Source organism: Triticum urartu, chromosome 6A, assembly GCF_056163025.1.
Source record: "Triticum urartu cultivar PI428250 chromosome 6A, HENAU_Tu73, whole genome shotgun sequence".
NCBI lineage: Eukaryota > Viridiplantae > Streptophyta > Magnoliopsida > Poales > Poaceae > Triticum > Triticum urartu.
In genome coordinates, this window is record NC_141878.1 from 593439488 (window position 1) to 593511317 (window position 71830).

Here is a 71830-nt window from a genome sequence, read left to right on the forward strand (position 1 = left end):
AACGTATACTGTTATGCGGTCTGACCGATAAAGATCTTCGTAGAATATGTTGGAGCCAATATGGGCATCCAGGTCCCGCTATTGGTTATTGACCGGAGACGTGTCTCGGTCATGTCTACATTGTTCTCGAACTATAGGGTCCACACGCTTAAGGTTTCGATGACAGTTATATTATGAGTTTATGAGTTTTGATGTACCGAAGTTAGTTCGGAGTCCCGGATGTGATCACGGACATGACGAGGAGTCTCGAAATGGTCGAGACATAAAGATTGATATATTGGACGACTATATTCGGACACCGAAAGTGTTCCGGGGAAGTTTCGGATAAAACCGGAGCACCGGGGGGTTACTGGAACCCCCCGGGGGGTTAATGGGCCTCATGGGCCTAAAGTGGAGAAGAGGAAGGGGCTGCCAGGGCAGGCCGCGCGCCCCCTCTCCCCCTAGTCCGAATTGGACAAGGAGGGAGGGGCGGCGCCCCCCCCCCCTTTTCCTTCTCTCCTTCCACCTCTCCTACTTGGACAAGGAAAGGGAGGGGAGTACTACTCCCGGTAGGAGTAGGACTCCTCCTGCGCGCCTCCTCTAGGGCCGGCCGCACCCCCCCTTGGATCCTTTATATACGGAGGCAGGGGGCACCCTAGAACACACAAGTTGATCTTCGTGATCGTTCCTTAGCCGTGTGCGGTGCCCCCCTCCACCATATTCCACCTCGGTCATATCGTTGCAGTGCTTAGGCGAAGCCCTGCGTCGGTAGAACATCATCATCGTCACCGCGCTGTCGTGCTGACGGAACTCATCCCCAAAGCTTTGCTGGATCGAAGCCCGGGGTGCGTCATCGAGCTGAACGTGTGCCAAGAACTCGGAGGTGCCGGAGTAACGGTACTTGGATCGGTTGGATCGGGAAGACGTACGACTACTTCCTCTACGTTGTGTCAACGCTTCCGCTTCGGTCTACGAGGGTACGTAGACAACACTCTCCCCTCTCGTTGCTATGCATCACCATGATCTTGCGTGTGCGTAGGAATTTTTTTGAAATTACTACGTTCCCCAACAGGGATATGACTATTTGTGTAAGCCATCCAGGAGGGGCCGAGTTACGCAAATAGAGGTTCATCAGAAGCCCAAGACCAAGGCATGAAGATGGCGGTTCACTAAAAGGCTTAAAGGCCCACAGGCGACTCTGAGGCCCGTAAAGATAAACCGCCGTGATGGTATAACTTGTACTGTAAGGTAGAAGTAACTAGTCGCCGAGCCGGACACTGTTTATGAGCCGGCCGGGACTCTGTAGGTCGCAGGGCGTCAACCCGTATATATAAGGGGACGACCCGCCAGCGGCTTAGGGCGAAAAATAACTGATCGAGAGCCAGGCATAGCGTATCTCGCTCCCTGGTCATCGAAACCTCAAGCAATTCCAACCCAACTAGACGTAGGCCTTCCTTCACTGTAAGGGGCTGAACTAGTATAAACCTCGCGTGTCCTTGTCCCGATTAACCCCTTTAAGCTTCCTAGTTGCGATGGCTCCACGACTAAGTCCTTGCAAAAGGACATCTGCCGTGACAATTCCACGACAAGCGGCAAGGGAAGCAGGGGGGAATCTGGGTGTGAAACTGAGTTCATTCAAGGTTAGGTCAAAGAGGGTACACAACTAGGTATACAGCTTCATAAGGACTCATCTTATTGGGATCCAAGATGATCAATTACAGTTAAGTTGTACAATTTCTATATTTGGGTGATGGTACCGGAGTTCATTCATTTTGCTTCTATCATGTATACTTAAAATTGTGTATTCATAAAACTTTAGCTTATATAGATGATGCATGGGTATTGTATTTAACATGTTAAATATAAACTAAATTGTTGATTTAGTAACTCTATTTTGGTCCAGCGATCTTCAACAAGGATAGACCGACTCTGATTTTTTTTCCAGTTTCTTTAGGTAGTGCTTAAACCGGATTACGATAGGAGCTCAATTGTTGAGGCTATACTGAACCACAAATTTATTATTGGGACAGTACTATAGTCTCTTATTTATGCTTTTTAAGTAAATATCATGTCTACCTCTTATTAGAAATTTATAAAACCTTAGGTTCTTTGCAAGCTTTCTTACCAAAAGAAGGCTCTTCAGAAGCTACTACATGTATATGCTCAGATTATATGCATGTTCTCTTTAATTTTCAAGTGCTTATGAATCATCTGCAGAAGTAACCATGGAGGCATTGAACTAAATACGAATCCAAGCAGGAGTATCACGAAGATAATATAGGTTTTGGTGTACCGAGAGGGTCATGCAATGCTTCATTGAAGTTCAAATTTACCTCCAAAACATTGCATGGACTCCTGCACGTACTCGCTATTTTATTTCTTCACCTTCTTGCAGTTTAATTACATGTAAGTTCTGTATTCTATTTAATAAGTTATTTGTGTTTTGGCTTGTTACAAATGATTTTAGATGACACATACATATTGGGCGTCATGGTGGGAATATGTACGTGTAATATAGAGACAGCCCAGGAGAAGCCGGTTAACCTGCCCGAGCTCATTGCTGACAGGCTCGGGGTTATCTAGGGCATGGTCCACCTCCTGAAGGCCTTGATGGGCTCCACCGACCACCATTCAGGTACTATTCATCTCTTTAATCATGATCTAATCTCGTCTCGTATTGTAATGAATTTCTTGCTTCTGCTTTGACGTTAAACATGTTTAATTGAATCTGAAGAATTTGATACTATATGTATGTTTATATATACCAAGGGCTCCGCCGACCTACGTTCAGGTACTATTCATCTCTTTAACCATGATCTAATCTCATGTCTTATATGAGCGAGATACCTCTTAAGCTATGGGAATACATTGATCGTGTTGTAATGAATTTCTTGCACTGTGCCTGATTAGGCAGCACCACATAAATAAAAACGAAGATAGCAGTACCAGTATTCTAGAGGGTCTGCGCTGTTGCATCTAACAAGTTAAAATATCAACATTAAGGATGATTCTCTTTTCATGGATAGTCTTTTAAGGAGTTTCTCGCTAATTATAAGATCTTGCTGTCATAGAAGCTTTGATCCAAATCATAACATTTGGCTACTCAAAGAGGGTGTGCGATCAGCTTTCCCAAGACCTATCTTGTCCATTAAAGAAACAATTCTGTCATGGTTGCAGCAATTTCGGAAAGTTCCACATGTCTGGGTTGGTTAGCAAACTGAATATCTGCGTATAAACATATTATGTCATGCTTGCTTCGGTCAATAGATACAATAAATTGCGGTAATATTTGTGTTAATATTGTCATGATCAGAAATATGTCCTTCCTCCTGTCTTTTTTACTTTGATATAAATATTAAACGTTTATTATCCTAGAGTTTGTAACGGTGTGGCTGGCGCACTAGCTAGCTAGGATTGGTGCTTCCCAGGAACGTGCACTAGCTAGCTAGGATTGGTGCTTCCCAGGAATGTGTAAGTCTATGTAGTTTGGAATATGAAATCACACACTTTGTGACTTGTTTAGTGGCTGCCAATTTGTGTAGCTCATCCCTTAAATGAGCAATGATATATCTCAGTAATATGGTGTTTATGCCATCTCTGGTGGGTAATCACGGGCTTAGAGAGAGAGATTGATTATATGAGAAAGATATGATTTTTGTGTGCAATCCTAGACTACGTACCTCAGCGAATCCTTAAAAATAAATAAAGAGAACACCAACAATATGTATATGATTTTTGTGAGTATCTCCTGCCGCGCCCCCAACACGCCCCAGGGCAACTTTTTTCACGCCAGCGCAAAAAAAAAAACAAGTCGCGCCCCCAAGACGCCGAAATCCGCCAGCTCAGCCTGTTTTTGGACCCGGCGAACCCAGCGCATTGGGGGCTCCGGCGGAAGGGAAAACCGCATATGGGTCACCACTGTCAGACGAAAACGCATGTTGCATGTCCAGATTCCCCCTCCCCCCCCCCCCCCCCGCGTGCACGCCCTCCCGCCACATTGCTGATCCCGGCGCCGACCACCCCCACCACCGCTAGATAGGCCATCCCCCGCCGAAAAAGAGAGAGGGTTCTGCCGCGGCATCCTCCACCCCGTTCCTGGGCGAGCTTTCCGGCGCTCCGGCCGCGCAGCGCGGGATACCGGCGGCTGCACGCCTACCACGCTCGCCAGGTGTTCGGAGATTTTTCTGCTCGGTGATGGACTCAGACGACGAGGAGGCGCTCGCGGCGCTGCTGGAGGAGGAAGCCGATGCCGACGCCCAGGACGAAGAGCATCTCATGGTCGTCGCTGCCCTGTCCAGCCTGCTCATGAGCAATGCAAAGCCGCGGCGAGGTGGCTCGGCGCCGGGCCGGCTGAAGGCAAAGCAGAGGCATCAACTGGAAGGCTATTGCTTGCTCTACTCCGACTACTTCGCTGACGCTCCACTACACGACGCAAAGTATTTCGGTGCCGTTATCGGATGAGCCGAAATCTCTTCCTCAGGATTGTGAATTTCATCCAGGAGGTCGACAGCTACTCCAAGTGCAAGAAGAATTGCACCGGCACACTTGGATTCACCTCACTCCGAAAGTGCACGACAACTATGAGGATGCTTGCATACAAAGCTCCCGGTGATTCACTGGAAGACTATGGGCGCATGGTCGAGTCCACGATCATTGAGTGTTTCTACAAGTTCTGCAGGGCAGTGGTGGCAGTGTTTGGACCGCAATACTTGCGATCACCCAATGCGGAAGACACTGCTCAGATGCTAGCACAGAATGCAGTAAGAGGATTTTCTGGGATGCTTGGAAGTATGGACCGCATGCATTGGAAATGGAAAAACTGTCCATTTGCTTAGTAGGGGATGCACAAAGGCACCAAAGGCGGTTGCAGTGTGCTACTTGAGGCAGTGGCCACACACGACCTCTGGATTTGACACTCCTTCTTTGGTATGCCAGGAACTCACAATGACATATCAACGTACTGCAGTGCTCCCCTGTCATTGCCAAGCTTGTTGAAGGTCATTCTCCTCCGGTGAACTTCGAGGTCAATGGGCGGCACTACAACAAGGGATACTACCTAGCAGATGACATCTATCCGATATGGTCCATATTTGTGAAGACTATCTCAAACCCTGTGCCAAGAGGAAAGAACTCCCACTTTGCGAAGGTTCAGGAGGCTTGCAGTAAGGATGTCGAGCGGGCATTTAGTGTGCTCCAACAATATCGATTTACTGTTGTCCGGTACCCCGCTCAGACCTGGTCGAAAGATCAAATGTGGGAGATCATGACTTGCTGTGTCATCTTGCACAACATGATCATTGAGAGCGAGCAGGAAGAGCCAGTGTTTGACACTGAACCATATTACAGACAGGATCCTCTTGCCCAAGTTGATCACCACCTACCGGCAACTTGAACTGTCTTCCTCAATATGTGTCAGGAGATCCGAGACCCACCGGTGCATCAACAACTGCAGCAGGATCTAGTGGAACACCTATGGAGGCTCAAGGGCAACAACGCCTAGCTCGACGTGTGATGAAATATGAGTTTTTATTTGTTGAACTACTTGTTCAACTATATAATTTGTATTGAACTATTTAATTTTCTATGATGAACTATGAGACAAAAATAGTTTCTGTTCAATTTGTGCTGAAGCACGCCGAAAACGGGCCGAAATTGGACAATTTGCATCGAAAATGGGCTGAAAAGTGGGCCAATTTACGTCGAAAGTGGGCCAAAATCGGCACCTCGGGCGACCTGGGGCGGCGGCTAGAAACCCAATCATCCGCACGCCGATTTTTCAGTCGGCGCGCCCCAGGGCGGCGCTATTTCAAGCCTCTGGAGAGCCGAACGAACGGAGATGCTCTGACATTCAAGCGCATAAAAAGATGGGTACAACAACGCCTGCCCTTAATGATCTAGTGGGTATGTAAACGTACACGAGTTTTGTGTGGTTTGCGTTTCCAACTTTGGAAGAGCTGCCCCTGATCAGCTTCACTGTATTGCTGCTGCAATTTGTGTGCCACTGTAATAGTACTTATGTGGTGGAATTTTTATCTATCTTCTCCTGGGTTGCAATTTGTCAGCCGATATATGCGCAATACGCAATGAACTGATGATAATCTTGGGTGTGAAAATTTTGATTTGTGCTGAAGGAAATTTTGGTTTAGACTTTCTTGAATGCATTTTGGTGCAAAACACAAAAAAAGCCACACGGCCGGTGGCGCAGCTGCTACATTGTCGTCTCCGGCTTCGGCTCAGGCAAGGCTGCTCAAGACATCTTTAATGCTGACCTTCAAACCTTTTGCAACCGTATGCACCGCGTTGTCCGAATCACGGAAGCCATTCAACGCTGGCTTGTATTAGCCTGCAGTGCGGTCCGGACGTGTTTTCTCTCACACACCGAAGACAAACGTGATTTGCAGGAGTCTGGACCACTCCCAAGCCAGTTTCTGACCGTCCTGGTCGACCCAAACCACCTACCCATCCTTCCCGCACTTTCCATCCCACATGCCGCGCCGCTTAGCGCGCCGTGTTCATGCCGGATCAGAGCATGCAACGGCCGGCATTGATGTCGCGATTTGACCGAATGGAAAGGCGGCGCAGACGCACGCGACCTCTCTGGCGTGGCTGCTGCTTCAATGCAGAAGCCACGTCCCGAGATAGGTTTTACTGGAACTGGCATAGTGTTTTCCTGGAACTCGCAATGATTTTTGCTGGTGGATAGATGAGACTTTCGTTGTGGCCGGCGTGACAGTGTGCTTTTTGCTGGACTAGTAAGTGTGCACGTGCAACGCACGTCTATTTGAACTAATAAGTGTGCACATCTATTTGGATTAACATATTATACTAAACTTAATACAAGACAATTTATTCATAAATTTGAAATTTCCCTATAAAGTACACGATCTCTTATTTCCAACTCTTACAAATAATTTGAAATATCGTTTCTTCTTAATCAACATGTCTCCTGTATTAAAAGACCATCCACTTTTCTCAATGTATAAAATTCAAAATTATTTAGAAGATTCATCATGATTCTTTATATGCACACATTTATGCAAGTATAGTCACACATGAAAATGTCACTTAGGACAAGCTAAGGAAACGTTTCAGTGCCAACAAATTCCAGTCAAGAATTACACAAGATCGTCATGAACATATACAAAGAGAAGTGACTTCTCTTTCTCCGAGATTGATCGAACAACAAGTTTTTGTATATATCTATCCAACACTACTATATATATATATATATACAATATGACATCTCTTATAATCCCTAACATCTAAAATCGATTTGAACTTCCACATGGCATTCTCCGTCTTTATGTATGACATGGTCAAGAAAGAATCCCGCCAATCCTTCTTGAATTGCTCGTATGCGATCATGTGGTATGAGTTCATTCCGCATCTGTCACATCTAATTTAAATAAGAGGGTCAATACATATATATGAAAGAAACTCAACACAATTGATGGTAATAAAATAAAATTGTGAATATTGTTTATGTACTAAATGATATGAAATTTACCATGACCACAAAATATCCTACATTCATCATCATCATAATCAACATGCAGTTTTTGCTTCTCTTGTATGTAGTCCAAGTTTTCTATCAGGAAAACATGTTAACTCAACTGTAGATAAGGATGGTATAAAAATGCTCATGTAAAATTATAATTGCCATGTATCTGCTGGACAAACAAATACACTTATGCAAACTTCAGGGTTTTTTAGTAAAACTTATGCGAACTTTAGTTTTTTTCATTAAAACTTATGCAAACTTTTGGGTTTTTTCAGTGAAACGTAATTTCATGACTGCAAGTAAGGTCTTGGTTCAACGAATTTGTCTATGAGTTCACTATGTAGTCGTGAGTTGGCTATGTAATAACCGGTAGTCAGTACTTAAAAAAATAGGGATGTCTGTTGCAGGTACGTGAAAATCAGTGAAAAAATAAAGAAAGAAAGAAGGCGAATGTCTCTGTGTGTGCTCCAACGCTCATCTGTTTCTCATTGCCTCATCTCTAGTTCCTGTACTTCTAGATGTGTCACCACCGGCGAGGTAGCGATGACAGTAAAAAAACAACACTCGATACTTACTTGATTAATGCGTGTGTGTGGTGCGTTCGCGTGAAGGCGAGAGTCTCTGTCGTTTAGGCCTGCGAGCGGCCGCGGCGACCGTGTCCTCTCACCAGCTGGGCGGCATTGTCGACGCAGGTGAGTCAGTCGTCCAGCTTTGAGGCGGCGGCCTCCACGCACCGGGATTAGCTTTGGACGACGTCGTCCATGCGTGAGTACCGGACAAGCGTGTCCAACGGAGCAGCACGCGTCAGAGCTGAGGGAGTCGGGGGTGGCTTCGGGCGAGTGAGATGGGGCCGTGATTAGCTTCACCTGTTGCACAGTGGCCGAGACCTGCACCGCCCTGGGGACGATGATGGTTGGCGACCAGGCGAATCTACATGCATGGTTGTGGGGGCAGATTTTTTTGGCCCGCTTATACTGGTCCAAGATACTCAGCGTTGCCCCCACTTGAAGGACCTCGGCGGTGGGTGATTGTCAGCGTGGGTGTTGTGGATGGAGCCGAAGTCGACGCGGATGCCGGTGGTTCCCGGAGAGCATGCCCAGGATGTGGACGAAGTCGTTGCAGTCAGTAGAAGTGTGTTCGGAGGAAGCCGCAGCTCCTCCTCGCGTATCTCCCATTGTGGCTCGCGTGGGTGGTGGGCTGGTGACGGCTAGCGACTCGCGATCACGATTCCCTAATAGGAGACGATAGGATGTGCTCGCGATTAGTTTCTTAATAATTAGATGCGTTCGTGATTAGTTATCTAATAGAATGCAGCCATGATTAGTTTCCCAATAATTAGATGCGTCCGTGATTAATTTCCTAATAGGATGGCTCGTAATTATTTTCCTAATAATAGGATGCACGCGTGATTTTTTTTCCTAATAATAGGACGAGTTTGTGATTAGTTTCCTAATAATTAGATGTGCTTGTGATTAGTTTCTTAATAGGATGTGTCCGTGATTATAGTTTCCTAATCGATCAGGCATGGACTTTCATATTTTCCTTCGCGGTGGAGTTTTTAGGTGAAACTAATCACGGGCGGCGCAGACGCACGCGACCTCTCTGGCGTGGCTGCTACTTCAATGCAGAAGCCACGTCCCGAGATAGGTTTTACTGGAACTGGCATAGTGTTTTCCTGGAACTCGCAATGATTTTTGCTGGTGGATAGATGAGACTTTCGTTGTGGCCGGCGTGACAGTGTGCTTTTTGCTGGATTCATTGATCTTTTTTGGTGCAACTAGCAATCTAGCATGTGTTTTTGCTACGCCCGGGAACCATAGGACAAGTGTATAGGCCTCTAGTTTTATGTTTTGCCAGTTGTGGCTTTGAGTTCTCCTTTTATTTATCTCTTGATGAGTTCTTGTAACGTACTACATCTTTGTTCGACCATTTGATCCTCGGAATGTGGTGTACGGCGGCAGCCATTGATACGATCGGTATGGAAGGCCAGAAAGAAAGCTTCAACAGACACAAAACCAAAACACGTACTACGTGTTGGACATGGACTCGGAACCAACTCACGTACCGGATCGATGTGCACAATCAATTCAACCTAGACCCAACTACGGACGACATATTCGGGTTGGAGTTTGTTCTTTGCTGTGGACTATCTGGACTTACAGAAATGATTTGGTTTTTAACAGAACATTATGTATACATTTTTTGCAGGTCATATTCCGAACTATGGCACTGATCCATTCGTGGTCACTACTCACTCAGATGGAGGCCAGGGAGCATTTGGTTACTGGGTCTTCCCGCTGGGAGATGGTAGCTCGGGATATCTTCAACCGGTTTGGATGGCGGTCATGTAATAGGATAGGCATTTAGATTTTCTATCTTTTTTAGCCAGCCGGTTGTGGCGTCTTTTCTTGGCTAGGTGGTGTTTCTAGCCTCTTATGGCTCTGTGTGAGCTGTCGGTGCTTTTTTATTTTTTATGGAGACCTTTGGAACAATGTTGACACTTTATCTGGTTAATAAGATGGCCATATGCATCTTTCTAATGCAGAGGCCGGGGTATCACCCTTTTCCAAAACAAAAACAAAAAAACGGACGCAGACGGACTCCATCTACCCAGCCGCCAGTACTACTATTTACACAACTCGATCAATCGCCGCCTATCCTGTACTACTACTCGCCTTCGTTTGATCCCAAGATCCGCGTCTTCTCCGGGCTGATCGATCTGCACCCCTGCCGGCCGGCCGGATGGACGGGAGCGACGGCAACGGCATCTGCTTCCCCTACGACGTCCTCCTCAACATCCTCGGTCGCCTCCAATGCCGCCCCCTCGCCAAGTCCAGGCGCGTCTGCCGAGCGTGGCGTGCCATAGTCGACGGCCACAAACTCCTCCTCCGGTATTTCTTCCCCCGGGGGCCCTTCCCCGGCATCTTTACAGACAACTACGGGACCGACAATGAGTCGTCCTTTTTTGCCCCGCCGGCGCCGCGCTCAGAGCTCGCGACGGCCCAGTCTTTCGGCGTCCGCTCTTCCGGCACGACTGGGCCTCTGTGCCGCACTACTGCAACGGCCTCCTTCTCCTCAAGAAGTTTCCACTCGATCTTTACGTCTGCAACCCGGCGACGACGCGTTATGCTTGCCTACCACGACCGTCAAATGATTTTTCGCTCTTCAATGTGGGCATGTTCCTGGCCTTCGACCCGGCCGTGTCTCTGCACTATGAGGTGTTCCTACTGAGAGGAGAGATCCAACCGGACAAGGAAAAGGCAATCTCTATGTTAGTGCTCTCGTCACAGACTATGCAATGGGTGAGCCGGGAGTTTGAGCCGCGGCATTGCGCCCCCGGGAACCTCTACGACGCTGTGACTGCCCCGCATCCTAGTGATATGACAAGATGGAACTCAGCTGAATACTGGCAAGGGTCACTCTACGTGCATTGTTGGAATAACGTTGTTATGATCCTGCACAACTCAGAGGAGGCCAATGACATTGTTCCGCTACCAGGGAAAGCTTATAAAGATAAAGAATATGTATGTTTTACCACGCCACTAAGGAGGTCTGTCTTGGCAAGCTACGAGAAAGGGGTTCACTATGTGACATTTGAAAAATACGAACTACATATATGGATATTGACCTAATTAGCTGATGGCCAGGTGGGGTGGATGCTAACACACAAGGCTGACCTTGGTCGTTTTGGTCGTCAAATAGATGCTTACTCTTACATGGAGACGAAACTACAGTGGGAGGCAGCCGACAGCAAGAAAGCTCTATTTAGTTTGTTCAAACCTCGTCACACCAATGGCCAGCCAATTTCTCTCCTTGAAGGATACACAAAATTCCAAGATCTGAAGAGAGCCAAAGATCTTGGGACACAAACTCTCATAGGCGCTTCGCTGGCGCCATATCGGACGTTGTCGGGGTAGGGAGACACCAGAGAGACATTATTCCAACACGACATCATCGTCACCACCTCGTTGATGTCATCAGGAAACAATACATGAGATGAAGAAAAACATAATGGGTGGATGGGTCCCCACTCCTCCTACCGCCGACGAGGCCGTCAAACGGGCAAGAGAAGTGGACTGATGCAGCGGCACGGGGGGAACTTGGTGGCGGCAGATGCTACGTTGGACAGGGCAAGCCTACATTTGAGTGTGCGTAGTTTGGCAAAGCAAGCAAATAAGCAAAGGCCAACGTTGAGTTCCCTATAGACAAGGTATCTAAAATTAGCCTAAAATGTTTCCTTGCCAAACTTTTAGGTTTTGCAAAATTTTGAAGTCAAACCACTGAAAAAGGTTTTTGTAGAGACCTATAGGCGTGTCGGTGCTTGTAGTTAAAAAAAATTGTTTAGTTTTTTCCGTACAAAAAATAAGTTCAGAGATTGAAATGATGTCCATGTTAATGGCAAGATAAGTGGTGTCAGACTTGAACACGTACAGCCGCAGGTCGATCCGAATCAACTCGCAATTCAACCTAGAATTGACTGCGGAGACACTCTCTATTTATGCAACTTCATCGATCGCCCTAGCCTTCGTCGCTCTCCATCGATCGATCGGCGCCTTCATCTCTCTCCATCGACCAGCGCCCTCTGCGAGTCCAACAGCGCCCGCCCGGCTCGCCGGCCAGATGGACGGGACCGACGGCAACGGCATCTGCTTCCCTTACGACGTGCTCCTCGACATCCTCAGCCGTCTCCCTTGCCGCCCACTCGTTGAGTCCCGGCGCGTCTGCCGCACGTGGCGCGCCATTGTCGACGCCCACAAGCTCCTCCTCCCGCACTTCTTCCCCCGGGGCCCGTTCCCCGGCATCTTCACCACCAACTACGGATGCGCCAATAAATCCTCCTTCTTCGCCCCGTCCGCGCCCGCGCCCGCGCGTTCAGAACAACTAGGTGGGGCTTACGACGGGGCTGTCTTCCGGCATCCTCTCTTTCGGCACGACACCTTCTCCGTGCTCCACTGTTGCAACGGCCTCCTTCTCCTCAAGAACAGGTTACGACGTCATCTTTATGTGTGCAACCCGGCCACGGTGCGAATCGCTAGCCTGCCGCCATTGCCAGAGAAGGAAACGTGGCCATTTGTCAAGGGCATGTTCCTCGCCTTTGACCCGGCCGTGTCGCGGCACCATGAGGTTTTCCTCCTTCCAAAGGGAAAGATCCTACCAGAGGGAAGGACCCAGCCACAAACTTGGGTCGAGGTTAATTTGGAGCAGCTGCACTTGCCTATGTTGTTTGAAGAAGAAAACCTATCTGAAGAAGACCAAGAGGAGATAGACATCACATATCATTTTGATTATGTAAGAGATTTTAATACAACACCACCATCAGATGTGATCTCTATATCGGTATTCTCGTCACAGACCAATCAATGGGTGAACCGGGAGTTTGTACCGGGGCATTACGCCCCTAGGAAACTCTATGACATGGTGACCGCGCCACACCCAAGTCGCGTCAAAATATGGAAGTCAGCCGAGTACTGGCAGGGGTCGCTCTACGTACATTGCTGGAACCACATCCTTTTGATCCTACGCAACTTGGAGGGGGTGTACAACATGGCCCAATTACCAGGTAAAACTTGTATTGATGAACACACAAGTTGGTCAAAGTTGCTCGAGAGCTCTGTCGTAGCGAGTTACGAGAGAGGGGTTCACTATGTGGCGCACGACAAAATCCAACTAAGGGTATGGACACTCGTGGAATCAGAAGATGGTCAGGTGGAGTGGAGGCTAGCACACCAAGCGGAGCTTAGTCACAAAATACCACAATGGACTGAGCCTAGAGTGCCATGGAAGGCCGTCGGAAACAACAAAGCAATTGCTAGCTTGTTTGAACCTTATAACATTGAGGAGGAGAGCGACACATATGATGATTGTGATGGGAACGATGAAAACGATGAAGCAGGAGACATCCATGAGGCGGATGGTGGCTTCGATGATACAGCCAGTAATGTTGATGACGATGGTCACAGTGAAGAAGATGTTGCTCACGAAGATGAAGATGACATATTCAAAAGTGTAGAGAGCTTTGAGTCCTCTTGGGACTCGGACGAAGACAACTTCATTGACCTACATGAAAGTTCCGAAAGCATGTCACGGGATTACAAGATCATAGGATTACACCCGCATAAGGAAGTCGTGCTCCTCCAAACCCACGGCGCCGTTACAGCATATCATATTAGGACCACGAGAATGCAATATTTAGGCTATGACCTCATTAGGAACCCTTGTACGAATGCCCATGGCATCGGCGCCGCGTTCCCTTACCGCCCATGCTACATTGATGCGCTTCCGGCGACTAAACTACCGTATTCCCATTATGGTTGGTGACCTGCCCCGTAGCGTGTAACTCTACAAGGAAGAACAAGCATGGTGAAGATGGACCGAGGTTGCACATGGGCAGCCCACTTGGTCGGTCAACAGATTGCAATGTGTACCATTCAATTCATTACTAATACTGAACAAATATACATCGCTTTTTTACTTTGTTGGTTGTGATAACAGCTACTCCAAAATGTACATGTTTCTGCATATGTTCTACTGTTGTGTTGATGATCATCATTCATCAATATCTCTCTTGTTCAGTTGCTCTTGATGAGCATCGCTGGTGACAATGAGCATCGCTGGAAGTCGAACTGGAGGTGGCCAAAGGAGGAGAGGGTGTACCAAACTGCTGGGACCGGTGCACCTGCTCACGCACGATCAGGTTTGCCGCCGACCCCAGCAGCAACAGGTTGACGGCCACCGTGCTCACCCACGCCAGGATCAGCCATGCGTTGGTCTCCGCCGCCCGGGAGATGACCGCCACCGGTGCGCCGAGCAGCAGGACTGCAACAAAGCACAAACACAATGTCTTTCGGGTTCCGGCATCCTCTGTTTCGGCATGACTCATTTTCTGTGCTCCACTATCGCGACGGCCTCCTTCTCCTGAAGAGTGGTTCACTTTATTCTTACATCTGCAACCCAGCAACGGCACGATACGCTTGTCTGCCAGCGTATGAGCTATGGCAGTTCCACAAGAGCATGTTCCTCGCCTTCAACCCGGCCGCGTCACAACACTACGAGGTGTCCCTCCTTCCAAGAGGAAGGGTCCAACCAGACGACCAAGGAAAAAACCAACAACAAGGCACAAATGTGAAAAAGATCCAACCACAAACTTGGATTGAGCTAGAGACCTCGATAGAGATTATAAACATGGAGCAGCTGCACTAACCTAATTGTCTGAAGAAGAGCAACTATCTGATGAAGACCAAGAAAGAGATAGAGATCAACGAGCATTTTTGTTATGTGTGGGAGTCTAATACATCGCCGCCATCAAGTTTAGATCAAGATGAGTTACAGGATAAGCTGATCTCTATACAGGTGTTGTCGTCGTAAACCAGTCAATGGGTGAGGGGCGGGAGTTTGTGCGCCTGGGCACCTGTACGACATGGTAACTGCTCCACACCCTAGTCATGTGGACATACGGTCCTGCATAACTCAGACTCAGAGGAGCATACGACTGTATTTTGCAGCGCAGCATGGATGCATTATTGGGTACTACCAGCCATGGAAATAGAACCGGTTGACCTTCCACGGAGTGAGCTGCTGGGCGGCTGCCGAGTAACCAAAATTTCTACATCGATCCCATCCCACCAATGGTACTTAGGTACGATCCCCTCAAAAAAAAAGTGGTACTTAGGTACGTAGTACGTGGAGGTTGACAGGATGAAAGATTACATGCACACATACAGCCATTGATATACAGTATTTTCAGTTGCTACGCATCATCACCCTAACAATCAGACAAAACAGCGCGCGTACACACGCACGTACGCGGATGATGCGTCCAGGTCCAGGTCTACTTGCAGGCTAGCCGCTTTAAAATACCTTCACTCATTCACATCAGTTACTAGCTCCAACTAAACAACGCCCGCAACCGCAATATAGCAGCTAGTGTGCATTGCTTTCCTTTTTTGCTTTTCCTTTCGGGTATGGGTAGCCAGCCAGCCCTAGTTAGTTGCCTGCTGGAGCCTGGTCATCCAGGAGAGATCGATGCTAAGCTAGCTGTGACTGATTTTTTCTAAATATAATAAGCCTGGATTATGCCCACTAGCAGTGCAATTAGAAGAAGAGGAGGAGAACAATGGCCATGCATGCATGAGAAGATTCTTTTTTTTTCTCTACAGAAGAAAGAAAATTCAAGAGGGGAAGGTGTGCACGTGTGCAGCGCAGAGCCACGCTGTCCGGCGCCAGTGGGTGACCGAACCACACTACTGCCACTGCCACCCGTAGTTTAGTTTATTCCCCTGCGTACGCGTACGGAGCGGCAACGCGTAATTAGTAAAATACTATATAAATACGCAAACAAAAGCGGCGAGAGAAGAAGATTCGCGCGAAAAGCCGCCAGCGGAGGAGGGGAGACGTAAAAGGGTGAGAGTGAGAAACGGAAAGAAAAAGAAAGAAAGGCGCCTTTTTCACCCCGGGGGGCCGCACGAGGGGCGCGCGGCGGCCTCTCTGGTCCGACGCCGGCCACCGCGGGCTGTGATTACCCGTGCCGCCGACGGGTGGGGCCGGGGAGAGGTCTGACGGCGACGTGGGTGTGCGGGTTGGGGGGGTTTGTGCGGCCATGATTGCATCTGCCTCACCACACGCACACGTGGGGATGGATAGCGCCATCTCATCTGCAGCCCCGCTCTGACCCAAATGCCCTCGGGTGTGTTCCCTTTGGGGGTAATTCTGATCGGTTGCCACTTGAGGTGAGTCGAGGTCAAAGAAGCAAATGCTTTTTTACCATTATCAACTCTTGTGCATTCTACTTTTGTGTTGTACACAACACCACCACCGAGGCTCCGAGAAAAATAAATAAAGAACGTGATTTACATTGTTGATTGCCGAAAGTTTTCTTAATTTGGAGAAACGAAACATGTTGCTAAACAATTGTTTTCTGCGCGCGTACATGCGGGTTCTTTGGTTTGATAAAGTAAGTTGCTCCCATCTTGGTGGACCAGACTTATGGTCTAGCCAAGATTTGGCGGAGCGAAAATAAGATAAAACTTACTTTTCTTATCCTCTTCGTCCACAATTACTTGTCGTAGAAACGGATGTCCGTAGATGTATTTTTAGTTTTAGAAACATCCGTTTCTATCCATTTCTGAGACAAGTAATTCGAGATGAAGGGAGTACTATCAACATAAGTTCTTTGACCAGGCGGACATCAACTTGAAAACAGGGACACACGCACCATGCGGCACGCATGGTAAGCTATCTAAACCTTTTTCTTTTGAGCGATGTAAGCTATATGAACTTGATGGGAAAAAATATACACGTATTCTCCGTAGCATATTGTATGTGGACAAAACATTTCTTACAAAGACAATGAACAGTGTAGTACGCATAATGTACAACAGACTATAGTAACCGTTGCATGTCTAACAGGCCACACGAGCAACCGTGCAACATGTACAACATACTATAGAAGCAAACCATGCGGCATATATAATAGACCACGAGAGCAACCACACATCATGTACAAAGGACCACAAAAAGCGACCACATGACATGTGTAACGCACTGCAAAAGTAAACATGCGGCGACGTGCGACCACCGAGTAACCACGCAACATGTGTACTGCAAAAGTAAACATGCGGCGACTTGCAACACGTATAACCAGACCATCGAGTAACCATGCAACATGTGTAACGAACTTCAAAATAATCGCGTCATGTGTATAAAAGTCATCGTCAATTTTCAAATTGTTTGACGCAACTAGTAATCGCGTACCTGCAATACACGTCGATATTTGGTAGGACATCAGCTGCACGTTGTATTAGGCAGGATATTAGTTTCGCGTCAATTGCATGCCTAGCAACTATATAGTACCATTATGAACAATATTAATTACACGCTAAATATATTAAAGCATTTAACGCTGGAACAATCTAAATCGTTGGATTGACATGATCTGACGACCGGCGTAAACAGAAGTTTTTAAACATCCTTTCGAAATGAGCTGTGGTAGTGCATGAGATCCTTCCTTTTTCAAACGATTCGACGTAGCTAGGTAACTAATACACGCTAATATTTGGTACGATATCAATTGCAGATTGTATTAGGTAGGATATTAGTCTCACATCAATTGCATGCCCAGCGACTATATATATTTACGATATTAATTACACGCTAAATATATTAAATGAGCTTTGGCAGTGCATAAAATCCTTCCCTTTTCCATAGAGGGGGAGAAGAGAGAGTGGGAAAGCAGGCAGGGGCAGGATGGTAAATTCGCGGACGGCTGGCTAATGGCGTGTTTGACTCGAGCAGGGGTATAAGAATCCCCTCCAGTCTAAAAAATTTCAATTAGTTTCATTCAGTAATCATCAGAGGCGAGTCGAGTCCCCTCCAGTCCCCAACCCCCTCCTCCTCGCCGCCGCCGTCGCGCTCGGATCCGGCCCCGCCTCCGCCCCGATCCCGCCGATCCATGCCGCCGCCGCAGCAGCTCGCCGCCTGATCCCGGGAGGCGGGAGGGAGGAGGGAGGAGCACCGCTCGTCCGGTCGGGGAGGCGTTCCCCTGCGCCGGTCGGGGCGGAGGGGAGATCCGCCCGATCCGCTGCTCCGGGGTCGCCTGCTTCGGCGGTGAGGAGCCCTGTGCCTTGCCTCGACTCTTCTTACTCTGCTCTTGCTTTTGATTTCGCTCTGGTCTCTGATACGAATCTCCCTGCCCGTCCAGTTCGTCGGCTGCCGATCGATCCCGTTTCTTCGGTGGACTGACCCGATGGAGCGCGCGAGCGAGATGAGGCCCGTGCACAACAGCGTCGACACCGTCAACGCGGCCGCCGCCGCCATTGTCACCGCCGGGAGCCGCAGGCAGCCCACCGTGGAGCCGGTTCGTGCTTCCACCCCTGCCCGCTGTGTGAAGTTTTGTTACCGTCCATGTTGCTGCCGCCTCGTATGGTCTGGTCGGGTCGTTTAGCGGGCTTGCTCTGATCGTTATGCTGCTGCGGTAGAGTTCATGATTGTTTAGTAGATGCATCGTTTGTGTATGCATTTTCAAGTGAAATCGCTGGTTTGTGCTGCCTCTTTGAGTCATTTGCCTCGACGAGAGCTTAGTATGATGGTGCATCCTGTTATCACCTGGTCGCCAACTCACATGTGCTTGTGATTGCATAGATGTGCTGCCTGGTACCTGGTTGCTGTGTAATAGTAACTACTTAGGTGTAATAGGTACATGTTCTGTACAGCATCAGAGTTCAGTTGGGAAACACATGTTACAAAATACGGACTCCATGAGCGAGTTAGGACGGGGGATTAGTTACACAGGTTAGTTGTGCGCTTTGAAATATAGTTGCATTCTAGTACATCACTGCGGGCAGGTTTGCTTGCTTCACCTTCACTAAGTTGACTTGTAAACTTTGGTTACATTGTTTAGCAATACATGGTGGTGGGCAAAACTGATAGGAAATCAAGTTTTGCACCTGCCTGTATTTTTTTGGGGAGATGTAATTCATGTTTTCTCTTCAGAAGATTATTTATACCGTGTGCCACTTTTGGCGTCGGATGAAACAAACTATCAGCACTGAATACTTGCATGGAATTAACGGGCATAGTTGAAACGGTCTGTTTGAATTCTTGAGAGGACCAGATGGGACAAAAATATTCTCTCTTAGCTGGTGATATGCCACCAGCTATTATTTCTGTTTTTAATCCCTGGCGTTAGTTACTCCCTTTTTTAATGCATGGCCTGCTGTTTAGGCATTCGTCCTGTTATGTTAGTTAGTCACAGTTTTTGTCTGTTCATGAAAAAAATTAAGGTAATGTGGCGCACCTATGATTGCTACTCTCCAGTACTTTTAGCTTGGACCACATGAAACAAACAGTATTGGTAGTGTCCGTCTTATTACAATAGCAGCCGGCACTTGCTGATGTGAGATGCCTTTGTAGTGGAGCTACGATTTTAACCCTGTGGCTGTAAGTGGTGACTAATAACTAGATAAAAGGAAACAAGTATGTGGTATCTATACGTTACAGTTGTGGCTGGAATTATGGTTTCTCCCTTGTTTACTGCTCCATCCGGCTGAGTGATCTGTTGTAATTTTGAGTGACTTGTATGATTTACTTCTACTATTTTTTTTGGTTAGTTTCAGGCTAAGCAGCATGATGTTTCACTTTTCTATCTTTCATCACACTCATGACTGCTTTGATTTTTACAGTAATTGTGTAGCATAGTTCGTATATCGTCTTCTGGTTTCTTAGAGAAGTTGCATATTGTTGTTGATTATACTGAGGAGCCAAGGGAGTATAGAATGTATATGTCTGAGAAAAGTGTACATGATCCTGATTATACATAGGCATTGAACTCTAAAGTTCATACTTTATTAATGTGCCTTGTTTATTTATGAACTTTTTATGCTGCCACATGCTATATCCTTTGTTTAAAGAAGACTGCATAATGACAGCTCTTTGTTTCTGTACTAATGAGTAGTATTGTTCATTTGCAGAGAAGGAAATGGACTGATTGGTTGAGCGCATACTTCTGCTTTGGAGCTCAAAAGAATGACCGGCGCATCAGCCATGCGGTCCTTGTCCCAGAATCTGCATCTCAGAGGATAGATGCACCGGCTCCAGAAATTCCAAATCATCCACCTCCCCAGGCCTTCCCCTTTGTTGCACCTCCATCATCGCCCGCCTCTTTCCTCCAATCAGGATCTGCATCTATTATACAATCACCAATGGGCCCTCCATCTTTTTCGCCTCGCTCGCCAAACTCTCCGTCACCCACAGGTCCTCCATCCATCTTTGCTATTGGGCCATATGCACATGAGACACAAGTGGTCTCCCCTCCAATCTTCTCGGCCTTCACAACTGAACCTTCAACAGCTCCTTTCACTCCCCCACCAGAGTCTGTTCATCTGACAACCCCTTCCTCGCCTGAGGTGCCATATGCAAAGCTTCTGACTTCACTCAACAGCAGCAAGAATGGGGAAAGGGGTGAACTTCACTCATACCATATGTACCCTGAGAGCCCAATAGGGCGTCTCATATCTCCAAGCTCTGCTTGTTCTGGCACCTGCTCCCCATTCCCTGACCCTGAGTTGCAGACTTCCTCACAAAGCACTTTCCCCTCCTTCCCAGTTCGTGAGCCCCCAAAGATCCTGGATGGCGAGGGCATTGCTACACAGAAGTTGATACCTCGCCATATGAGGAATGGCGGCTCCCTTTTGGATGGCCACATTACAGCAGCTGTACCAGTCGTGGACTTCTCTGCAAGACTTCAAAACAATGATCATGCTATGGATCACCGGGTCTCATTCGAGCTGACAGTAGAGGATGTTGCCCGCTGCCTGGAGAAGAAGACCGCGATTTCTGGAGAATCTGCTGCATCATCTTTCCACCTTCCATCCAGCAACACGGGCGATCACTCCAGAGAATCCAATGAGACAAGGGCAGGGCTCTACGTCGACGAAACATATCATGACCTGCCTGAGAAAGCACGGCGCTCCCTGTCCCTCCGTCTGGCCAAAGAGTTCAAGTTCAGCAACGTCGACGCCCCTCACGTGGAGGAGACGGGCGCCCTCGGGTCCGACTGGTGGGCGAACGAGAAGGTGGCCGCGATCACAACTGAGCCAAGGAAGAGCTGGTCCTTCCGTCCAGTGGCGCAGCCAGGGGTCAGCTAACCGCCGCACTGACCATAACCTTACAACAGGAAGATACAAGTTTCTTTTTGCTTATTTTGCTTCTGCAATGCAAACAGGAAGACACCATCATCTCAACTGCAGGAGACGCCAAAACCTATGCAAACATTCAGGTTGTAGTGGCAAGTTAAAGGTTAGATATAGTGGTAAGTAATTCAGTGTCCAGCTAATCATCATTCATATAAAGAAACCAAAGGTGGTGATGCAGATCCTGGAACCCTCCCTCCATGTGTTGTTGATGTTGTTGTTATTGTCGTCGTCGTCGTTATAAAACCAAACTGCAAATACTTTTACCGTTGTAGCAGCGTGTGTTGTAATCCTGTTTTTAACTCACTTGCTAGCTGCTGTTGGACTGATGATGCTGTTTATGTACATAATAAACCTAGCCAGAATTGTAGAACTGTTCCTCTCGGCGGCATCGTCAGATGGAGCCATATTCTACCCTGATGCTCATCACAGATGACAAATTACTATTTTGTTGTTCATCTGTGTAGCTGGCTGATTGATTGGAGCCAGCATCAGAAAGCACTACTGTGATGTTCATCGCATGAATCTTCTGTGCCTGTTGGTGTGAATATTGAAATTACAAGGAGGATCATGTTATCATCCAGGCTGTGCCTTGGTTGAACCATGTCGTTTCTGATGCCAATATTTTGCCTGGCACCATCCAAGGAGTGCACAGAGGTCGGCAATGGAGCTGATGTCAATATTTTGCAACGGTGGCGAGCAATTTGGCTCTTCAATCTAACTTTTCTGCGGCGTATAGGTTGTTCTGCTGCCCTTTGGAAGAACCTGAGTATATAGGACCAAAAAGACAGAAAGAAAAAGAGAGATCCTGAAAGGGGCCTTCCCCCTTGGAGAAGTCTGCAAATCTCTAGCCGGAAGCTACTACTGTCTGACGCATGAGATGAGCCACCAGAGATCATCTGGAGATCACGAGACAGTTTAGTAAATAGACGGGCAATAATCGTAGTAATAACTAAATATCATTACCCCGAAGATTCATCAAGGGGTGCCGTTACACCACAACATCAGTCTCAGCAAGTTAAAAGGAGAGGGAAAAAAAAATCCATGTCTTCGAAGAAGCAAACAACAATGGCGGTAGCAGCAACAGCAACAACAAAAATATGCGGATGACGACGAGTTCGGTTCTCGTCTCGTCCCGTCGTACTAACATGGGGGAGACTTTTCCTTTCAAAAAAAAAGGGGGGGCAATTTTGATCATCATATCAATCTTGGGTCTAATTCAGAAAAAAAATATGGAGGTGAACTTGTACGATTGATTAGTGTAGGCCAACCGGCCGGCCAGGTGGCAACAAGATTAGGTTGGGTGGCAGCAAGCTTCATTGTGGAGCCTTAATCATGTGGTGATATTTTTCTCTTCTTCTTCCTCCTGGTGGGCCCAACAACTCAGCATCGACCAATCCACATCCGGCTGAAAGCCAGCCGGCGCAGCAGGAAGCAGGAAATATCACAGCACTGCCCCCCTCCCTCTCCATGATGAACAAGGTGAAGTTTAAGGAGAAGCAACAGGACACGATTAGTTTTAAGGTGATGATCATTAATCGAGGACAGGAACATGGGGGCGCATGGCTGAGGGTTCAGACAAGCGACGGATAACGTTGATTGGGCACCAAACCAACCCAAATCACATCCCACCACCCTCCACATCAGCAATCAATAATCTAACCCAGCTCCCCCCTCTGCCTTCGCCGTCGCGCCACCCCCGGTGAACGCGTGCACACCACCATCTCCATCTCCATCCCCATCGCCATCGCCGTCGCCGTCTCAGGGCCCGACGGTGTTCTCGCGATCTCCTCCGGTCAATCATTGTGAGGTCTACATTAGTAGCAGACTAGCAGTGATACCAAAAGTTACCTCACTGGTAATATAGAATGGTATCCAAGCCAGACAGTTACTTCTATGTCTAATTAACCTGTCAATTTTGTGCCAGCAAATGTGAAAGTGACCTCACTAATTACCCCTAATCATTCTCTACCACCAAGTCAAGAGCAAGTCTTTTTATACCAGGATAATTATTTTTTTCAGTTTTGCTAAAGCACATCTAGATGTGCCATAAGTATTGCACATCTAAGTCCTATGTCATTGATCTTACGTCGAGATTCGTGTGGATATTTCCCCTTTTCTTTTTTCTTTTCTCTTTATGCTTGATTCACTCATTTAGATGTGCAATAACTAAAGCACATCTAGATGTGCCCTAGACACACCCTTATTTTTTCACCTCTCCTTTTCATGCACCATTGTCCAATCAAAATCAACCTCTCCAAACCAAAAAGAGTGATGCAAAAAATGTACTTCCCCGTCCCATAATATAAGAACGTTTTTGACACTACAATAGCGTAAAAAACGTTCTTATATTATGGGACGGAGGGAGTACTATACTATTCCCGGCGCCACAAAAATCCAAGGCCGGTCCACCTCCATGGCAAATTCTCAACAGCATCCATCGCCATTAATCATGGACGTGCATGTGAGGATGCGGTGAGAGCACCGGGACAGAGTTGGTCCGGCTCCACAGGAGCCAGCCACATTTTCTCTGTTTCCGGAAATACAGAAAATATTTTCCTCATTTGGTTGCAGACATCCCATCGACTGGTGGGGGGAGCCGCAGGAAAATAATATCCATGGCGGGCAATCTACTAGGAGGCCATGTGGAGCTCGCCAAGTGGTCAATGCCTCGTTGCCAAGTGTTCCATTGTTAACCTCTTCTGGTGACAAGTAGTTTCCCCACGAGCTCCACGAGCAGACCAGCTCCTCCCTCCTCCTCCTCGTCGTCCTCCTCCTCAGCGTGTTCTCGGGGATACCTCCATCCATGGAGATGGCGGCTTCTAGCTGACGAGGCTGGTGGCTTCCGGATTGGTACGTACGTGCTGCTGGTGCATGCATGATTGCCGCTTGCGCCCCCACCATTAGTTGGTTGGAGCTTACTCCGGCTCTTGTCCAGCTCTGCTTTTGTGAGCCGGTGGTTGCAGATCTTAGCTCCTGTTCGTAGCTAGCTAGGCCACAGATTGCAGATTTCTTTCTAGGTGGAGGATTAGTTAGGTCGCTCGCTCTTCTTGAATCGAATCTGGAGGAGAGGAGAGGAGATTCTTGCAGATTCAGTAGTGTAGAGGAGAAGCAGAGATTTGAATCTTGAGGGTGGGGGCAAGCAATGGCGATGGAGCCGGCGGTGAAGGTGGCGCTGGGGACGGCGGCGTTCGGCATCTTCTGGGTGCTGGCGGTGTTCCCGGCGGTGCCCTTCCTGCCCATCGGCCGCACGGCGGGGTCGCTGCTGGGGGCCATGCTCATGGTGCTCCTCAACGTCATCACCGCCGACGAGGCCTACGCCGCCGTCGACCTGCCCATCCTCGGCCTGCTCTTCGGCACCATGGTCGTCAGCGTCTACCTGGAGCGCGCCGACATGTTCCGCCACCTGGGACGCGCGCTCTCGTGGCGGAGCCAGGGCGGCAAGGACCTGCTCCTCCGCACCTGCGCCGTCTCCGCGCTCGCCTCCGCGCTCTTCACCAACGACACCTGCTGCGTCGTCCTCACCGAGTTCATCCTCAAGATCGCCCGCCAGAACAACCTCCCGCCCAAGCCGTTTCTCCTCGCGCTCGCCTCCTCGGCCAACATCGGCTCCGCGGCCACCCCCATCGGCAACCCGCAGAACCTCGTCATCGCCGTGCAGAGCGGCATCTCCTTCGGCGACTTCGTCTTCGGCATCCTGCCGGCCACGCTCGTCGGCGTCGTCGTCAACGCCGCCATCCTCCTCTGCCTCTACTGGCGGGAGCTGTCGGACGAGAAGTGCGTCGACGTGTCCCACGACGCGCTCCCCGCCGAGGTCGTCGACGAGGACGACGTCACCTCGCACCGCTTCTCGCCGGCCACCATGTCGCACCCGCGCCGCGGCCGCCTCCCCGACGGCTCTGTCCTTCCCGACGCGGCCGGCTGCGACGCGCACTGCTCATGCGAGCCGGTGAAGCCTGGCTCCGTCAACGGCGACGTAGCCAAGGTGGCGCCCGACGGCGTCGGGATCCACCAGAGGCGTGGCTCTGCCGCCAGAGTGACGGCCAAGGAGGGGGATGAGTACTGCTGCTTCAACTCGACGGAGGAGAAGGAGGCGGCCATGGACGAGGAGTGGAAGAACAGGCTGTGGAAGACGTGCGTGTACGCCATTACCTTCGGCATGCTCGTGGCGCTGCTGCTGGGCCTCAACATGTCCTGGAGCGCCATTACCGCCGCCCTGGCGCTCATCGTCCTCGACTTCAAGGACGCCCGCCCCTGCCTCGAGAAGGTAACTGTCTCTCTGCCTGTCTGTCTGCAGTTAACTGAACCAACAACTTGTCTGCGAAATGAATTCACCAGTTCCCATCTTGAATGAAACTTTTGTTGACAACTGAAATAATTCAAATGGTTGGTCGAATTTAACACCTGTTTGCACAAAAATAGATTACTGTTCGAGATTGATTGTTCACAGCAAACTTCTACAGTCACCGTGAAGCAACAGGCGTCTGTCAGTCGTCTGTCTACAGTTAAACTGAACCAGCAAGTCTGCAAGATGAATTTACCAATTCCCATTTTTGAATGAAATTTTTGTTTACGAATTGGAATAATTCAAATTGTTCGATCGGATTTTACACCTGCTCACACCAAATTGGATTGGCCAGTGTGTTCTTTCTGAAACTAAAACTCACACCAGAATTACTTACTACTGTGCATCCCAATCGTTGTTGCTTACTGTGGTGCTGCTGAAAAACAAATTTCAGGTCTCCTACCCACTGCTGCTCTTCTTCTGTGGGATGTTCATCACGGTGGATGGCTTCAACAAGACCGGCATTCCGAGCACGTTCTGGGAGTTCATGGAGCCCTACGCGCGGATCGACACGCCCACCGGGGTGGTCATCCTCGCCCTGGTCATCCTTCTCCTCTCTAATGTCGCGTCGAATGTCCCGACCGGTTAGTTCCTCTCCCCCTCCCCCCCTCATTGCGGAATACATGCTCCATTTATCACAATATATGAAAATTAGAGTGAATTTCGTCTATTTTTGTGCAAATTTCATATATGCTTCCAAACTGTGATTAATCAGACAGCAGTAAGCAGGGTCACCAAACAATGGCACGATTCATTTTTGGATCAGCCGTGCAATAATTTCTGAATGTGTTAGATGCTAGCCAGGCTGTGAGGTCCCAACTTCTATCAGATCGGCCAATCATTCATTCTACTAAAGAACAAGAGATCCAGCTGAACATGCCAAATCCCCTGCACCACAAACATACTACTGACAGACTCTGCATTGGTTTTGTGCTTTGTTGCAGTCCTGCTGCTCGGCGCACGGGTGGCGGCCTCGGCGGCGGCGATCTCCCCGGCGGCGGAGACCAACGCGTGGCTGATCCTGGCGTGGGTGAGCACGGTGGCCGGCAACCTGTCGCTGCTGGGGTCGGCGGCGAACCTGATCGTGTGCGAGCAGGCGCGCCGGTCCCAGCAGTTTGGCTACACCCTCTCCTTCTTCAGCCACCTCCAGTTCGGCTTCCCGGCGACGCTCATCGTCACCGGCATCGGCCTGCTGCTCATCAAAAGCAACTGAACAAAGAGAGCTTATGGTTATCAACACCAACAACAACAGAAGAAGATATGATTCATATGGATATATAGGCATGTAAATTTTTAAAATTGTGAATGTTGGGCCGTCATTTGTGGCCTGTGGGGTAAGTCTTGTGCCACAAAGAAGCTGGGAGGCCCCCGAGCACGGATGATGCAATTCATGGTGGTGCTCGGAGGCTTTTTGGGTTGTACATTCTATATATATTGAAAAAGAGGAGGAAGAAGAAGAAGATGTACATGAGTAGCAGATGTCTCAGTCAAGCAAGTAAAAGGAGGTGTATATTTGTTCAGTATTCACGATGAATTGGATGGTACACATTGCAATCTATTGACCGATCAACCAAGTGGGAAAAGATCATGCATGCATCCAGCTTGACATGTGGCCCCTGTCTCCACATGCCATCCTCGTAGGCACAATGCATTCCATGTGCAACATTGGTCCATCTTCACTAGTCCTGGCCACGGGCAGCCCGGCCCGAACAGCCCGACCTGACCCGGCCCAAAAAAGCCCGGCCCGGTCTTGCCCATGGGCCAGGTCCGGGCCTAGGTTTTGAGACCGAAGGCCGGGCTGAGCCGGGCCCGGGCCCACCATATTTGCTGTTTTACGAAGAGGTCCAGCGGGCTTTTGCAGTGGAGGGTCGGGCTCAGGCCCGAGTTTTCTGCCTCGGGCTTGGTCAGGCCCGACCCGGCGGATGGCCAGGTATAATCTTCACCATGCTTGTTTTTCCTTAAAGAGAGTTACGTGTTGTGGGCCATATCACCAACCTTAAAAAAAATTAGAAAAGGAGGATTGCCCCCGGCAGACCATGATGATGGTATGGTAGTTTAGTCGTGGGGTGAGCATCGATGTAGCATGGGCCGTAAGGGAATGCGACGGAGACGCCATGAACATGCTCTCCAATTGTGCTTCGTATTGCTAGATCAAGCTTTGGTGTCCAAACTATGATGGCTTAAGTTATTTTCGTGTATGATATTATGTACTAGTAGATGCTAGTGTTTTTATTCCAGTTTCTCTGTTTTTCAGTTTAATGTGGTCGAGGTCTGCTGGTCACTTCTCCCATTTTATGTGGTAGATGCTAGTGTTTTTACTCCATGAACATACTTTCCTTCTCTCGTTTGCATGTTGCACTATCTTATCTAACGCAGCGAGGATGTCCATGCAAATCTTTTAGTACTAGCTATGCGAAGTACTACTAATTAATAATTAGCCAGGACTAAATATATAAGTTCTTAGATCCTCTCTCAAGTATGCATAGATCATCCATCTGCTTTTCGTGTGCATCCAGCTGATAAACAGGCTGGTAATTAAAAGAAACAAGAATTCATTATATCTCTCTGATCCATCAACCGTGCTCGATCCAACACGTAGCTCATCATCCATAGCAAAGTCGCAACATATTCGAGGATACGTACTACATAGGCTCTACCTTCATCACGCTTCTTCTTCCCTTCCAAGGAGTTACACACTATGGGCCAGATCATGATCAATAACGATTGTAATAATACCTTCTATTATAGCGTAGTTTAGTTGCCGGAAGCGCATCCATATAGCATGGGCGATAAGGGAACGCGGCATGGGCGCCAGAAGGACCCATACCACGCACGAGACGATCTCCTAAATGTTGTATCCTTGAGGTCTTGAAATGGTATGCCATGATGTGGCCGAGGATCGCATTGCGTAGGAGCACCACATCCTTGTGCGGATATAATCCCAAGACCCTGTAGTTATGCTCAGACTCCTCGTCCTTGAAGTGGATGGCACTTTCATCAAGGTCAATGAAGTTGTCCTCGCCTGAGTCCCAGTAGTACTTAGAATCATCCTCACTATTGGATTTGTCTTCTTCGTCGATGTCGGTGGGAAAGTCTTCCGACTCGTACTCAGAGCCCTCTTCGCTTTTGATTTCACCATCTTCATCTTCATGTGCATCCCAGCTATGATTGTGACCATCGTCATCAACATCGTTGGTTGTGCCATTGAAGTCATCCTTCTCATGGATGCATTCTTCTTCATCGTCATCACCGTCACCATCGACGTCATCGGTCATGTCGCTCTGGTCAGCATCCTCATCATATATGATTTCCTTCGTGTTACAAGGTTCGAACAAGCTGACTAATGTATTCTTTTCGACCACATCCCACAACACTCTAGGCTCCCTCTGCTCTTGTATTTTAACTTCATACAGACTAAGGTCTGCCTCATGTGCTAGCATCCAGCGCACCTGGCCATCGACTAATTCCGTCAATGTCCATACCTGTAGGATGAATTTGTCAAGCGCCACATAGTGAACCCCGCTCTCGTAGTTCGCTACCACGGCCCTGTCGAGCAGCTTGGAATACCCTAGATACTGGTTTTCATCGTAAGCTTTCCCTGGAAGTTGAGCCATGTCATACGTCCCATCCAAAATGTGCAGGATCATGATGATGTTGTTCCGACAATGTACATAGAGCGACCCCCGCCAGTACTCAGCCGACTTCCACATACCCACACTCGTGTATCGTGGCGCAGTCACCATGTCACAGAGATGCCCAACGGCGCAAGGCCCCGGCACAAACTCCCGGCTAGCCCATTGGCCGGTCTGTGAAGAGAACACCAATACAGAAATCACCTTATCCTCTGGCTCCTCAGCCCCTAGTGTTGTAATCCTGGTACATTCTTGGGTATTTGCTGATGGGAGCTTGAAAACCTGATAGTGCAGCGACACGGCCGGGTCAAAAGCAAGGAACATGCAATTGTCCTTTGACAACCGCAACCCCTTCTTTGGGAGGGGAGCACATCGTACGGTCGCGGGGTTGCAGACATAATATGAACCATAATATGATGGATAATCATTCTCAAGGAGGAGGAGGAGGCCATTGCAGTGATGGATCACGGAGGCCCAACCATGCCGGAAAACAGGATGACGGAAGACAGGCCCGTCATGAGGTCCGTGTAGCCGAGCCGAGCGCGCCGGCAACGACGGGGCCAAGAACGAGGATTTATCGTCGCAATTATAATTCTTGGTGAAGATGCCAGGGAAGGAGGCTGGAAACATGTATCGAAAGAGGAGCTTGTGGCCGTCGACGATTGCGCGCCACGCGCGGCAGACCCGCCGGGACTCCGCGAGCGGGCGGAGGATGTTGAGGAGGACGTCGTAGGGGAAGCAGATGCCGTTGCCGTCGCCGTTGTTCACGTCCATCGGGGGTGCAGATCGATCAAGTCGGCCGATGGGTCGATGGAGAGCAACAAAAAGACTTGTATAAATAGTACCTGCTGGCTAGGTAGATCGAGTCCGGCCGGAAAAAAAATCCTATGAGAGCAGGTCTCATAGGCGAGCACGTGAGACCCTACTGGATGAGCGACACGTGGCGTCTACAATCTCAAAGCATGGTAATCCCACTTACGTCTATCCTCAATCCCAAACAGCTGATTCCCGACTCCTAAAGCACACGTACGATACTTCGTCACGCTAACAGGTATGTGGGATTAGGGTTTTCTTATTTTCCTCATGTCTATGGCAGCCACGCCGCAGGGCCTCGACGGCGGCGGCGAAACGACACGACGCAGCGACGACCTCTCGTCCATGGCCGCGCCGAGGGAGCTCGTCGTCGGCGACCTCTCGTCCATGACCTCGCCCAAAAAGAGCTCGTCGCCGGCGGCCTGTCGGACGGCTCGTCCATGAAGGATGCAAGGCACATTGTTGGCCCGGCCGGCGGACAGCATGTTCACGGCGGCCGTGCGCCAAGGCATCGTCGTGGATGGCCGGACCAACTCCCTGTCGAGGGCGGCCACGCGCCACTGCAGCCGCACAACGACAGCGACCATAAGAGGCGCTGATGCCGGTGGCTGGTCGCACTCCTCGTCGAGGACTACTCCGCCCAGGGTGAGCGTGAGATGCATGCTTGCATAGAATATGCATGTGAAAGCCATGTGCTAGCTTGGTTGATCAATTCCAGTAGTACTCCCATGCACAATAGAAAGCGATTCTATGCATTTTAGTTGAAGCAATGAGCTCATGTGTTCTTTTCTTTTTTATGTGTAGATTTTACCTTTTAGATATGTAAACAAATGTTGGTACTAATTTTTAGTGCATTTTACATGGACTATTTTTTTACGGTGCTACGGCAGGCTTACGCCGGCCTGAACCATTTTCATTTTATACGATAGAAAGCATGGTTCGAAAAGAAATATATATGAGAGAAAGATACAAGACATCAGGTACAACTGATAGCAACCAACATACACAAGAAGGCACAAGAAAAAACAAAAGAAGAACCAGAAAAGAGTTGTGACAAGCAGCCAACACTAAGAACTTAGCACCCAACACCACTAGTTGGACCGAGAAGAGCGGAAACAAGCTTTGTTGAATCAATCGAAAGAAGATCCGTCACCGAGAAGACGTAGAGAAGAAGTTGCCGGCTGCCCTGCGATCACTCTGCACCTTGAAGAGCTAGGAAGTCGCAACCACCGTCGAAGGGCATCCCACTGCCTAGCCACGTCGCGGCAAAGAGAGCCACAGACCATGCCGAAGGGCAATGTTCCACCGAGACAGGCCCTGCACCTCATCTAGGCCAGACCACAGCCACCATAAAAAATAGAGAGAACCAAAGCACTATGCTAGGCAACAAAGCCTCAGACGCCGTCAAAGGGCACCGAACACCGAGACCTCATCGTCGCCACGAGCCCCCAAGAGATAGGTCAACCATCAGCACCGAGGTAACCAAGGGATTGGTCACCACCACAGATCACTTCCACCGCCATCACCCTGCACACCAACAACCCAACAAACACTCCAATCCAGACATCAAGCTGCCAACCGCGGATCCATGGCCCCCAAAAACAACGCCCCAAAGGGGGAGAAACGACATCGAGACGCCGCCGTTGTCCGATGCAGAGATGGATCTGAGGCTTTCGCCCAGGGCACAGGATTAAGAAGGTAACAATAGCTTCCCGATAACGCCTTCAAGAAGGGAAGCGGCGCCCGAAGGCGTCGCCGTCATCATGGCCGACAAGATCGACAGAAGGCTTTCTCCTGAAGCATCCCATCCCAGGCATCTCCGTTGAAGCTGGCCGCTGTGCCCAGCAGCCCGAAGCCTCCCCACCCTCCTACCAGCAGGGCCGGGCCCACTGTTGAGCCAAATGTGTGGCCCGCACAGGGCCCATAATTTTGAGGGGCCCCAAATTTTATATGTAGGCCTAGTATTTTTTTTAAATAATTCCAGATCAAGGTCGCACTGGGCCGTGAGGCGTTGGAGCTGGGCCTATGTGGCTATGTCTTGAGGCCATCGACGCTGCGCTATGCTACCCTACATGCTACAGATCGTGTGTAAGATGGAAAAACAGATCGTTCCTAGAAAACGATCGTAAGATGGAAACAAATCGTCCATAAAGAAAAACGAGATCTTTGTGCTACCCTAGAGGCTTACGATCGAGAATCAGGATCGTCTCGAACTCTCAATCAGGCCCTGTTCTCAATCGCGAATCCGTCGCGTCGGCTACTGGAAACGGGATCCATGGATCGTCTCGTCGCCTTCGCCTCATCGGGCCTTCCTATTCCTGACTTCCTCTCCCATATTTCATACTCGTTGGCTCGTTGCATCGTCGGATCGATCCGTGAACGACTCCAGCCTCCAGGTGCTTAGCGAGTCCTTTTTTTGATTAACTCCGGTTCCTACTCATAATTCCTAATTTTTGAATTAATTTTTTGCAGGGATCGTTATTTCGTGTCTTCATTAGAGTTCCCAATGCAAGTATTGCATATAGAGTTCTGTTGACCATCTCTGTGACAGTTGCATCGGCAAAAGAAGTTTTTCTAAGTTGAAGCTATTGAAGTCCTATATGCATACTACTATGACACAACAAAGACTCAACGATTTGGCCACAATAGCACTTGAGAGTGAAGTGTTGGAGAAGATTGATTACGAGGATATCATTGAAGATTTCATTTCAAGAATACTAAAAGAATGAAGCTTTTCAAATAAATAACAACCGGGAGTTTAATAGGTATGATTTTTAGACGTGCAATTGTTATGTAAGACATTATATTATATACACTATAAAAAAATTCTGCTTCATTTATATACATTATAATTGCTCGTTAGTTCATTTTTTTAGTGAGATAGGGCCCCATTCTTTAGTTTCGCACAGGGCCCCGGATTTTGTCCGCCCGGCCCTGCCTACCAGTCCGCGGCGAGCGTCCCCACGAGGACTAGCATGAGGCTCCATTGACATAGGAGCTCACTTCGAGCACCTGTATAGCAGGAGTCAGGTCAGTGTCCGCTGCCACCCGCATCCAAGCCCTTGCCGCCAACCACACCCCACCCCCGCCGAGTCAATCTCTGTCGATGGCATCCACCATCGACCCCCTGGTCGTGGCCACGTAATCACCGGTTGGCCGGGTGAGCTTCACGAAAACCAGATCTGGGCGCCAAGGAGATCCCCAGACCGGCTAGACTACACCCCGGCACGACCACGCAGCCCGTGCACGCACACCGCACCGCCCAACCGTGAAAAAGGCCGATCGTGATCCCGTGATTCTTGACAGTTCGACCCGTCTCATCACGCAGGCTCCCAGCCCTAGTCCGCCGCCCGCCGTCGCCGACGCGCCGTACTGTAGGTCTGCCGACTGCCATCTGCCTCTTGCTAATTTCTAATTCTCTTCTCCTAATCTCCTTCCTAATACAGTTCACAACTGATTTCAATTCAGGGGGCCCTCACGCTTGGTCAATTGCTCATTGCTCTCCGAGTCTAGGCGCTGCAAACAGCACTCGGACTGACGCTATCAGAATTCAGACCATCAGAACCAGGTATATTATATTTGTGTTTGGCCGTTCCTTGATGCGTATGTGGTACTGTTCAATAATTGATGCAAAAATTACTTTTTCAGGATTGTGTTTTAGCATGCTTCCGAGAAACATGACGTATGCATCAGGTAGCAAAAAAAGGAAAAAGAAGAAGGCCGCAGATAAATTGGTACAATCACAGCGTGGACATATGCACATATATTTCAAGCGTACTTCCACTACTTCGATAAATCCAGGTGATGAGTTGGCGATAGTTGCCATAGAGGAAGAGCAACAAAATAATGTGAATTCAGAGTCCGATCAGCAAGAAGAAAATGTCGACACCAACATCAACGACAACAATGTAAGTGGCTCTTTTGGCTGCTCAGACATAAAATTCAGAACGAGCTGATATCTCTTTTGGCTGCTGACATCACATGTTCTATCATAAATGTTGTTAAAGAGGCCAAGTATTTCTCTGTTATCCTAGATTGTACCCCTGATGTCAGTCATCAAGAACAAATGACTTTTTTAGTTCGTTGTGTTAATTTGCCAAATGGGAAAATAAAAATTGAGGAGTACTTTCTGGGTTCTTGAAGGTACGAAAAGGTGGAATGTTTTGCTTAAACATGTTCCTAGTTTGACTGTGAAATCATTGTCCAATACTCGTTGGGAGAGTCGAATCAAAAGTGTTACATCAATAAGATATCAAGCCATTGAGTTAAGGTCAGCTTTGTCTGAGTTACGTGATGCTTCTGACACTGAACCTAAGGATAAAAGCGACGCAAAAAATTTATTTGATGCACTTGGTCACTTTGATCAGTTTTTAGTTGGTATGATTATCTGGCATGATATTCTGTTTGCTGTAAATAAAGTTAGCAAGATGTTGCAATCATCAACCATGTGTATTGACTCTGCTTTGAAGCAAATAAATGGTATAACAGAATATTTTGAGAAGTACAGAGATGATGGGTTTTCTTCAAGTTTGACCATCGCCAAAGGTATTGCGACTGAAATGGGAATTGATCCCGTCTTTCCAATGAAACGTCGTGCTAAGAGGAAGAAACAGCTTGGTGAAAGTGATTGTCAAGAAGAAATTCTAGAAGCTGAGAAGGCTTTTCGTGTTAATTTTTTTTGTTTTGGTTGATATGGTGATCACTTCTTTGAAGGATAGGTTTAAAGAACTAATGGTGTTCAAAGATATCTTTGGATTTTTATTGAGCTCGGGCACCCTGAAGTCATTAAGTGATAATGAACTTGAACAATGTTGCACAAAATTTGCAGAAACATTCTCTCTTGATGGTTCATTTGATGTAGAGGTATATGATCTTATTTCTGAATTGAAGACTATGAGATTCACTTTGCCAAATGGCGTAATGTCTGCCATGGAGATTTTTAGGCATGTCAGAGAAATTGATTGTTATCTGAATATCTTCATTGCTTATCGCATCTTATTTACTGTGCCTGTGACGGTCGCATCGGCTGAAAGAACCATTTTCAAAGCTGAAATTGTTGAAGAATTATTTTGAGGTCAACAATGACTCAAGAGAGGTTAAATGGTTTGGCTACATTATGCATCGAGAAAAAATTATTGGATGAGATTAACATCAACCCCATCATAAGCGACTTTGCATCGAGGAATGTTAGAAGAAATTTTTAAGGTAATATGTATAAATTATTTGATACACACACTGATTTTGAATGCATTGGAGTGTTATTGCTAAATATTCATATATACATACACGTTTTTTACTACTATGATGTGTTTATAAGGACCCCGGATTTTAGGTTCGCTCCGGGCCCTCAAAATCTCAGGACCGGCCCTGTGCGAGCATGCCAACAGTTTGGGTGCATCCTCCCCTTCATCCACCTCCAGTTCAGTTTTCCGTCGACGCTCATCTTCACCGGCATTGGCCTGCTGCTCATCAGTAGCAACTGAAAGAATATTGTGAGATCTCTGTGAATATTGGATGATCTTGTACCATGAAGAAGCTTCCCAAGCACATACGATGCCACGGTGCATGGTGGCTTTTTGTGCTCTACATTTTGTATTGATAAGAAAGAAAGTTGGATGGTATATATGCATTGCAATTTCGTCTGCTGACCCATGTGGGAAATTAAAGAGCATGCATGCATTCCAGCCTGAGTGACGTGTGGCTCGGCTCCTGGCCCAACATGCCATCCTCATAATGCAGTCCATGTGCACCCTTGGTCCAACATTCGTGCATGCCATCCTCGCATAAGATACAAGCCATCTGAAATTCTATCTGCACAAGCTACTACGAGAATAGACAGACTACTTAGTTTAATTACTAGTTACCAAAAAGGCTTTCGTCTCGCTTTATATATAAAGCAATGACCAACAACAATCTGATATAAACACACGCCACCACAACACACGCACACACTCAAGGCAAGATACATAGGCGCTGATCGCAGCAACACTACCCAAGCACTACAATAGTAGCCGGGTCCTCGAATGTGAACATGTCATCGCGAAGAGATGAAGCCGCATACGATGAACCGTGGGCTCCAAGACGGTGCCTCCAGGAAGGATACGACACCAGAGCGCCGCTACTGCCTGACCCGAGAGTCATAGTTTCCCCTGGAGCAACACGACGGGAAATGATGGCCACGACGACGCCTTCAGGAAGGGAATGAGCTTCGCCGCTGCCGGTCCGTCCGTAGATAGAACATGTTTTCACCCCGCCCAATACTCACCGCCACCGGCCACACCCCAGTGACCATGCCGCCCACACGGCCATGGTTACCGGGCAGGACCAAGCCACGGGTTTTGCCCAAGAGCACCGCGACACCACCACCAGGGCCGCCACCCCGGCATCCAAGACCCCAACGCCACCTCACCCGCCACCCACCGCTACCCCAACCAAAGAGACGAGTGAAAAGGCCCTGTCTTCAGCACCCCCGAGTTGCCCCCAGCGTCGAGGCCTAATAGGCCGGCCAAAACTGGCCTCCATCAGCCCGACCTGCTGCCGGGCGCGAGACGAGTCCGGTCCTGTTGCCGGGCGCGAGACGAGCGCGGTCCTGCTGCCGGGCGCGAGACGAGTCCGGTCCTGCTGCCGGGCGGGAGACAAGCTCGGTCCTGCTGCCGGGCGCGAGACGAGCAATGGACCGCGACTAGGAGAGGGCCAACCCTTCGATGATGGTAGCGCCGGAACGACAAGGAGAGGAATCGAAGGTCGACAAGAGAACTCACCGACCGGCCGACACCGAAGAAGTCCAGCCGCCGCCGTGAAACAACCCAGACCACCACCATCAGCCACCATCACGCTGGGACCCCGGGGGACAGCCCCGAGCCGCCCGCCGGCGGCCATGGGCCAGATCTGAGCTGATCTGACCGGCAACACCGCCTCCTGCTGCAGCTGTGACGCGCCACCAAGGTCCATGGCCATAGCCACGACCCTATCAGGCCGCAGCCCACCCCCGCGCTGGCCCTAGGCTAGGCCGCGCCCGCCACCCAGCCACCCCGACGAAAGCTCAGATCCGACAGAGAAATCGCCCGCCCCCGCATCACTTCCAAAGAAGCAACGCCTGCAGAGCATGCCGGCCCCCACATCGCCCAACAGCCCTCCACGCCGCCTCCGCCAGCCTCCCAAGTCGCCAAAGAGACCGCCGGCGCCCCACCGCTGTGCCCTGCCCAACGCCGCGCCACCGCATGAGGGGGGCGCCCCGCGACGACCCTGTCTTGCAGGAGGGAAGACCAGGGCCCCGCCGCCGCTGCAGCCGGCCGGGCTTTGCCCGACGGCGTGCCCTGGCGGTGGCGGCGGCGTTAGGTCCCCCCCCCCCCCCCACCCACCCTCGCGGGAGCGGGTCGGGCGAGAGCGTTCTCCAAAGAATAGATTGTTGATGCCACTCTTAATTACTAGTTAAGATTCAGACTTGTCAATTACAACGTTTATAATTTTGATTATTTCGTGCAGCCGAGGTAGATGATTTCGTGCAGATCTTCTACAACCTATAAGGAGTACTAATTAAAAATTAGCCATAGTATAGCTACATATAAGTAAATAAAAGTTGGATCCTCTCACAGGTACGCATACATCATCCATCTGATTTCATATGCATCCAGCAAGCGGATAAACAGGCAGGCCGGTAAAAGAAACTACATAATAATTGTTCATCATTGCACAATTGGGCTTGATCCAGCACCTCATGAACCATGGCAAAATTGCAACTATTCAACAATGCATACGTATGCTCTATCTTTATCTCGATTCTTCCTTCCCTCCAAAGGAGTTACAAGCTTCTGGGTGGATCAAAATCACCAACCGTTATGGCAATACAATGGACAATAGGGTAGTTTAGCTGATGGAAGCGCATCCACGTAGCATGGGCGGTAAGGGAATCCGGCGTGGACGCCATAAGTAAAATGGCCATCTGCAGAGCTGCGGTCCTAGATATTGCATCCTTGAGGTCTTGAAATGGTATGCCACCACTTGGCGGTCGTCATACACATGGTGCAGGAGCACGATGTCCTTGTGGGGATGTAATCCCAAGATTGTAGTCCCCATGCTCCCAGCCCTCGGCACTTTCATCTGGATCGAAGAAATTGTCCTCGTCCGAGTCCTAGGAGTACTCAAAGTCTTCTTGGCACATGGATTCATCTTCTTCATCGAGGGCGATGGGGAATTCCTCCAACGAGTACCCATGGCCCTCTTCGCTTTTGAATTCATCATCTTCATCTTCATGTACATCTCCTCTATCACCATGAGAATCATCATTATCAGCAGCACCGGTTGTGCCAATTTTCTCTTCATCTTCGTCATCATGGATGCCTCCTTCTTCATCGTCCTCATCATGGATGCCTTCTTCTTCATCGTCCTCATAATGGATGCCTTTTTCATTGCCCTCATGGTCGCCATCAAAATCATCAGTCGTATCATTTTGGCCACCCCCCTCAGGTTCGAACAAGCTTAATGCATGCATGTTTCCGAATGCCTTCCACTGTACTGTAGGCTCCCAATGGTGTTGAATTTTAAGATACGAACCAAGGTCGGCCTCATGTGCTGGCATCCACCCCACCTGGCAATCAGCTGATTGTTTTAGTGTCCATACTTGTAGTTGGAATCTGTCGAGAGCCACATAGTGAACTCCTTTCTCGTAGCTCGCTAAGACGGACGTGTGGGGCGTCTTAGAACCTATATATTGCTTTTCAACGTAAGCTTTCCCTGGCAGCTGAGCCATGTCGTACACCCCATCTGAGTTGTGCAAGATCATAATGATGTTGTTCCAGCAATGGACATAGAGCGACCCCTGCCAGTACTTCCATACCCGCTCATGCATACGGTGTGGCGCAGTCACCATGTCATACAGATGCCCAGGAGCGCAACGCCCCGGTACAAACTCCCGGCTCGCCCATTGACCGGTGGATGAAGAGAACACCAACACAGAAATCACCTTATCTCTTGGCTTCTCGGCCCGTCCCACATTAAAGCTTGTATATTCTTGAATCTTTTCAGGGAGGCTGAATACCTCATGGTGCGGCGACACGGCCGGGTCGAATGCGAGAAACATGCCCTTTCTGAACTGCCACGACCCCTTGTTCGGCCGTGGTGGCAGGGGAGCCAATCGTGCTGTCGCCGGGTTGCAGACGAAATAACTGCCCTTCTTGAAGAGAAGGAGGCCGTTGCAGTGATGGACGACGGAGGCCCAGCCGTGCCGAACCAGCGGAAGCCGGAAGACAGGACTGCCACGAGCTTCACGACGGCGTTCCGAACGCGCCGGCAACGATGGGGCGAAAAAGGATAATTTATAGTGGCAATTGAAGTTTTTGGTGAAGATCCCCGGGAAGGAGCCCCGGGGGAAGAAGTGGGGGAAGAGGAAGTTGTGGCCGTCGACGATAGCGCGCCATGCGCGGCAGACGCGCCGAGACCTGACGAGGGAGCGGCAGGGGAGTCGACGGAGGATGTGGAGGAGCACGTCGTAGGGGAAGCAGATGCCGTTGCCGTCGCCGTCGGCTCCTTCCATCGGGGCTGGTGGCGATCAACTCGGGGAAGGCCCGGATGGAGTGGAGGGGTCGATGGGGAGCGAGGAAAGTACAGGCTTTGGTGGCGGCGATCGATCAAGTTGTGGTGGCTATCTAGATGGAATCCCTACATAGTCGATCGAGTCTAGGTCGAATCGTCCATCGATCGATCTGGAGTCTGAGTCGGAGCCGCGTAACGTGTTCAACTCAACATCCGGTGAGAACTTCTACTCTCGTTTGCACTCCGTACGTGCGTTCTTTTATTTCATGATGATGAATATAAATACAATCACAACTAACCAAAACGTCCCTTCAATATTTTTTGGAAAAACTGACAAAGTGTTTATTCTGTTACACAGTCAACAACCAATCAACTGACGGAAGTGGCATATGTATACACGATACGGTGCAAAATTTCAGTGACATATTTGGGAGATAGGGAAAATCGAAAGGCATATAAGGATACGGGCGTATAAGGCATATAAGACATATAAGTTTACTCCTGACCCAGGAAGAAAGTCATCTCCTCGCGTCGCCTCCCCCTAGGCGACGCCAGGGCCCCCCGAACCCTAGCGCCGCAGGCCTCCTCTCTCGCCTCTCTCTGCCGCCGCTGCCGCCAGCGAGGGCCGTGGTGGCGGGGGGCCCGGCGTCGAAGGCACCTGGGCGGGTGGACGCGGCGAGATCCCATCGGAGGCGGCAGGGGTGGCCCTTCTTGTGGGATCCGAAGGCGGCGACTGGGGCGGCGATCCCTTGCCGTGTGTCATGGTTCTAACTCCGACAGTGATGTAGGGGGGTGTGTATGGAGAGGCTAGATCTCAGCTATGAAGAAGTTCTAAACACACCAGGATGTACGAGTTCAGACCCTTCGCAGAGGAAGTAACAGCTCTACGTCTCGGTGCCCGGAGGTGGTCGATTGGATTATAGGTGTGTGAATAACAGGGGTGCGAACCCTTGCTACTGAGGAGGGGGGAGGCTTATATAGAGTTCGCCAGATCCCTCCGGCCCTCAGTAATGCAGGGTTAAAATACTTTAAGACTGGGCGTTACTGGTAACGCCCCTAATAAAGTGCTATGATGACCATAAAGACTACTTAATGGCCGACCGTTTGCTTGCGGAGTGACTTTAGATCTCCTGTCGGTCGAGTGGTTGGCTTCGTGGTCGAGTGATAGCTCCCTGATTGAGTGTCTTGAATCCGTCAAGTGGGATACCTTCAAGTCGATTGAAAGGTGACTTCTTCTAGGGATGTCCTTGGGTAGGGCTCTTAGGACAGGTCCATGCCCCTACCCTAGGTACATAGCTTCATCATTAGCCCCCGAATGGATCGAGGTTCGAGTGGGGAAGGAGTTGGGGGTCCTTCCGTCTGGTCCTTAGCGTTATATGAATGTCTTGTACTGGATCAATTGTCACGGATGATGTTGTCGACTTCTTTCGGTCACCTTGATCCATTCTTGGTCTCTCGTCGAGTGAATTTCCTTACTTGTGAAATACCGAGTGCCAGCACGAGCGTGATCTTCTGTTTGATGAGTTGTTCCGCAGCCCGCGGATTTCGCAGGATTTGAATTTCGGGAAGCGAGCGGGACGGGGGCGGCCGCAGTAATCGGATGGGATAGGACGGAAGCTCCTCGATCCCCGCGCCACCTTTTTCGCCACGTACCGCGTGATGAAGCTATGTACCTAGGGTAGGGGCACGGACCTATCCAAATAGCCCTACCCAAGGACATCCCTAGAAGAAGTCACCTTTCAATCGACTTGAAGGTACCCACTCGACGGGTTCAAGACACTCGACCAAGAAGCTATCACTCGACCATGAAGCCAACCACTCGACCGCTAGATATCTAAAGGCATTCCGCAGGCAAACGGTCGATCATTAAGTAGTCTTTATGGTCATTATAGCACTTTATTAGGGGCGTTACCAGTAACGCCCAGCCTTAATGTACCTTAAACCCTGCATTACTGAGGGCAGGAGAGGGCTGGCGAACTCTATATAAGCCACCCCCTCCTCAGTATCAAGGGTTGGCACCCCTGTCATTCTCACACATATAATCCAGTCGACCGCCTCCGGGCACCGAGATGTAGGGCTTTTACTTCCTCCGAGAAGGGCCTGAACTCGTACATCTTTGTGTGCTTACAGCTTCTACATAGCTAGGATCTAGCCTCTCCATACTTACCCCCCTACATCGCTGTCAGACTTAGAACCACGACAGTTGGCGCCCACCGTGGGGCCGGAATCTTAGCGCTTGATTGTAGGAGTTGCGATTTTTCCGATCTTCTCGACCATGGTTTCATGCGGAGTTTTGGTGGAGGGCCGCGAGATCCGTCTCGGCGCGCTCACGTTCATCGCCGACGACTCCGCTTGGCTTCAGGAGGCTCCGCTTGACATCGACGCGCTCCCCGTCCACGGGGCGACGCACTTTCGCGCGTGTGTTCGCGGCGTTCTTCTGCGGCAGCCGTCGACCCAGTATCAGTCGGCTCCCATTTCATCTCCCCGCCTCATCTCTCGCCCGCGCAAGCGCTCTGGTCGATCGAGACTTCAGAGGTGGGTGAGGCATGCGGTGGCTCGCCAGTCGGCCACCCCACAAGTCGCGGCAATCGAACCCGACGAATCTCTCTACGGCCTGTTCGACTGGCTCCGCAGAGACCGCATCCGAATGCGACAGCAGTGACCCTGTGGCGGAGGTTCTGGCAATTGAGGGGACACGCATCCCTCCCGGTTTTACTCGTACCGACGGAGGCGCAGGTGGAGGCGACCTGTCGCATCCCCGCGAAGAGTATCTCCCTGAGCCTCTCACGCCGCTGCAGCGAGAGGAGCTTCGCCGCCGGAACATGGATGCACTCCATACTCCTATCGTTGGAGAAACCCCCGAGGCCCTGGCCTTGGAGGACGCGCGCTTGGCTAACTTGGCCGAGCGCACTCGACTGGAGAATCTCCAGCGAGCACTCGACGAGCAAGCGCGTCAGCGGGCTCCTGAGTCCAGTCGACGTCAGCTTTTCCCGCCTACGCGGGTATATCGAACTCCCGTTCAGAACTTGGCAGCCGCGGCCCGAATAGCAGAATCAATTCAGCCCTCACAGTCAGAAGCTGGCAGAGGCTTGTTGCAAATCAGAGCGTTGCTCCGGGCAGCGGGAAACCAGAATTCCGCTGTCTCTCAGTCGCGGAATAGGATCCACAGTCGATCCGTTGCAGCGGATACAGTGCAGTCGGCTCACAGCCCAAGATCGCCCCCGAGGCGTGAGGGACGTGGAGACCGACCCGATCAGTACAGAAGAAACGAGCAGTATGATCACCGATTCGATTGCGATGATCGACGTCGAGTGCCAACCCCTCCCCCGAGGAGTGGGTCATATGCGCTTCGACAGCAGGATGACAGACGCCCTCATAGTGTTGGGCGGAGGATTCCAGTCGACCCCAGGGAACCAGGCTTTGACGCGAGGTCCATCCTCGTTCAAGGTTTGGTCGACAGGAACAGGGCTCACAGAGAAGGACATGACAGAGATGCTCCTACCAGCAGCAGAGTACATGTTTCAGCGCCAGAGTGTTTCAGTCGAGCCATCAGGGCCGCAGTGATTCCTCCCAACTTCAGGTTGGCAACTGGAGTCAGCAAGTTCACCGGTGAGTCTAAGCTTGACACTTGGCTCGAAGATTACCGAGTGGCTGTCCAGATTGGCGGCGGCAATGATGAGGTGGCTATGAAGCATTTGCCTCTCCTGTTAGAGGGCTCAGCCAGAGCTTGGCTGAATCAGCTAGCACCCAGTAGCATCTACATTTGGGAGGACCTCTCCCGAGTGTTTGTCACGACCTTTGAAGGAACATGCAAGCGACCGGCAGGCCTTACAGAATTGCGGTCTTGCGTGCAGAAACCGAGTGAAACTCTGAGGGATTACATCCAGAGGTGGATTACTTTGCATCACACGGTTGAGAATGTACCAGATCACCAGGCAGTTTGTGCCTTTAAAGAAGGCGTCAAGAACAGAGAGTTGAATCTGAAGTTCGGTCGGACCGGAGAAATGTCTCTGAATCGGATGATGAAAATTGCCACCAAATACGCTAATGGTGAAGATGAAGATCGGCTCCGGAGTGGCAAGCAGAAAGCAGTCGCCCAGGAAACCGAAGGCAATTCCAGTCGGAAATAGAAGCGGAAGGCCGAGCCAGCCGCTCCTGGGGAGGCCCTGGCCGTAACCCAGGGAAAATTCAAGGGGAAACCCAAGGGACCCTGGAACCCCAAGAAAGTTAAAGATCAAGACGGAAATGATGTTTTGGATCTGCCGTGTCACATTCACACCAAGAAAGATGAAGAGGGCAAACTCATTTACCCAAAGCATACCACTCGACAGTGTCGGCTCCTGATCCAGCAGTTCCAGGGCAAGCAGTCCAAGGACAAGGAAAAAGAGTCGGACAAAGTTGAGGATAAGGAAGATAGTGACGACGGGTACCCCCAAGTCAATTCCACCTTGATGATTTTTGCTGACGTCGAGAGCAAAAGTTGACTGAAAGTCATTAACCGTGAAGTGAATATGGTTGCCCCAGCAACACCCAGTTACCTGAAGTGGTCTCAGACTGCCATCACGTTCGACCAGTCTGATCACCCCACGCACAGTGCCACCCCCGGGAGGCAAGCTCTGGTGGTCGACCCAGTCGTCGAAGGCACTCGACTGACCAAAGTCCTGATGGATGGTGGCAGCGGCCTGAACATACTGTATGCAGAAACGTTGAAAGGGATGGGCATTCTGATGTCCAGGCTCAGTGCCAGCAACATGAGTTTCCATGGAGTCATTCCTGGAAAGAAAGCCGAATCACTCGGCCAGATTGCTCTCGATGTGGTTTTCGGTGATTCAAAGAATTACCGCAAGGAAAAGTTAACATTTGAGGTTGTGGACTTCCAGAGTGCTTATCATGCTATTCTGGGCAGGCCAGCCTATGCACGCTTCATGGCTCGACCGTGCTATGTGTATCTTAAGTTGAAGATGCCTGGCCCCAGAGGTGTGATCACTGTTACAGGCAATCGGAAGAAAGCAGAGGAGTGTTTTCAGAAAGGCTCAAAGATTGCTGATGCTCAGATGGCAGTGGTCGAGCTACAAGAGTACCAGAAGACCGCTGATCCGAGTGAATTGCTGCGAGCCAAGAAGCCTGCTTCAGAATCAGCTTTTTAGTCGTCCGGTGAAACTAAGCCAGTCCACATTCACCCGACCGACCCCAATGCTGCTCCGACTCACATCTCAACGACGCTCGACTCCAAATAGGAAGAAGCGCTCATCCAGTTCCTCTGTGAGAACTGGGACATCTTCGCATGGAAGCCTTCTGACATGCCTGGAGTTCCCAGGGGGCTGGCTGAGCACCGTCTACGAGTCGACCCAAAGTTCAAGCCTGTGAAAGAACATCTTCGACGGTCCGCCGTCCAGAAGAGGAAAGCTATTGGCGAGGAGGTGGCTCGGCTCTTAGCAGCAGAGTTCATCCGAGAGATTTACCACTCCGAGTGGCTCGCCAATGTTTTCATGGTCCCCAAGAAGGACAAGTCGCTTCGCATGTGCATCGACTTTAAACATATCAATCGGGCCTGCCCGAAAGATCATTTTCCTCTCCTTCGCATCGACCAAATAGTCGACTCGACCGCTGGGTGTGAGCGATTGTCTTTTTTAGACGCCTATTCCGGGTACCATCAGATCCGTCTGTATGGGCCCGATGAGATCAAAACAGCTTTCATCACTCCATTCGGGTGCTTCTGTTATGTCACCATGCCCTTCGGCCTCAAGAACGCTGGAGCCACGTTCATGAGGATGATTCAGAAGTGTTTGCTCACTCAGATCAGTCGGAACATGGAAGCATACATGGATGATATTGTGGTCAAGTCACGGAAAGGTTCCGACCTGCTGACTGACCTTGCTGAAACCTTTGCCGACTGATGAATAAGTCTGACAAGTTCGAGTGGACTCCAGAAGCTGATGCAGCGTTTGCAGACCTCAAAGCTCTGCTCTCCACCCAGCCGGTGCTTGCTGCCCCAATCAGTAAAGAGCCTCTGCTGCTTTACATTGCGGCCACGGGACAAGTTGTCAGTACAATACTTACGATCGAGCGGGAAGAGGAAGGAAAGGCCTTCAGAGTTCAGCGCCCAGTATACTACATGTCTGAAGTTTTGACCCCTTCAAAACAAAGATATCCTCATTACCAGAAGCTTGTATATGGGATTTACATGACCACGAAGAAGGTTGCACACTACTTCTCTGATCATTCCATTACAGTCGTCAGCGACGCTCCACTGTCAGAGATTCTGCACAATAGAGATGCAACTGGTCGAGTGGCCAAATGGGCGATTGAACTTCTTCCCTTGGATATCAAGTTTGAGGTGAAGAAAGATATCAAGTCCCAAGCAATTGCAGATTTCATCGCCGAGTGGATCGAACAGCAACTTCCGACTCAAGTTCACTCGGAGCATTGGACCATGTTCTTCGATGGATCTAAGATGCTGAATGGTTCCGGTGCTGGGGTAGTACTGGTTTCCCCCCGAGGAGATAAGCTCAGATACGTTCTCCAGATTCACTTCAATTCCTCCAATAACGAAGCAGAATATGAAGCACTTTTGTATGGGTTGCGCATGGCCATTTCACTCGGCGTCCGTCGCCTCATGGTCTATGGCGACTCAGATTTGGTGGTTAATCAGGTGATGAAGGAGTGGGACGTCAGAAGTCCAGCTATGACTGGCTACTGCAATGCAGTGAGAAAGTTGGAAAAGAAATTCGAGGGGTTAGAGCTTCATCACATTCCCCGACTGAAAAATCAGGCAGCTGATGATTTGGCAAAGATAGGCTCCAAGAGAGAAGCCATTCCCAGCAATGTGTTTCTGGAGCACATCCGCTCGCCGTCAGTCCAGGAGGATCCTTTTACAGAAGAAGCCCCGCAGCCGAAAAGTGCCACAGATCCGACTGAAATCGAAGTTCCTGTTGTGGTCGACCTAATCATGGAAGTCTTGGCAATCACTCCCGACTGGACGATACCATACATCGCGTATATCTTGAGGAAAGAACTTCTAGAGGACGAAGAAGAGGCTCGACAGATCGTCCGTCGATCTAAAGCTTTCACAGTCATAAAAGGACAGTTGTATAGAGAAAGCGCAACTGGAATCGGTCAGAAGTGCATAACGCCAGAAGAAGGTCAGATAATCCTTGATGATATCCACTCGGGGACCTGTGGTCACCATGCGTCCTCTCGGACCATTGTGGCCAAAGCATACCGAGAGGGTTTTTATTGGCCCAGAGCAAATGAAATGGCGAAAGAGATAGTTGACAAGTGTGAAGGCTGCCAGTTCTACTCCAACATGTCGCACAAACCAGCATCAGCCCTGAAGACCATTCCACTTGTCTGGCCCTTCGCTGTTTGGGGACTAGACATGGTTGGTCCACTGAGAACAGGCAGGAGCGGATTCACACATGTGCTTGTGGCAGTCGACAAGTTCACCAAATGGATTGAAGCTAAGCCCATCAAGAATCTCGATGCTAGTACTGCTATCAGTTTCGTCAGAGAGTTGATATTCAGATATGGAGTCCCGCATAGCATCATCACTGACAATGGGTCAAACTTCGATTGAGACAAGTTCAGAGCTTTTTGCGCCTCTCAAGGCACACGAGTCGACTACGCGTCGGTCGCACATGCCCAGTCGAATGGACAAGCTGAAAGAGCAAATGGTATGATTCTCAAAGGACTGAAGCCTCGACTGATGCGTGATCTCAAGCACGCAGCAGGCGCTTGGGTCGACGAGCTTCCGTCAGTTTTGTGGGGATTGAGGACCACCCCGAACCAGTCGACTGGAAGAACGCCATTCTTTCCGGTTTACGGAGCCGAAGCAGTCCTGCCGACTGATCTACTTCACAATGCACCCCGAGTCGAACTTTACACCGAAGACGAAGCAGAGCAAGCCCGGCAAGACGCAGTCGACCTTCTAGAGGAGGAGAGAGAAATGGCTATGATCAGATCGACCATTTATCAGCAAGACTTGCATCGATTCCATGCAAGAAATGTGAAGAGTCGAGCCTTCCAAGAAGGAGATTTGGTCCTCCGAGTGGATCAACAGAAACCACACAAACTTGCCCCTACTTGGGAAGGTCCCTTCATCGTCACCAGAGTCCTCCACAATGGAGCATATCACCTCTACAATGTTGATCGCCGGATCGACGAGCCACGAGCTTGGAATGCGGAACTACTCCACCCATTTTACACTTGAATTCTCACTCGGATGAGATGAATAAGAAAAACTTCTGTAGTTTATTTCTATCAAAGACAAGAGTGTTCCAGTTTCTCATGTAATTGCTGTCACTTCTGTTTGCGTATGAAATTCCCCAGTGGGTGGCTTAGCTGCGAATCCGTTTCGCCTAAGTTTGCAAAAGAAAATCCTACCGAGTGGTGAGCCTGACTCCCACTCGGGGGCTTAGCTGCAGTCCAAGTACTCGCCTAAGTGTTTGAAAATCCTACCGAGTGGTGAGCCTGACTCCCACTCGGGGGCTTAGCTGCAGCCTAGTGCTCGCCTAAGTGTATAAAAATCCTACCGAGTGGTGAGCCTGACTCCCACTCGGGGGCTTAGCTGTAGCCCAGGGCTCGCCTAAGTGTTTAAAAATCCTACCGAGTGGTGAGCAAACCTCCCACTCGGAGGCTTAGCTGCAGTCCAAGTACTCGCCTAAGTATATAAAATCCTACCGAGTGTAGAGCAAACCTCCCACTCGGAGGCTTAGCTGCAGCTCAGTGCTTGCCTAAGTGTTTGAAAATCCTACCGAGTGGTGAGCTTGACTCCCACTCGGGGGCTTAGCTGCAGTCCAAGTACTCGCCTAAGTACATAAAATCCTACCGAGTGTAGAGCAAACCTCCCACTCGGGGGCTTAGCTGCAGCCCAGTGCTCGCCTAAGTGTTTAAAAATCCTACCGAGTGGTGAGCAAACCTCCCACTCGGAGGCTTAGCTGCAGTTCAAGTACTCGCCTAAGTATGTAAAATCCTACCGAGTGGAGAGCGGACCTCCCATTCGGGGGCTTAGCTGCAGCCCAGTGCTCGCCTAAGTGTATAAAAATTCTACCGAGTGTAGAGCAAACCTCCCACTCGGGGGCTTAGCTGCAGCCCAGTGCTCGCCTAAGTGTTTAAAAATCCTACTGAGTGGTGAGAAAACCTCCCACTCGGAGGCTTAGCTGCAGTCCAAGTGCTCGCCTAAGTGTATAAAAATCCTACCGAGTGTAGAGCAAACCTCCCACTCGGGGGCTTAGCTGCAGCGCAGTGCTCGCCTAAGTGTTTAAAAATCCTACCGAGTGGTGAGCAAACCTCCCACTCGGAGGCTTAGCTGCAGTCCAAGTACTCTCCTAAGTATGTAAAATCCTACCGAGTGGAGAGCGGACCTCCCATTCGGGGGCTTAGCTGCAGCCCAGTGCTCGCCTAAGTGTATAAAAATCCTACTGAGTGTAGAGCAAACCTCTCACTCGGGGGCTTAGCTGCAGCCCAGTGCTCGCCTAAGTGTATAAAAATCCTACCGAGTGTAGAGCAAACCTCTCACTCGGGGGCTTAGCTGTAGCCCAGTGCTCGCCTAAGTATATAAAATCCTACCGAGTGGAGAGCAAACCTCCCACTCGGGGGGCTTAGCTGCAGCCCGGTGCTCGCCTAAGTACGGAACACGTCCCAATCTGCAAGGGCGGCAAGATGCGAATCGACTATTACCTTCTCCTTCGGAGCTGCACCACAAATACGAAGTTATTTCGAGTGAAGATCAAGTTCCACTCGACAGATAATTCACGAAGACATTCAACGGTAAATCAAGTTCGGATAAGGCCTAAAGGTCCCAGACCTCGGATCAAAGTACTCGAGCCCTCAGCTCGACAGAGTTTATTGATTACAAAATCCACTCGGCATTCCGAGGCAAATTTAAAGTGAAGCATCAAAGTTTTTCATTCCTCAGGCGGAGGACTGGAAGGGGCGACGAACTCATCCAAGTCGATCCCGTCTGCAATACGAGTGGTAGCGGCAATGAAAGTCTCCATGAAGTCCTGAAAGCTGAGCTTCCTGGTGTTGGCAACTTGGATGGCAGCCAGCTTCTCCTCTCGCACCTCTTTGCAATGGACGCGGACCAGAGACAGAGCGACATCAGCACCACACCTTGCGGAGGATTTCTTCCATTCCGTCACTCGACCAGGGACGTCATTCAGTCGAGTCATCAGAGACTCGAGATCATTCGAAAGCGTCGCCCTGGGACAGAGAGACGTGTCGATCCGCGACACCGCAACCTTCAGCCGAGCCAGATAGTCAACCACGCTGGCGACGCGAGACTCCAGACGGAGCACATTAATTGCAGCCTCATCCTTCACGAGGGAATTGGCGGGGTCCAAGCCTAGCTCCACTCGACTGGTCTCCTCTTCAAAGTTCTGGCAGAATTCTGTAAACACGATTCAAGAATAAGACAGTGGCTGTACACGAGTTTGGTTACTACAAGCCAGTCAGATGAAGATTGTTACCCTCAAGCATGACGAACAACTTCTTGGCGAGTCCCCCGAGATAAGCCTCAAGATCGTTCTTCTTCCCCGCCAGCTCACCCGCCTGGTCATGCAGAACCATCTTGTCGTTCTTCAGTCGGCTGACCTCTTGATTAGATGTCTCGAGAGCAGTCTTCAGTCTGGAATTCTCCTGTTTAAGAGTCCCGACCGAAGCCAGTTTCTCTTCTGCAAGCTTCGTTTTGCTCAAAGCCTCCTTCTGTGCTTCGGCAAGATCTTGATCCTTCTTCAGAGCTTCTTCCAGTTTATCTACAGCACGTCGAGTGAAATCAACATCAAGAATGGACAAGAAAGAAAAGTCACCCGTCAAGAATGGAGAACCTCACCAGCCATACCTTTTGCTTCTTCTTGCGCCTTCTTCAAGTTCTCTTGAGCAAGCTTCAAGTGAAGGCTGAGCTGGATCTACTTATTCTCCAACTCAATATAGCGAGCTACAAGTTCGCAGGACTTCTACAAAAAATCAGTCGACAGACGTCCAAGATAAGTTACTTCCGAGTAACTAAGTGACAATGATGGCGTTTCTAAGACCACAGCCGAATCAAAAACATTTGACAGTAGTCTCGGGGACTACACCCAGTGGGTGCACTCAGCGTGCCCCCACTGGTTTTTGAAAAAAAAATCGACTGTCCACAGTCGACCGGATACAGTTCCATTCGACATGGCCTGACCAGACCGAGTGAAGGAGTACAACTACAGCAACACAGTATAAAGACTACAGTCGACTGCCAGCAGTCCACCGTAGTCTCGGGGACTACACCCAGTGGGTGCACTTAGCGTGCCCCCACTCATCCAAAAAGATGGAAGACAAACCCAGTGGGTGTACAGATATAAAGATCTTCGGAAAAGAGATTCTTCAAATAGCATATCGTAACGGACCAAGTGTTGAGTCGACTGACCTGGACGTTGCTCTGAAGAGCCGAACTCGCGTCATAGGCTGCTTGGCTGGCCTCCCGAGCCACTCTCACTTGTTCCATCATTATCCCCGCCTGACGTATAGCCTCTTTCGCGGCACTCACTTGGTCCTCAGGGGCGGGGTACGTGGCAAAAAGCGAAGGAGGATTCGCGGTCGAAGTCGAAGGCCGCACGCTCGTCAGGGGAACAGCGAAAGTCACAGAAGCTCGAGTGGTATCACCACCATCCCGAGCTACGGCCTCAGACGCCGGAGCAGGTTGGGGGGTCTTGCCAGCCAACGCCCTCCCGTTCCTTCTCACTCTCAGCGGCACGTCGTCGTCGTCGTCTGGGAGGTTAATGACATGAGGAAGAGCTACAAGAAAAAAATTCAATCGACCAGAGTTGCAATAAATATCCAGTCGACTCAAGACAGAACATCAGTAATCATACCAGGGTTGGAAGTAACAGCATCCTCCATCTCTTGATCGTCGTATTTGGCAGAGAGCTCGGAGGTAGCAGCGCTGCAAATCCTGAAAGTCAGTCAATTGGTTCAATGAATCGACCAAAGACCCGTCCACGGTCGACAAAGGAAAACAAGTTCTATTATTACCCAGAAATGGTGGGGACAGTCATCTTCATCTTGGGCAGAGCCTTGGGCGGCTTGGACGGCGTCGCGTGTGGGTGCTTGGGAGCCTTTTCGGTCGGCGTAGGAGAAGAGGTCCGAGGGTGTTTCGACGACTGCCCAACAGGAGCAGTCGACTTACCACGTTCCCGCGCCGGGTCGTGCGTAAGCTTGGATCGCCTCTTCGAGCGGGGGGGGGGGGGGGTTCAACTTCCTCCTCCTCCTCTTCGCTGGAGTCGACGTCGTCGTCTCCCTCTCCTTCGCCATCGGATTCCCACTCGGCTTGTTCATCTCCGCTCTCACCTACGCTCGCCTCCCCTTCCTCAGTCGGTTCCTGCGCCTCGTTGGGCGTTGAGTACATCTCGGTAGTTGCCTGGGAAAAACAACAGACAAGACAAAATTCAATCGACCAATTCAAAGAAGACCAATGAAGAAAGCAAGATCTCAGTCAGGAGCATAAGGTCAGACCTGGTCCACTTCGTATGTGTTGTCGAGTGGAGGAACCCTCCTGGCTCCTCGGGGGTTGTCTTTGTTCCCTGTGATGCTCGACAGCCACCCTTCCAACATCTCATAAGTGACCTCCTCCGGGTGGATCCGAGTGGTGTCTTCAAGACTCGAGTACAGCCACATCGGGTGGTCACGAGCCTGGAGCGGTTGGATGCGCCTCCGAAGGAAGACCTCCAGCAAGTCCATGCCAGTCACGCCCTCGCGGACAAGCTGAACCACTCGACCAACCAACACTTTGACTTGGGCCTTTTCTTCCGGCGCTACTTTCAGAGAAGCAGGTTTTTGAGCTCGTTCCAGAGAGAAGGGGGGAAGCCCAGTCGACTGTCCTGGGGTCGCCTGGTCTTTACAGTAAAACCAGGTCACCTGCCAACCACGAACCGACTCGGGGAAGGTGATAGATGGAAAAGAACTTTTGCCCCTCGTCTGGATCGCCAAGCCCCCGCACAGCTGGATCACCTGTGTCCTTTCGTCACTCGACTTGGCCTTTTTGACCGATTGGGAACGACAAGTGAAGATGTGCTTAAAGAGCCCCCAATGGGGGCGACAACCCCAGAAACCCTCACACAAGGAAATGAAAGCAGCCAGATACACGATAGAGTTGGGAGTGAAGTGGTGGAGCTGCGCTCCGAAGAAATTTAGGAAACTCCGGAAAAAAGGATGAGGAGGCAGAGAAAACCCGCGATCAATATGGGTGGCGAGGAGCACACACTCAACATCAAGAGGTTGGGGCTCGACCTCTCTCCCCGGGAGACGCGCAGCTTCGTGAGGAATGACTCCCCCCTCAACCATATCGTCGAGATCTTCCTGCCAAATCACCGTCGGCATCCAGTCACCCTGGATCCAGCCTCTGGGCAGAGAAGTCCTTGAGGAAGACCCGCCCGAGCGGACTTCTTCCCTTTCCCCTACACCGCTGCCTTCTTCGCGCGCTCCAGAGCGGATGTCTTGTCCTTCACCATCGTCGCCGGCAAAGCTCGAACGGACCTGCGGCGCTAGGATGAGAGCGGAGGTGGCGGAGAACCTTGCGAAGGGAGAAGGAAAGGAGAGAGCACACTGTTGGAAACGCCGAGCCGGCGGCTTATAAGGGGCCGCTTCCGAGTGGCTGACCGGTAGGCCCAGGCTATCCCGTCAAATCCCGCAGCAGACGCGCGCGCGGTACGTGGCGAAAAAGGTGGCACGGGGATCGAGGAGCTTCCGCCTTATCACATCCGATTACTGCGGCCGCTCCCGTCCCGCGCGCTTCCCGAAAATCAAATCCCACGAAATCCGCGGGTTGCAGAACGATTCGTCAGACAGAAGATCCCTTTTACACCATCATTTGGAACTTCACAAGCGAGGAAATTCACTCGACGAAAGGCCTGGAATGGATCAAGGCGACTGAAAAAGGTCGACAACGTCATCCGTGACGATTGATCCAAAACAAGGCATTCATGTAGCACAAAAAACTAGTCGGAAAGATCCCCAACTCTTTTCCCACTCTAACCTCGATCCATTCGGGGGCTAATGATGAAGCTATGTACCTAGGGTAGGGGCACGGACCTATCCAAAGAGCCCTACCCAAGGACATCCCTAGAAGAAGTCACCTTTCAATCGACTTGAAGGTACCCACTCGACGGGTTCAATACACTCAACCAAGAAGCTATCACTCGACCATGAAGCCAACCACTCGACCGCCAGAGATCTAAAGGCATTCCGCAGGCAAACGGTCGATCATTAAGTAGTCTTTATGGTCATTATAGCACTTTATTAGGGGCGTTACCAGTAACGCCCAGCCTTAATGTACCTTAAACCCTGCATTACTGAGGGCAGGAGAGGGCTGGCGAACTCTATATAAGCCACCCCCCTCCCCAGTATCAAGGGTTGGCACCCCTGTCATTCTCACACATATAATCCAGTCGACCGCCTCCGGGCACCGAGACGTAGGGCATTTACTTCCTCCAAGAAGGGCCTGAACTCGTACATCTTTGTGTGCTTACAGCTTCTACATAGCTAGGATCTAGCCTCTCCATACTTACCCCCCTACATCGCTGTCAGACTTAGAACCACGACACCGCGCGCGCGCCTGTTGCGGGATTTGACGGGATAGCTTGGGCCTACCGGTCAGCCACTCGGAAGCGGTTCCTTATAAATTGCCGGCTCGGGGCTCCTCAACAGTGTGCTCTCGCCTTTCTTCCTCCCCCCGCAAGGTCCTCTGCCACCTCCGCTCTCACCCTAGCGCCGTAGGTCCGTTCGAGCCTCGTCGGCGACGATGGTGAAGGACAAGACGTCGGCTTTGGAGCGCGCGAAGAAGGCGGCGGTGCAGGGGAAGGGGAAGAAGTCCGCTCGGGGCGGATCTTCCTCGAGGACCGCTCTGCCCAGGGATTGGATCCAGGGCGACTGGATGCCGTCGGTGATTCGGCAGGAAGATCTTGACGACATGGTCGAGGGGGGAGTCATTCCCCATGAAGCTGCGCGTCTCCCGGGGAGAGAAGTCGAACCCCAACCTCGTGACGGTGAGTGGGTCCTCCTCGCCACCCATATCGATCGCGGATTTTCTCTACCTCCTCATCCTTTTTTCCGGAGCTTTTTGAACTTCTTTGGAGCGCAGCTCCACAATTTCACTCCCAATTCAATCGTGTATCTTGCGGCTTTCGTTTCCTTGTGCGAAAGTTTCTTGGGTTGCCGCCCCCATTGGGGACTCTTTAAACACATCTTCACTTGCCGTTCCCAATCGGTAAAGAAAGCCAAGTCGAGTGACGAACGGACGCAAGTGATCCAGCTGTGCGGGGGCCTGGCGATCCAGATGAGGGGAAAAAGTTCTTTTCCGTCTATCACTTTTCCCGAGTCGGTCCGTGGTTGGCAGTCGACCTGGTTTTATTGCCAAGACCAGGTGACCCCAGGGCAGTCGACTGGGCTTCCCCCTTTCTCTCTGGACCGAGCTCAAAAGCCTGCCTGTCTGAAAGTGCTGCCGGAGGAAAAGGCGCAAGTCAAGGTGCTGGTTGGTCGAGTGGTTCAGCTTGTCCGAGAGGGCGTGACCGGCATGGACTTGCTGGAGGTCTTCCTTCGGAGGCGCATCCAACCTCTCCAGGCTCGTGACCACCCGATGTGGCTGTACTCGGGTCTCGAGGACACCACTCGGATTCACCCAGAGGAGGTCACTGACGAGATGCTGGAAGGGTGGCTGTCGAGCATCACAGGGAACAAAGAGAACCCCCGAGGAGCCAGGAGGGTCCCTCCGCTTGACAACTCATTTGAAGTGGACCAGGTTTGACCTTGTGTCCCCGACTGAGATCTTGCTTTCTTTATTTGCTCTTTTTGAGTCGGTCGACCGACTTTCGTCTTGTCTGCTGTTCTCCAGGCAACTATAGAGATGTACTCGACACCCAACGGAGCACAGGAGCAGGCCGAGGAAGGGGAGGCGAGCGGAGGCGAAAGCGGAGACGAACAGGGGGAGTGGGAATCTGACGGCGAAGGAGAGGGAGACGACGACGTCGACTCCAGCGAAGAGGAGGAGGAGGAGGAAGCTGAACCTCCCCGCTCGGAAAGGCGATCCAAGCTTACACACGACCCTGCGCGGGAACGTGGTAAGGCGACTGCTCCCGTTGGGCAGTCGTCGAAGCGCCCTCGGACCTCTTCTCCCGCGCCGACTGAAAAAGCTCCCAAGCACCCCGCGCGGCGCCGTCCAAGCCACCCAAGGCTCTTCCCAAGATGAGGATGACTGTCCCCACCATTTCTGGGTAATGATAGAACTTGTTCTCCTTTGTCGACCGTGGATGGATCCTTGGTCGATCCACTGAGCCAACTGACTGTCTTTCAAAATTTGCAGTGCTGCTACTTCTGAGATCTCCGCCAAGGACGATGATCAAGAGATGGAAGATGCTGTTACTTCCAACCCTGGTACGATTGCTGATGTTCTGCCTTGATTCGACTGACGATTTCTCATAACTCTGGTCGATTGAATTTTTCTCGTAGCTCCTCCTCATGTTATCAACCTCCCTGACGACGACGACGAAGTGCCGCCGAGAGTGAGGCGGAACAGGAAAGCGTCGGCTGGCGAGACCCCACAATCCACTCCGGCGCCTGAGGCCGTAGCTCGAGACGGTGGTGATACCACTCGGGCTTCTGTGACTTTCGCCATTCCTCTGACGAGTGTGCGGCCCCCGACGTCGACCGCAAATCCGCCTTCGCTCTTCGTCACACACCATGTCCCTGAGGACCAAGTGGGTGCAGCTAAGGAAGCTATACGCCAGGCAGGGATCATGATGGAGCAGGTCAAGGTGGTTCGAGAAGCCAGCCAAGCAGCTTATGACGCGAGTTCAGCTCTTCAGAGTAATGTCCAGGTCAGTCGATTCACTGCTTGTTCTGTTAGGGTATGCTGTTTGAAGAATCTCTTTTCGGAAGATCTTTAAATCTGTACACCCACTGGGTGTGTCTATTAAGTCTTGGACGAGTGGGGGCACGCTGAGTGCACCCACTGGGTGTAGTCCCCGAGACTACGGTGGACTGCTGGCAGTCGACTGTAGTCTTTATATTGTGTTGCTGTAGTTCTTCTTCACTCGGTCTGGTCAGGCCATGTCGAATGAAACCGTATCCGGTCGACTGCGGGCAGTCGATTTTTTTTAAACCAGTGGGGGCACGCTGAGTGCACCCACTGGGTGTAGTCCCCGAGACTACGGTGGACTGCTGGCAGTTCAAGAAGCCAGCCAAGCAGCTTATGACGCGAGTTCAGCTCTTCAGAGTAATGTCCAGGTCAGTCGATTCACTGCTTGTTCTGTTAGGGTATGCTGTTTGAAGAATCTCTTTTCTGAAGATCTTTAAATCTGTACACCCACTGGGTGTGTCTGTTAAGTCTTGGACGAGTGGGGGCACGCTGAGTGCACCCACTGGGTGTAGTCCCCGAGACTACGGTGGACTGCTGGCAGTCGACTATAGTCTTTATATTGTGTTGCTGTAGTTCTTCTTCACTCGGTCTGGTCAGGCCATGTCGAATGAAACCGTATCCGGTCGACTGCGGGCAGTCGATTTTTTTTAAACCAGTGGGGGCACGCTGAGTGCACCCACTGGGTGTAGTCCCCGAGACTACGGTGGACTGCTGGCAGTCGACTGTAGTCTTAGAAACGCCATCATTGTCTCTTGGTTACTCGGAAGCAACTTATCTTGGGCCTCTGTCGACTGATTTTTGCAGAAATCCTGTGAACTTGTGGCTCTCTATACTGAGTTGGAGAACAAACAGATCCAGCTCAACCTTGACTTGAAGCTTGCTCAACAGAACCTGCAGAAGGCGCGAGAAGAAGCAAAAGGTATGGCTGGTGAAGTTTCTCATTCTGGATGAGTGACTTTTTCTTTCTTGCCCGTTCTTGACATTGAGCTCACTCGACGTTCTGTAGATAAACTGGAGGAAGCTCTGAAGAAGAAGGATCAAGATCTTGCCGAAGCACAGGAGGAGGCCTTGAGAAAAACGAAGCTTGCAGAAGAGAAACTGGCTTTGGTCGGAACTCTTGAACAGGAGAACTCCGGACTGAAAACTGCTCTCGAGACAGCTAATCAAGAGGCCAGCCGACTGAAGAACGACAAGATGGTTCTGCACGACAAGGCGGGTGAGCTGGCGGGTAAGGTAAACGATCTGGAGGCTTATCTCGGTGGACTCGCCAAGAAGCTGTTCGTCATGCTCGAAGGTAATTACTCCGACCCGGCTGTCTTGCAGTTACCAAGCCCGTGTAAGGCCACTGTCTTATTCTTGAATCGTGTTTGCAGAATTCTGCCAGAGCTTCGAAGAGGAAACTAGTCGAGTGGAGCCAGGCTTGGATCCCGCCAATTCTCTCGTGAAGGACGAGGCTGCTATGAACGTGCTCCGACTGGAGTCTCGTGTTACCAGCATTGTTGACTATCTTGCTCGGCTGAAGGTTGTGATGTCGCGGATCGACACATCACTCTGGCGTGGAACGACGCTTCAGAATGACCTCGAGTCCCTGATGGTTCGACTGAATGAAGTCCCGGGTCAAGTGGCGGAATGGAAGAAATCTTCTGCTAGATGTGGTGCTGATGTCGCTCTGTCTCTGGTCCGCGTCCATTGCAAGGAGGCGCGAGAAGAAAAGCTGGCCGCCATCCAAGTTGCCAATACCAAGAAGCACAGCTTTCAAGACTTCATGGAGACTTTCATCGCTGCTGCTACTCGTATTGCAGACGGGATCGACTTGGACGAGTTCGTCGCCCCTTCCAATCCTCCGCTTGAGGAATGAAAAACTTTTATGCTTCACTTTAAATTTGCCTCGGAATGCCGAGTGGATTTTGTAACCGTTAAACTCTGTCGAGCCGAGGGCTCGAGTACTTTGATCTAAGGTCTGGGACCTTTAGGCCTTATCTGAACTTGATTTCTCGTTGAATATCTTCATGGATTGATCCGTTGAGTGGAACTTGATCTTCCCTCGGAATAACCTTGTATTTGTGGTGTAACTCCGAAGGAGAAGGTAGCAGTCGATTTGCGCCTCGTCGTCATTGCGGATTGGGTTGTGTTCCGCACTTAGGCGAGTGCTGGGCTGTAGCTAAGCCCCCGAGTGGGAGGTTTGCTCTCCACTCGGTAGGATTTTAAACACTTAGGCGAGCACTGGGCTGCATCTAAGCCCCCGAGTGGGAGGTTTGCTCTCCACTCGGTAGGATTTTTAAACACTTAGGCCAGCACTGGGCTGCAGCTAAGCCCCCGAGTGGGGGGTTCGCTCTCCACTCGGTAGGATTTTAAACACTTAGGCGAGCACTGGGCTGCAGCTAAGCCCCCGAGTGGGAGGTTTGCTCTCCACTCGGTAGGATTTTTAAACACTTAGGCGAGCACTGGGCTGCAGCTAAGCCCCCGAGTGGAAGGTTTGCTCTCCACTCGGTAGGATTTTTAAACACTTAGGCGAGCACTGGGCTGCAGCTAAGCCCCCGAGTGGGAGGTTCGCTCTCCACTCGGTAGGATTTTTTTCAAACTTAGGCGAGCACTGGGCCGCAGCTAAGCCCCCGAGTGGGAGGTTTGCTCTCCACTCGGTAGGATTTTTAAACACTTAGGCGAGCACTGGGCTGCAGCTAAGCCCCCGAGTGGGAGGTTTGCTCTCCACTCGGTAGGATTTTAAACACTTAGGCGAGCACTGGGCTGTAGCTAAGCCCCCGAGTGGGAGGTTTGCTCTCCATTCGGTAGGATTTTTAAACACTTAGGCTAGCACTGGGATGCAGCTAAGCCCCCGAGTGGGAGGTTTGCTCTCCACTCGGTAGGATTTTTTCAAACTTAGGCGAGCACTGGGCTGTAGCTAAGCCCCCGAGTGGGAGGTTTGCTCTCCACTCGGTAGGATTTTTAAACACTTAGGCGAGCACTGGGCTGCAGCTAAGCCTCCGAGTGGGAGGTTTGCTCTCCACTCGGTAGGATTTTTAAACACTTAGGCGAGCACTGGGCTGCAGTTAAGCCCCCGAGTGGGAGGTTTGCTCTCCACTCGGTAGGATTTTTTCAAACTTAGGCGAGCACTGGGCTGCAGCTAAGCCCCCGAGTGGGAGGTTTGCTCTCCACTCGGTAGGATTTTTTTTTCACAAACTTAGGCGAAACGGATTCGCAGCTAAGTCACCCACTGGGGGATTTCGTACGCAAACAAAAGTGACAGCAATTATTGGAACACTCTTGTCTTTGATAAAAATGAACTGCAGAAGTTTTTCTTATTACATCTCATCCGAGTGAGAATTTAAGTGTAAAAGGGGCGGAGCAGTTCCGCATTCCAAGCTCGTGGCTCATCGATCTGGCGACCGATATTGTAAAGGTGATATGCTCCATTGTGGAGGACTCTGGTGACGATGAAGGGGCCTTCCCAAGTAGGGGCGAGCTTGTGTGGTTTCTGTTGATCCACTCGGAGGACCAAATCCCCTTCTTGGAAGGCTCGACTCTTCACATTTCTGGCATGGAATCGACGCAAGTCTTGCTGGTAAATGGTCGATCGGATCATAGCCATTTCTCTTTCTTCTTCCAGGAGGTCGACTGCATCTTGCCGGGCTTGTTCTGCTTCATCTTCGGTGTAAAGTTCGACTCGGGGTGCATTGTGAAGTAGATCGCTCGGCAGGACTGCTTCGGCTCCGTAAACCAGAAAGAACGGAGTTCTTCCAGTCGACCGATTTGGGGTGGTCCTCAATCCCCACAGAACCGACGGAAGCTCGTCGACCCATGCGCCCGCTGCGTGCTTGAGATCACGCATTAGCCGGGGCTTTAGTCCTTTGAGAATCAGACCATTTGCCCTTTCAGCTTGTCCGTTCGACTGGGGGTGGGCGACCGATGCGTAGTCGACTCGTGTGCCTTGAGAGGCGCAAAAAGCTCTGAACTTGTCCGAATCAAAGTTTGACCCATTGTCATTGATGATGCTATGCGGGACTCCATATCTGAATGTTAACCCCCTGACGAAACTGATAGCAGTGCAAGCATCAAGATTCTTGATAGGCTTAGCTTCAATCCATTTGGTAAACTTGTCGACTGCCACAAGCACATGTGTGAAACCGCTCCTGCCTGTTCTCAGTGGAACAACCATGTCCAGTCCCCAAACAGCAAAGGGCCAGACGAGTGGAATGGTCTTCAGGGCTGATGCAGGCTTGTGTGACATGTTGGAGTAGAACTGGCACCCTCCACACTTTTCGACTATCTCCTTTGCCATTTCATTTGCTCTTGGCCAGTAAAATCCTGCTCGGTATGCTTTAGCCACAATGGTCCGAGAAGATGCATGGTGACCACAGGTCCCCGAGTGGATATCATTAAGGATTATCTGACCTTCTTTTGGTGTTATGCACTTCTGACCGATTCCAGTCGTGCTTTCTCTATACAACTGTCCCTTTATGACTGTGAAGGCCTTGGATCGACGGACGATCTGTCGAGCCTCTTCTTCGTCCTCCGGGAGTTCTTTCCTTAGGATATACGCGATGTACGGTATCGTCCAGTCGGGAGTGACTGCCAAGACTTCCATGATTAGGTCGACCACAGCAGGAACTTTCGACTTCAGTCGGATCTGTGGCACTTTTCGGCTGCGGGGCTTCTTCTGTAAAAGGACCTTCTTGGACTGACGGTGAGTGGATGTGCTCCAGGAACACGTTGCTGGGAATGGCTTCTCTCTTGGAGCCTATCTTTGCCAAATCGTCAGCCGCTTGACTTTTCAGTCGAGGGATGTGATGAAGCTCTAACCCCTCGAATTTCTTTTCTAACTTTCTCACTGCATTGCAATAACCAGTCATTGCCGGACTTCTGACGTCCCACTCCTTCATCACCTGATTGACCACCAAATCTGAGTCGCCATAGACCATGAGGCGACGGACGCCGAGTGAAATGGCCATGCGCAACCCATACAAAAGTGCTTCATATTCTGCTTCATTATTGGAGGAATCGAAGTGAATCTGGAGAACGTTTCTGAGCTTATCTCCTCGGGGGGAGACTAATACTACCCCAGCACCGGAACCATTCAGCATCTTAGATCCATCGAAGAACATGGTCCAGTGCTCCAAGTGAATTTGAGTCGGAAGTTGCTGTTCAATCCACTCGGCGACGAAATCTGCGATTGCTTGGGACTTGATAGCCTTCTTTGCTTCAAACTTGATATCTAGGGGAAGGAGTTCAATCGCCCACTTTGCCACTCGACCAGTTGCATCTCTGTTGTGCAGAATCTCTGACAGTGGGGCGTCGCTGACGACTGTAATGGAGTGGTCAGAGAAGTAATGTGCAACCTTCTTCGTGGTCATATAAATCCCATATACAAGCTTCTGGTAATGAGGATATCTTTGTTTTAAAGGGGTCAAAACTTCAGACACATAATATACTGCGCGCTGAACTCTGAAGGCCTTTCCTTCTTCTTCCCGCTCGACCGTAAGTACTATGCTGACAACTTGTCCCGTGCCTGCAATGTAAAGCAGCAGAGGCTCTTTACTGATTGGGGCAGCAAGCACCGACTGGGTGGAGAGCAGAGCTTTGAGCTCTGCAAATGCTGCATCAGCTTCTGGAGTCCACTCGAACTTGTCAGACTTCTTCATCAGTCGGTACAGAGGCAACGCCTTTTCACCGAGACGAGAAATGAATCGACTTAGAGCGGCCAAGCAACCTGTAAGCTTTTGGACATCGTGCACACGCACAGGACGCTTCATCCGGAGTATGGTACCAACTTTTTTAGGATTGGCGTTGATTCCCCGTTCGGAAACGAGAAAACCGAGTAACTTTCCACCTGGAACTCCGAATGTGCACTTTGATGGATTGAGTTTGATATCATACCTCCTGAGGTTGGCAAAGGTTTCAGCAAGGTCAGTCCGCAGGTCGGAACCTTTCCGCAACTTAACCACAATATCATCCATGTATGCCTCCACATTCCGACTGATTTGAGTGAGTAAACACTTCTGAATCATCCTCATGAACGTGGCTCTGGCATTCTTGAGGCCGAATGGCATGGTGACATAACAGAAGCTTCCGAATGGAGTGATGAAAGCCGTTTTGATCTCGTCGAGTCCATACAGACGGATCTGATGGTACCCGGAATAGGCGTCTAGAAAAGACAATCGCTCGCACTCCGTGGTCGAGTCGAATATTTGGTCGATGCGAGGGAGAGGAAAATGATCTTTCGGGCAGGCCCGATTGATATGTTTAAAATCAATGCACATGCGAAGTGACTTGTCCTTCTTGGGGACCATGAAAACATTGGCGAGCCACTCGGAGTGGTAAATCTCTCGGATGAACTCTGCTGCTAAGAGCCGAGCCACCTCTTCGCCAATAGCTTTCCTCTTCTGGACGGCGGACCGTCGAAGATGTTCTTTCACAGGCTTGAATTTTGGGTCGACTCGTAGACGGTGCTCAGCCAGCCCGCTGGGAACTCCAGGCATGTCAGAGGGCTTCCATGCGAAGATGTCCCAGTTCTCACGGAGGAACTGGATGAGCGCTTCTTCCTATTTGGAGTCGAGCGTCGTTGAGATGTGAGTCGAGGCAGCATTGGGGTCGGTCGGGTGAATGTGTACTGGCTTTGTTTCACCGGACGACTAAAAAGTTGATTCTGAAGCATGCTTCTTGGCTCATAGTAATTCACTCGGATCAGCAGTCTTCTGGTACTCTTGTAGCTCGACCACCGCCATCTGAGCATCGGCGATCTTTGAGCCTTTCTGAAAACACTCTTCTGCTTTCTTCCGATTGCCTGTAACAGTGATCACACCTCTGGGGCCAGGCATCTTCAATTTGAGATACACATAACACGGTCGAGCCATGAAGCGTGCATAAGCTGGCCTACCCAAAATAGCATGATAAGCACTTTGGAAGTCCACAACCTCGAATGTCAACTTTTCCTTGCGGTAATTCTTTGAATCACCGAAAACCACATCAAGAGCGATCTGGCCGAGTGATTCGGCTTTCTTCCCGGGAATGACTCCGTGGAAGCTCATGTTACTGGTACTGAGCCTGGACATCGGAATGCCCATCCCTTTCAATGTTTCTGCATACAGTATGTTCAGGCCACTGCCACCATCCATCAGGACTTTGGTCAGTCGAGTGCCTTCGACAACTGGGTCGACCACCAAAGCTTGCCTCCCAGGGGTGGCAATGTGCGTAGGGTGATCAGACTGGTCAAATGTGATGGCAGTCTGAGACCACTTCAGATAACTGGGTGTTGCCGGAGCCACCATATTCACCTCACGGTTAATGACTTTCAGTCGACTTTTGCTTTCGACATCAGCAAAAATCATCAGGGTGGAATTGACTTGGGGGTATCCATCGTCACTATCTTCCTTGTCCTCAACTCTGTCCGACTCTTTTTCCTTATCTTTGGACTGCTTGCCCTGAAACTGCTGGATCAGGAGCCGGCACTTTCGAGTGGTATGCTTTGGGTAAATAAGATTACCCTCTTCATCTTTCTTGGTGTGGATGTGACATGGCAGATCCAAAACATCATTTCCATCTTGATCCTTAACTTTCTTGGGGTTCCAGGGCCCCTTGGGTTTTCCCTTGAATTTTCCCTGGGTTACGGCCAGGGCCTCCCCAGGGGCGGCTGGCTCGGCCTTCCGCTTCTATTTCCGACTGGAATTTCCTCCGGTTTCTTGGGTGACTTCCTTGTGCTTGCCACTCCGGATTCGATCTTCGTCTTGACCATTAGCATATTTGGTGGCAATCTCCATCATCCGATTCAGAGACATCTCTCCAGTTCGACCGAACTTCAGATTCAATTCTCTGTACTTAACACCTTCTTTAAAGGCACAAACTGCTTGATGATCTGGTACATTCTCAACTGTGTGATGCAATGTGATCCACCTCTGGATGTAATCCCTCAGAGTTTCATTCGGTTTCTGCACGCAAGACCGCAATTCTGTAAGGCCTGCAGGTTGCTTGCATGTTCCCTCAAAGGTTGTGACAAACACTCGGGAGAGGTCCTCCCAAGTGTAGATGCTGCTGGGTGCTAACTGATTTAGCCACGCTTTGGCTGAGCCCTCTAACATGAGAGGCAAATGCTTCATAGCCACCTCATCATTGCCACCACCAATCTGTACAGCCACTCGGTAATCTTCGAGCCAAGTGTCAGGTTTAGACTCACCGGTGAACTTGCTGACTCCAGTCGCCAACCTGAAGTTGGGAGGAATCACTGCAGCTCTGATGGCTCGACTGAAACACTCTGGCCCCGAAACATGTACTCTGCTGCTGGCAGGCGCATCTCTGTCGTGGCCTTCTCGGTGAGCTCTGTTCCTGTCAACCAAACCTTGAACGAGGATGGATCTCGCATCAAAGCCTGGGTCCCTGGGGTCGATTGGAATCCTCCACCCAACACTATGAGGGCGTCTGTCATCTCGCTATCGAGGCGCATATGACCCACTCCTCGGGGGAGGGGTTGGCACTCGACGTCGATCATCACGATCGAATCGGTGATCATACTGCTCATTTCTTCTGTACTGATCGTGCCGGTCTCCACGTCCCTCACGCCTCGGGGGCGACCTTGGGCTGTGAGCCGACTGGACTGTATCCGTTGCAACGGATCGACTGTGGATCCTATTCCGCGACTGGGAAACAACGGAATTCTGGTTTCCCGCTGCCCGGAGCAACGCTCTGATCTGCAACAAGCCCCTACCAGCCTCTGACTGGGACGGCTGAATCGATTCTGCTATATGGGCCACGGCGGCCAAATTCTGAACTGGGGTTCGATATACCTGCGTCGGCGGGAAGAGATGACGCCGACTGGACTCGGGAGCTCGCTGACGCGCTTGCTTGTCGAGTATTCGCTGGAGATTCTCCAGTCGAGTGCGCTCGGCCAAGTTAGCCAAGCGCGCGTCCTTCAAGGCCCGGGCCTCGAGGGTTTCTCCGACGATAGGAGTGTGGAGTGCGTCCATGTTCCAGCGGCGAAGCTCCTCTCACTGCAATGACGTGAGAGGTTCGGGGAGATACTCATCGTGGGGATGCGACGGGTCGCCCCCACCCGCGCCTCCATCGGTGCGAGGGAAACCGGGAGGACTGTGTGTTCCATCGACCGCCAGAACCTCAGCCGCTAGGTCGCTGCTATCACACTCGGATGCGGTCTCCGCGGAGCCAGTCGAACAAGCCGTAGAGGGATTCGTCGGTCTCGATTGCCGCGACTTGTGGGGCGGCCGACTGGTGAGCCACGGCATGCCTCACCCACCTCTGAAGTCTCGACCGACCGGAGCGCTTGCGCCGGTGGGAGACAGGGCGGGGAGACGACACGGGAGCCGACCGATACTGGGTCGACGGCTGCCGCAGGAGGTCGCCACGAACACATGCGTGGAAGTGCGTCGCACCGCGGACGGGGAGCGCGTCGATGTCGAGTGGAGCCTTCTGAAGCTAAGCAGAGTCGTCGGCGATGAACGTGAGCGCGCCGAGATGGATCTCGCGGCCCTCCACCAAAACTCCGCACGAAACCATGATCAAAGGGATCGGAAAAATCGCAACTTCTCCAACTAGGCGCTAAGATTCCTGCCCCACGGTGGGCGCCAACTGTCGTGGTTCTAACTCTGGCAGTGATGTAGGGGGTGTGTATGGAGAGGCTAGATCTCAGCTATGGAGAAGTTGTAAACACACCAGGATGTACGAGTTCAGGCCCTTCGCGGAGGAAGTAACAGCCCTACGTCTCGGTGCCCGGAGGCGGTCGATTGGATTATAGGTGTGTGAATAACAGGGGTGCGAACCCTTGCTACTGAGGAGGGGGGAGGCTTATATAGAGTTCGCCAGATCCCTCCGGCCCTCAGTAATGCAGGGTTAAAATACTTTAAGACTGGGCATTACTGGTAACGCCCCTAATAAAGTGCTATGATGACCATAAAGACTACTTAATGGCCGACCGTTTGCTTGCGGAGTGACTTTAGATCTCCTGTCGGTCGAGTGGTTGGCTTCGTGGTCGAGTGATAGCTCCCTGGTCGAGTGTCTTGAATCCGTCGAGTGGGATACCTTCAAGTCGATTGAAAGGTGACTTCTTCTAGGGATGTCCTTGGGTAGGGCTCTTAGGACAGGTCCATGCCCCTACCCTAGGTACATAGCTTCATCACCGTGCGGTGGTGGCCGAAGCGCCATCAGCCGGCGGAGCGGAGACCCTGAGATGGACGACGGCGGTGGCAGCGCCCCATCTGACGGGGTGCCTTATCTGCACAGAGATGGTGGCGGCGGCGACTGCGGATCCGACCCCGTTCGGATCTGCCGCGGGGTGGCCTTCAGCCGACCGGCGGTGCGTGGAGGGACCGGTGAGGAGACGCAGGATCTCCGCCGATTTACCGACGTCAGCGTTCGTCTTCGTGGCGAGACTCCGCTCGGTTCCAGCCAACCGCGAGATCAGGACGACGTGGCTTCCGGTGAAAATCGCGCCTGATTGCGGTCATGGCGGACGATGGCGGCGTCCCGGACGTCGTTCCCTTCTCGAGGCATCGTCGTTGCAGGTCACGTCAACCTGATCGGAAGGTTCCGTGGGAAAGCCTAGATCTGGATCTACCGGATCGGACGATGGCGACATTTAATTTCAATGTCATTCTCCTTCCTGGGGGCGTCGTTTTGGAGCAAGTGTTGGACGGAGGGGACAAGAGGAGGAGCGGCGTGATATCTGACACGTCGACAACGGCGGGTCTCAGCGGCATGGATTAACGGAGTGTCACCGGTGGGCGTGTGATGATGGACGAGCACAGGATGGTGGCGTTGTCGGGCGTCGTTGTGGCGTCTACAACAGCTAGACCGGGCAAAGTTAATGCAGTAGTACAACACTAAAGATGGATTGGAGGCAGGTGGCTGCGGCGACCTCATACCCGGCAGGCGTCCTGGTTGGGGAGTGCGCCGGACTGGTGGGTGCCCCATACCCGGCGGGCGTCCTGATTGGAACCTCAGGTCTTAGATGTTAGGTTTGGCTGCGAGGTCTGTTTGGCATTAGGCCCAGATTTTCAGCGCCCCTTCATCAACTGGATAGGAGTAGTGACAGATGTTGCCTAGATGGTGGCTTTAATCTTACTGTTGTATGACTTTATAAGGTCTTGTGTGAATAATTAATAAAGTGGCCGCATGCATCGCCCAGATGCAGAGGCCGGAGGTCATCCTTCTTTTCTAAAATAATAATATAATGATACGGGCAAATTTTGAATGACATATATGAAATTCATCCCAATATTAAGTAGGGAAATAATGAGAAGAGCACATTGTACCCTGCTAGCCAGATCCAGCTAGACAGATAGACTTTGCATTGTGTTTGGCTTCCTACGAAGTCTTGATTGCGCTAGGCATCTTCCAATGCACTCCCCTCTTAATTATCTTGTCATATCAGATTTTTTTTCTACGTGACACCCTTAGCATCTGTATAAGGTGAAGCATTGAGAAAGGGAGCATTAGGAAGGGCCTTAGCTAGCGTTTGCGCATGCATGCAGTCCCTGATCCATCCATCATCCTGCGTGTATGATGTCATGCACGCATACTTTTTTTGGTTTTCAGTGGACAGAAAAATAATTTGACGCGTGGCCGTATGATTTGTAGTTTTGTACATCACGAGCGTGTGTGCACTAGTTAGCTAGTGCTTAATTATACACGTTTGCCCAATTTTAGTCGGCTGGTTTCGATGCCCGTCCGATTTCTTTTCCGAAATCTTAGTGCACATGTGGATCGAATCAGTAGATTGTTTGCCTTTTCTTTCATTCGACGCGTTTTCGGGTTGCCGGTCTTGTCTGTTACACAGTCTGGCCCGAACCATTCTTCCTCGGTGCGGGAGGTGGAGCAGTGATAGGGAGGCCGCTATCACTTCTCCATTGTGCAAACGCAACAGGAAGATGATGAGTAGGCGGTCGAGTTGCAGACGTAATAATCAGATGACCCCTTATTGAGAAGAATGAGGCCGTTGCAGTAGTGGAGCACGGAGCACCGGTCGTGCCGAAAGAAAGGACGTTGGAAGACTCGCCCGTTGTGAGCTCCACGTGGCCGGTCGCGTCACGGCGGTGCTGTCGGTGCGAAGAAGGAGGATTTGTTGTAGCACCCGAAGTTGTTGGTGAAGATGCCTGGAAAGGAGCCCCTAGGAAAGAAGTGGGGGAGGAGGAGCTTGTTAGCGTCAATGATGGTGCACCACGTGCGGCAGAACCACCGGGACTCGGCCAGTGCGCGGCAGGGGAGCCGGCGGAGGATATCGACGATCACATCCTAGGAGAAGCACATGTCGTCGCTGTCGCCATCGGCCCGGCCGGCCGGCGGCGAGGGTGTAGGTCGACCAACTCGGAGAAGGCGCCGATGGAGCGATCAAGGGAGGGCAACGAAGTACGAGTAGTACATGATAGATGACGATCGGATTGGATCGGATTGATAGGTGGCGAGCCTTCCGTTGTCGAGTCTAGGGTTTTTTTTGTCCCAGAAGAGTACGCTATGTGGAGCCTAATCTCTTTTTTTTAACAAAGCAAGGCACCTGAAAGGTGCCCAAATTTCCATTGACAGCTTATGGGGTCATTACAAGTTACAGGGGCAACAGACTGAAGAATAAGAGACAGAGCCCGAAAAAGAGGCTGCAATGGAGAAGCAAAGATAGGTTGAAAACTAATCAACCAGATGAACTGCAGCTTAAAGAAAAGACCACCAGCGCCGGTAGAGATGTGTTGTCATATGCTTGTGGTAACACCAGAGTCCAGCTATTCTTGCAGGCAGGAGGACCCTTGCTTTGAGTGATGTTTTTAGTAGCAATACACTTTGTGTAGTTGGAACCCTGTGCCAGAGAATTGAGCTAGAGAAGCCGCAATAGGACAGAGGTTTGTGTCATGAGATCTTGTAGAGCAAATCATCAGTGGCTGATCTGAAGCCTGGTACACCTGTTGTGCAAGATTGTGAGCCACTCCATTTAGATTCCTGGAAATGTGGAACACCTGAGCATTTAGAATAGAATAAATGCTATTAAAAGAGGCTAATTCATTCCTGATATTCCAAGGAGTAGCAGGGTGGGAAATGGTCTTAGAAGCAGCAGCAGAAGCGAGAGGAAGACAATCAGTGAAAAAAGTAGGTTGCTGCACATTCATTTTGTTTGCAATAAGAGCAGCACAAGAAAGAGCCTTGGCTTCTGCATGAGTAGGATCTGTGGTTACAGGGGCAGATGCCTGAATCTGAATATTAAGCTCACCATGATCAACGGGAATAGAAAAGTAAATTCCAATACCTGTACCAACCTGTCCCCTCATAATACCTGGAATTTTTGAAGATCGAAAGGCCGCATCAGAATAAATTTTAGTCCCTTTAATGATGAGATCAGACTTGATAGTTGTACCCTGCAGAGGTATATGTTGTTCATTATTCAAACTGTCTGAAAAACTGTTGTACACTTGTCCCGACGCCAATGCCTCAGCCTGCAACGCGCATTCTGTATTTGCAGCCATGATATGAATCCTGTTGGGGTGTACTTCCCTGCGCTCAAAAAGGAGCTCATTCCTTGCTTTCCAAATGCATCATAAAAATTGAAAGCAAAGCCGGTGGTTTCTTGGTCACGACCAGCTAAAACGAAAGTTCCATTAAAGAGCGTTTCCACGTGGTAGAACCTCCTCAGGGAATATAAGATTTTCATGAGGCTGATCCTGAGCTGCCATCCACGCACGAATACCCTCGTTTAAAAGAATATTTTTGGTGTAGAAAGTCTCAAATTCAGGATCTTCCGCTGCACGGATTTCCTGGGAAACAAAGTCATAGGCACGTAAGTTCAGAGCCAAGCCAACTACGTAATATTTTGCATAGAAGCAAAAGGATGACCAGAATTAAGAAAAGAAGTAATGGCTGAAAGGAGAGAATCATGATTATGAACCAGAGTGTCGGATCTAATAAACCAAGGGTGCGCAAACTAGGCAGCTCTAGCAAAGTGACAAAGGAAAAAAAGATGGAAATCGTCTTCGTGATGCGCACATCTAGAACAAATTTGAGAAATATGACTAGAAAATTTACCTGCTCTCATACCAGTAGGCAGAGCTTTACTAAGAAGACGCCAAGCGAAAGTTTTGATTTTAGGGAGCATGGAATTGTTTTTCCACAGCACTTTAAGAAAGTTTTTTAAATTAGTGGCGACTTGAGTAGGAGCTGTTCTAGGATGAGCATGAATGTCCTGTAAACAAATTTTATAAGCATGTTTAGGAGAACAGGTACCATTGGAAGCTAAAGGCCAACAAAGAAGATCTTCATTATCATCCTGAATAATATTGGTATTAATGATTTGAGAAGCAAGAGGTTCCCTAAAAATTGGCGGATGAGCTGATGATTCCAAGACCTAGCTTCTGTCATCCAAAGATCTTTAACTAAAGAGGGATAAACAAAAGCAGAATGTTAAGGAATAAGGTAGTCATGAATAGTATTCCAATTGGTACACCAAGGCATGCTCCATAAAGAAATATTCCCCTGGGTCAGTTGGTAGAACACATGATTTTTAATCTTGGGAAACATTTTAAGAATAGCAGCCCAAAAAGCAGACTTAGGAGGAGCTGGAGTAGCTTTCCAAATAGTTGTATTAGGGAAATATTTGGCTCAGAGTACATAATATAAATGTGAAGTAGGATTAATTGCTAACCTCCAAGCCGCAGCTAGAATTAGACTTTCATTAATTGCCTTCAAGTTTCTGATACCCAATCCTCCTTCTGTTTTTGAATTTGAAATGTCCTTCCAAGCACGAAGGCAAATACTTTTCCTGGAATCTGTTTCTCTAATACCCGTCCATCAGAAGTTTCTGATTACTGCAGTAAGTTTGGTAATGAACTTTTTTGAGAATAAAATATTGGACATGTAATAAACTGCAATGGCCGAGAAAACAGAACGGATTAATTCCAATCTAGCAGGATGAGAAAGCATATTAGCTTTATAGGAAGGCAGCTTGTTAAGAAATTTATCTAAGACAAAGTTGTAAGCAGCTGCTCTATTGTTAGCAGGAAGAATGAGAGGATGACCTAAATGAGTGAAGCTATCATCCAGATTAGCTACTGGAAAATGCTTTTAATGTCATCTCTTACCTGCTGAGGAACATGAGAACTGAAAAAAATAGCTGATTTACTCCAGTTAGGAGTTTGACCAGAGATATTACAGAAGTGATTAATCAAGTTGGCCATAACCTGAGCCTCCTGATAAGTAGCCTGCCTAGGAGGGAGAGGTGGAATAGAAAGCTCGGGATGGATTTTGGAGTCTTTGTGTGAGCCGTATGCGGTGAGAGTCGCACGTACGGTAAGGAGGGGGGTTCGCGTCTGTCCCGTGATGAAGAAGGATAGAAGAATGGTAAGATAGGATTGTATTAGTGAGCCGTGGGAAAAGAGTTTTTTCGTACCTTGATTGGACCCACCCAAAAGCAACAGGAACCCCTTTCTCCTCCTATAAGGAAATCTCGTCGTTTCACTCTTCTTCAAGTACCATCGGATTAGTCAACTC

General features: G+C 50.2%; 2 protein-coding genes across 2 annotated transcripts; both read left to right on the plus strand.

Annotated features, from left to right (window-relative positions):
* The first annotated feature begins 17800 nt into the window (after nucleotides 1-17800).
* LOC125527577 (uncharacterized) lies at nucleotides 17801-21538 on the plus strand. Its single transcript, XM_048692095.2, has 3 exons — nucleotides 17801-18082; nucleotides 18177-18332; nucleotides 19945-21538. Exons 2-3 carry the CDS (start codon nucleotides 18222-18224, stop codon nucleotides 21118-21120), a joined length of 1287 nt encoding a protein of 428 aa, XP_048548052.2. The 5' UTR covers nucleotides 17801-18082; nucleotides 18177-18221; the 3' UTR covers nucleotides 21121-21538.
* Nucleotides 21539-23790: 2252 nt separating this feature from the next.
* Nucleotides 23791-27030, plus strand: LOC147966906 (silicon efflux transporter LSI2-like). Its single transcript, XM_087529150.1, has 3 exons — nucleotides 23791-25432; nucleotides 25905-26094; nucleotides 26455-27030. Exons 1-3 carry the CDS (start codon nucleotides 24311-24313, stop codon nucleotides 26721-26723), a joined length of 1581 nt encoding a protein of 526 aa, XP_087385276.1. The 5' UTR covers nucleotides 23791-24310; the 3' UTR covers nucleotides 26724-27030.
* Nucleotides 27031-71830: the final 44800 nt, after the last annotated feature.

Bases quoted from the DNA above. Each gene is read 5' to 3' on its own strand.
- LOC125527577 (XM_048692095.2), top strand. From the start codon at position 18,222: ATGGAGCGCGCGAGCGAGATGAGGCCCGTGCACAACAGCGTCGACACC. The intron at 18,333-19,944 runs GTTCGTGCTTCC...GTTCATTTGCAG, and splicing joins GGCAGCCCACCGTGGAGCCG to AGAAGGAAATGGACTGATTG.
- LOC147966906 (XM_087529150.1), top strand. From the start codon at position 24,311: ATGGCGATGGAGCCGGCGGTGAAGGTGGCGCTGGGGACGGCGGCGTTC. The intron at 25,433-25,904 runs GTAACTGTCTCT...AACAAATTTCAG, and splicing joins CCCGCCCCTGCCTCGAGAAG to GTCTCCTACCCACTGCTGCT. The intron at 26,095-26,454 runs GTTAGTTCCTCT...GCTTTGTTGCAG, and splicing joins CGCGTCGAATGTCCCGACCG to TCCTGCTGCTCGGCGCACGG.